The 72089-nt window shown below is 38.8% G+C and overlaps 3 protein-coding genes and 1 long non-coding RNA gene across 6 annotated transcripts; 3 read left to right on the forward strand and 1 right to left on the reverse strand.

The window, feature by feature from the left end:
* Positions 1–4232: 4232 nt before the first annotated feature.
* LOC128614697 (potassium voltage-gated channel subfamily KQT member 2) lies at positions 4233–40080 on the forward strand. Its single transcript, XM_053636252.1, has 14 exons — positions 4233–4757; positions 5357–5483; positions 5854–6029; positions 20781–20906; positions 21766–21876; positions 22046–22141; positions 23996–24090; positions 28139–28207; positions 28340–28369; positions 28654–28877; positions 32984–33092; positions 35570–35701; positions 38167–38290; positions 38802–40080. Exons 1-14 carry the CDS (start codon positions 4644–4646, stop codon positions 39525–39527), a joined length of 2259 nt encoding a protein of 752 aa, XP_053492227.1. The 5' UTR covers positions 4233–4643; the 3' UTR covers positions 39528–40080.
* A 7388-nt stretch (positions 40081–47468) lies between these two features.
* Positions 47469–53468, reverse strand: LOC128615090 (uncharacterized). The gene is made up of 4 exons (XR_008387149.1): positions 52996–53468; positions 52122–52341; positions 50187–50219; positions 47469–50034 (listed from the first exon to the last, which is right to left on the reverse strand). It is a non-coding gene; the product is annotated as an uncharacterized LOC128615090 (long non-coding RNA).
* A 1986-nt stretch (positions 53469–55454) lies between these two features.
* On the forward strand, positions 55455–61107 carry arfrp1 (ADP-ribosylation factor related protein 1). The gene is made up of 7 exons (XM_053636931.1): positions 55455–55870; positions 56019–56106; positions 56188–56270; positions 58395–58476; positions 58931–59001; positions 59512–59612; positions 60533–61107. The coding sequence occupies exons 1-7, from the start codon at positions 55778–55780 to the stop codon at positions 60618–60620; spliced, it is 606 nt and encodes a 201-aa protein (XP_053492906.1). The 5' UTR covers positions 55455–55777; the 3' UTR covers positions 60621–61107.
* Positions 61108–62171: 1064 nt separating this feature from the next.
* Positions 62172–68159, forward strand: stmn3 (stathmin-like 3). 3 transcript variants are annotated; one of them, XM_053637016.1, is made up of 5 exons: positions 62172–62736; positions 65563–65658; positions 65881–66059; positions 66367–66558; positions 67746–68159. In XM_053637016.1, exons 1-5 carry the CDS (start codon positions 62253–62255, stop codon positions 67803–67805), a joined length of 1011 nt encoding a protein of 336 aa, XP_053492991.1. In that variant the 5' UTR covers positions 62172–62252; the 3' UTR covers positions 67806–68159. The 3 variants fall into 3 exon arrangements, with proteins under 3 accessions (XP_053492991.1, XP_053492993.1, XP_053492992.1); XM_053637018.1 differs by having other exon boundaries at positions 65563–66059; XM_053637017.1 differs by lacking the exon at positions 62172–62736 and having other exon boundaries at positions 65439–65658.
* The last annotated feature ends 3930 nt before the right edge of the window (positions 68160–72089 follow it).

Here is a 72089-nt window from a genome sequence, read left to right on the forward strand (position 1 = left end):
TACACAACACACAAGCAAACAGGAAAAAAGGGGGGAAAAAGAAGTATACTCAAAGACCTACTTTGCATTGAACAGTTAGTGATGTTTGTAATTTAATTTAAATCAAGCTTTCAATTTTCCCCTCAGTTATAGTTTTGCATATTCCCTTGTGCATTGTCAATGTGAAGTTTAAATGTTGTTGTGAATAATCCAATATTCAAAATCACTCCAGCTCAGTCAGGAGCCATTCCAGCATTGGTAATTGTTATACTTTCATTGCATCACAGTTATGCAAATGAGATAAAAAAAAGTATTATTTTGTTAAAATTAATACACTTAATTCAACAAATCCTCTGCCACAAAGAATATACTATAGCACTTGTTAAGGAAAATAGATTTCAGGCTCACATGAAAATTTTAAAAATATCAACTGTTTCCTCAATATTAGTGCCAGTACAATTTTCTGTTTCTATGGCAATGGGTAGAAAATGTTCAGTGAGAGCCACCTGAGTTTTTAAATTGTGAAAAACAAAAAGGCCTAAGCAAGCTCCATCAAGCTCAGACTGTAATATTATATATTAGGCCTCCTTCCTCTTTTGTCATTCTTGTGACAAACAAATTGCTTCACCTAACGCTGAAACAGCAAAGACAGAAAAACTTGCCCCATGTATCTGGAGGCCCATATACACTACCAGTCATAAGTTTAGACACACTAGATTGAATATATATTTTTCATTATCTTAAATACTTCTCTAATACAAATGCAAATAGTGAAGTTACTATTCATGTATAAATGTATTTCTGAATCAAAAATCCATTTTTAACTTCATGCAAGTCATTTAACTTAAAACAAGTAGTTTTGACTGAAAATAAAAAGTATTTAATTGTTCTGCAAACAATTCGTTTTCACTGAGAATTTAGAGGAGCTGTAGCCATTTTTCATGATCAAATTCCATATGTGTTATTTTATAGAGTTAGTTATTATTATTCTAAAAGAGTTTTTTTTAAATAGTGCCAATGAAGAAACCTTTTTTATGAGCAGTTGTTTTGATTGGTATTGTATGTAGAAATATCCCCAGCTGAGGCAGTGTCCTCAGTACTGACAAAGAAGCTCATTCTTATACATTGTATGTGTTAATGAAACTTGGAAAGATTTTCACTTTTAACAACAGTTGCTAAAACAATGAGAGAGAAATATTTGTTTGATTTATTTCCACTCACTCTGCCTTCTGGACTATTGAGGACTATTGTCCTCAGTGTGAATTGATGTATCTCAAAATCATATAGCCACTGCTGGAAAGGGGTCAAATATGCAGAAGATGCTGTAAAAGCTAATAATGTGCAAGACAGTGGACAGTTTAACTGCTCAGGATGAACAAGGGCCTCATGAACAACTATCACAAAACATAAAAACATTCGTTGATCATAGAGTGACCCAGCTGCTGGATAAAAACTCCTGATTATTACAGTCTGAGCTCACACTGCCTTCTGGACTATTGACCGTCGTCTCTTGTTATTGATCGAAAGTTTGATGTGTCATCTAATCTGCTGGACAGAATGTCTGTTTGCTGGGCCAATGCACATAGGGCTTACATCTTTGTTCAGTAATGTGAGCCATGCAAAGCAGAAATACAAGACTAAAAGCTAAAAGCTGTTGTAGAGACATGTCAGCAACTCTGCATTATTTGATTAGAGCAAAGGCAGACAATTCCGACTCAGTGAAGTGAAATGTCATATCAATGGCCAGGTTGTGTTTGATGTTCCTTTGCGGTACCACACTACCATGGGTTCCAGAGCTGTTTGCACTGAACAAATCAAACAAAAGCAACTGATATAGTTCAACACAATGAATGCTTCAAGTGGTTTCCCCAAATTCAACAGAAAATGAAACTTACAATGACTTCTCCAGTTTCAAAATTATTCAACCCCCTGAATAGAACACAACAGCACAAATATGCAAAACAGGTGTTGTCCCAAGCACACCTGATGCAACTAATCAAGGGCTTCATTAGTAGCACCAGATGTGCTTGAGCTAGAACACATGAAATACCTGAACTGGCTAGGGGTTTGTTGAGTGTCACGTTTGACTGCATGTTAGAAATATGGCTAAGCCAAAAGAATGGTGCCAAAAAGGTATGAGAAGAGATCATCGCCCTTCACAAACAAGGAACAGGATACAAAAAGATAGACTGTTGGAAGCATAGTTCACAAATTCAAAGTTAAGGGAACAGTGGTTACACTACCTGGAAGGGGCAGATAAAGGAAGCTATCAATGGCTGCAACCAGATTTCTGAGAAGGCAGGTTGTGAAAAACCCTCGTGTGACTGCAAAAGACCTGCAGCAAGACTTAGCAGACCTGTAGCAACAGGCACTGGGGTTTCAGTGAGCACAGTAAGGCACAAGTTTACTAAACGCAGAAGGTTTCCATGCCAGAACTCCACAACGTACACCATTACTGACCCAAAAGCATGAGAATAGTCGGCTCAAAATCATATAAATAAGCCTGAGAAGTTTTGGGATTCTGTTCTGTGCAGCGATGAAACAAAACTTTTTAGCACTATGGATCAACGGTATTTCTGGACAAAGAAGAATGAAGAAAGAACACTCTGACCACAGTCAAGCATGGTGGTGGCTCTGTGATGTTCTGGGGCTGCTTTGCATCCTCTGCCACTGGAAACCTGCAGCGTGTGGAAGGCAAGATGGATTCATTGAAGTATCGGGAAATCCTAGGAGAAAAAGTCATGCTGTCTGTGATGAACCTGAAGCTTGGACATCATTGGACCTTCCAACAGGACAATGATCCCAAGCATACCTCAAATTCCACCAAGGTTCGGTTGCAGAAGAGGTCCTGGAAGATTCTACAGGGCCATCACAGTCACCTGTGGTGGGATTTGAAGAAGGCGGTTGCAGCACGCGAACCCAAGAAGATTTCTGAACTGGAGGCCATTGCTCATGAGGAATGGACTAAGATTCCTCAAGAACGCTGCCAGAAGCTGGTGTCTGGTTATGCATCTCATTTGCAGTAGGTCATGACAGCAAAAGCATGCTCTACTGTGTACTAAAGATACTTGCCATGAAGGGGTGGAATCATTTTGAAACTGAAGAAATCATTATAAGTTGAATCATTTTTCAGTTGAATTTGGGGAAACCACTTGAAACATTCATTGTGTTGAACTATTTCAATTGCTTATGTTTGATTTGTTCATTGCAAACAGCTGAAAGTAAATTTTGTAAATTTAAAGTAATTTTGTAAATTTTGACAATAAATCTGATTTGCAATGGGGGTTGAATAATTTTGATTGCAACTGTATGTGCATGCATGTGCCTGTGTTAGTGTGTGTACTGTATGTTTGCATTTCGTTGTCTTTCTTAACTGGCTGTGTATGTTTTCTTTACATATATTGCCCTCTTCTTTGAGTTTATTAAACATGATATTTGATATTTTTTTATAAAAGCATTTAGACATAGCTTAATTAGCTCTAATTAGCTCTACTGTCTGGGTAATAGGATGAAGTGTCTCCCATACCTATCAGAGAGCATTATTTGCCAGTTGTAGATGTCTCAAGATTGCATGTGATCAGTTGCCCGGTAACGTAGCATGAGAGCAGTATTTATTAGACCTGACTGTCCCCGGTTAATAATGTTGTGTGAAAGGGGAGATCTAGCTCATTAATGTGAAATGGCAAGGATTAATATATGGATAAAAAAAAAAAAAAAAAAACAGAAAAAAAACCTTCACTTATTTTTATTTTTCAAAAATCTTCATTCAATCATAGTCTTACTTAGGCCATGCTTACTGTATATATGAGATCTTATTCTAAATTACTGATAGGACCTCATGCAGTTGTCAGTGAAGCCATAGTGAAGGCTTTCAACCTGTTCTACTCCTTACACTGCCAAATATCTAAAAATAAGTAATCTAAAGTAAGAAAACAGGAATTTAATTTTCAGAACTGTACAGATTATATCATCCCTCTCACCCAGAGAGTACGGCCAACTTTCCTCCCTTGGCTCCTGGCCATCGATGGCTGTGACATTGTTGGGATTTGAACCAGCTCTGGAATCTCTGGATAATACAAACACATGCAAACACTTTTCTGCCCTGGTTAATATTTTACAGGCAGAATTTGATCTCTATATCTTAGGGATCACATTTCAGTAAGTGTTGTGTCTTGTGCTACCGTTTAGCCCTGTAATTAAGAAGGAGATTATAGCATTTAGGTCAATAAACTGCATTGTCTTTTTCACAAAGATGAGATCACAGGAAAATGGAGAAGAAGCAGAGTGTTCTAGTGTGTTTGTGGGAGTCTGATATCCTGCAGTGGATCTAATGTCTTTCGCATTGCTCTTTCATTGACTAGCTCAGCAATTTTGGCTGAATCTTGTTGAATCTCTCAGGAAGTCTTACTAACTGCAGCAAGCCTCCTGCTGTGGAAAAAACTCATTTAGCCCATTTATAGAGACATTTGAAGAAGACGCTGACAGTATTATGTTTAATTAGGTGGGTGTCTTGTGTACAATATAATCTGTGTTAGCAAATGTTGAGAGGATTGTACTAGCACTGGTTCACTTTCACCAAACCTACCGATACAGTGAAAGTGAAATGTTATGACTAAAATGCTATGAGAAAATAATAATGTGCTGTCTAAGAGGTTCAAATTAAAATGGCTATTCTTTTCTCTTTCAGTTTCTTGCTGGTGTTCTCCTGTTTGGTCCTATCTGTGTTCTCAACCATCAGGGAGTATGAAAAGAGCTCTGAGGATGCCTTGTACATACTGGTATGCACAGTCATTGCAAAGTCAACATTTTTACTAATAAATTGTAGATTGAATTAAATATACACTTACTGGAAACTTTAATAGTGAAGAAAATGAGCCTCAGATTCCTGTTCTTGGCTGACAGGAGAGGTAACTGAGGTGGTCTTCTGCTGTTGTAGCCCATATGCCTCAAGGCTTGACAAGCTGTTAATTCTGGAATGCTTTTCTGTTCACATTGGTTGTAAAGAGTGGTGATTTGAGTTACTGTAGCCTTCCTGGATTTTTTTCTGCAGCATTTTGTGTAAATTCTAGAGGTTTTCTGATCTAGAGATCAGAAGTTTCTCAAATGCTTAATTTGGCACAACTGGTACCGACAACCCTGCCACGGACAAAGTCACAGAGATCACATTTTTCCCCTTTCTGACGTTTGATGTGAGCATTACCTGAAGCTCTTGACCTGCATCTACATCTCTGACACGTGATTGATTGACTCAATAATTGCATGAATGAGCAGGAGTTCTGGTGTTCCTATTAATGTTGCCAGTGAGTGTATGTTATGTGATCTGTCATGAATTACAGCTATGTTACCTGATGGTGCTTGTCTTCCTGTGTGTGTAAAGGAAATTGTAATGATAGTGGTGTTTGGAGTTGAATACATTGTAAGAATTTGGTCAGCGGGATGTTGCTGTCGATACCGAGGATGGAGAGGCAGGCTAAAGTTTGCTCGAAAACCTTTTTGTGTCATAGGTAAGCAAATAAATATTACATTAAACGATGTATTAATGCTGTGTTTATTGCAATAAAGGTAATGAAACATGGTTTGAAGTTCAATAAATGTTTAAATTATGAATTTGCTTGATTAAGTGGTAATATTGTTTAAATATGTATTTTTATATTATAGTTCCATTTAAACGGACTTTCCACAAATAAATATAACCAACATAGAACTGCATTAATTGTATTTGAACATGATTTGTTTAAGTCATGTAGCCCTAAACCAGCACACAGGCACCAAGGCAGGCAATCCAAAATTACTGTCTCTTACTATTTTCAGAGCAGTTCACACCAAGAATTCCTGAGTGACCCATAATCACTTTTACTTTTCCGTATACCACAGACATCATGGTGCTAATAGCCTCCATCTCAGTGTTGGCAGCTGGCACACAGGGCAATGTGTTTGCCACCTCAGCCATCAGAAGTCTCCGCTTCCTCCAGATCCTCCGCATGATTCGCATGGACCGCCGTGGGGGAACCTGGAAACTGCTGGGGTCTGTTGTCTACGCTCACAGCAAGGTAATCAACAGCACTGTCATAACAGAAACTGAAAAACATGTGAGTAGTTCTTAGAGAATGGTTTCTCATACAAATTGGTTCCTGTGTCAAGTAAGGATGGTACAGTGGTACAGCAGGTATCATTGCTGCCTGACAATTTTAGGGTCCATTCCTGAGCTCAGGTTACTCTCTGTGTTGAGTTTCTGTGTGAGAACCTGGTGGGGAAAAAAAACGTATACGCATACACACACAGTGTTTAGCGATTAGTTCTACATCCACCTGACCAAGATAAAGTGGTTACTGATGAATAAATGAATGCTTCAAATAAGACTTTCAAGGTTTCCACTACATGCATAGGAAATTCTGCATGGTTGATCTAGCTCTTGTTGTCCGAGTTAGACGTACATTTACATTTCTTCATTTAGCAGACGCTTTTATCCAAAGCGACTTACAAATGAGGAAATACAAGCAAAGCGATATGTCAAGCGGAGAACAGTACAAATAGTGCAACTTTACAAGATTTTAAATTAAGTTCTAGAGAAGCAAAGTGCGCAGAGTAGAGGTGTAAGAGCCAGAGTAATTATTGTTAATTTTTTTTTATAATGTCTTGGTTGGCAGCTTAGGGGTTAGTTAAGTGCTCACGGAAGAGGTGGGTCTTTATCTGTTTTTTGAAGATAGTGACAGATTCTGCGGTCCGGATTGAAGTTGGTAGTTCACTCCACCACTGAGGAACAGTTAGTGTGAAGGTTCTGGAAAGGGACCTTGAGCCACACGGAGTAGGCACTACTAAGTTTCGGTCATTAACCGATCGCAGATTGCGTGAGGGAACTTAAACCTCAAGGAGAGTGTAGACTTCTAGCATTCATCATTAAATGTGGCCAAGACCGTCCTACTTTTACAGTTAAGTTCGTTTGACCGCAATCATAGACCTTTTCCTATAGCCCTTCTGAAAATATGCAAGAGTATCTTGTTTACTCACCGCTAACAGCTTCACACAAGACTCATTAATAAAGCATGGAAGGACAGAGAGCAAATCAGATTGCAGCCATCAACATTCTGAAGCTTGTGGCCAGTCAAGGTCAGTGGTCCGGAGCATCTCAGGCTGAGCCAAATTTAGCAGTGTTCCTAAGATAAGAGTGATTTCACACATAGATTTCAAATAAACACCAAGGATTTCACTGTGATAGGCAGTGCTGGGTAAGTTACTCCAAAAAGTAACTTAATTTATTGTAACTGTAAAAAGATTACTGTAGTAATTACTCTGTCTAAAAAATAATCACAAACTAAATACTTATTAATTACTTCGTACATTAAATTGACATCAAAATAAGTTTAAAAAAAAAAAATTCGCTGTTGGTGAATTCGCCTCAATGTTGTCATGACAAGTGCTTTAATAAATTTCTGTGGCTACTCAGAAAGGTTGAGAAGTTGAGCGAGGTCCCCCCCCCAGGACATAGCTTACATTTTACAGTGATGTTCCTGTCTGAACGTGTCATAAATTCGAAGTAATGGGAATATTTCCACTTAGCAAAGCAGCCAATCATTGCTTCTGCCATTCTTTCTCAAGCGCACACGATCTCTCAAAGCATGCAGGCGTGTCAAATTCGTCATCAAATTTAAAGACAGCACAATCAGTGGACTTTGGATTTCTTTTTACATAATTATTTGTTTATTTATTGTTTAATATTATTGAAATTCTATATGTAACGAAAGTAGTGCATTTTATTTAAAAAGTAACTGTAATTAAATTACTGTAAAATAAAGAGTAATCCCTTACACTTTAATATTATTGAAATTCTATATGTAACGAAAGTAGTGCATTTTATTTAAAAAGTAACTGTAATTAAATTACTGTAAAATAAAGAGTAATCCCTTACACTACTTTTTACATGTCAAATTTGAACTTATCTCTTATTGTAACTTTTGAAGTCTGTATATAATATTTTCCAAGGATGGACTTTTAGATAGCAACAGAAAGGCAAAGGGTGTGTGTCAAGCAGCTCCCTAGTTCAGTAGTCAGGGCACTGATCAGGGAGTCGGCCATTTTAAGGGGCGTTAGCTGGACTGTTAATCATCTGGGGCTGAGCCCAGTTTCTTCTCCTTGAAAAAAACTTTTAATCTATTATAACTGTTTGCAGGACTACCAGATTGATAAAATATAAACTTTTTGGCTATCTAATACAAGACTAGGCTAGTTTGATGTCGCTAGCCAAGGGGAGGCACAACTGCGCTATCATTGTATGGGTTTAGCTGCTACAGTGCCATACAGAGTACATTATCTTTCCTTATACTCTGCTCATATCATGTTCATGTAACTTATACATATTCAAGAACTCATATAGACATTTACATGCCTTGTTTTCCTGCTCAGCATGAGAGGATGTTAGTGTCTCAGTTTCAACCCATTGATTGGTTTAAAAAAATCAGTGTATATCAATTTTTCGTAACACTAACTGTGTGAGTTAGCGTTTGGCAGAATTGAGAGCTGTCAGCCAAAAAGACACGAGTGTTTCCACGTATTTTCCTGTAAACCCTGTCTGATTGGTCTCGCCTCTGTTCACTGAAGATATAAAATTACAGGCGGTCTTCTTTTACTGACATTCAGTTACATAGTGACAAACCGCTCCAAGTGGAGAATTATTCGGGGATAAAGAAAAAAAATTTCAGGGTTACAGCCCCTAATGACCAGGCCAGGTTATGCCCCTTTCTGTCTCAATTGCAAAATCCTTCCAGTGCACTGGAACGTTGGCACCCTAAATAACAAAAAAAAAAATCCCACAATGCACCTCAAAAACCAGGGGACATCGATCCTCACTACGTTTCCTTACTGGAAATTATATCATGTTTTCTGAAGCCTCTCAGCTCGAAAAAAAAATGTGGGACGAACTTCAGCTACAAATGTAAGTAGCTTGTTATTGTTGTTATAGCTCTCAAATGATTATTTGACGTTCTATATACAGTTTGTTTGAGTCGAACAACTTTTAAGTGTTTCATGCTTTTTTTTTTAACCCATTAGCTTTTAATCCATTAGCTTGCCTATGAGCCTGCTTGACATATTATGACAGAAATACGTGTGATTAAACTGACAAATGTATATGATTTATAAAACGTAAATATTTTTATATTTTTAATTTTTGGTGATATTTTACAGCACGAATACGTAGTCATGTCACCGGAAATTCAGTTATCAGTGCCCCAGTGTGTAGTGAACCAAGGTCCTTACCAGTGCCCGAACTCGTGTACATGATATACTGATTCACTACCTACTGAACTAGGGAGCTGTTCGAGACATACCCAAAGTATCAAGGAAACAAAGCACCTAACCTTCGAAAATGTTTCCTACCTTCCTACTGTTCTTACTTTAGGATGTAGTTTAAATTGAACTACTACTGGTAACAAACATTACTAAATTAAATGTTTTAAGGATATTTTCAGTACAAAAGGATTCCATAACAGGATTAAAACCTGGGTGACAATGTTTCACCAACAAGAACAAAGAAGATTAGAAGAGTAAGCTACAAGAGCAAGCTAAGCTGCCATGATGGCCTGTAACCCCTTTAACCATTTTTTACCCATCTTAATGACATTTTTAAATAAATATATTTATATGGATTTGCACATTAAAAAGGTGATTTCCCCTTACTATAGTTTAAATTTGATTAAAGAATTGTGCACATGCTGCTAACACAGAAACATTAATATATTTTATCATGTAATACCCAAGCTGATTTTCATGAAAAAAAAAAAAAACTACATTCCCTTTAAAACGCTGTGGGAAGCACCCTCGTGCGTGACCAGTATCTGAAGCTTGTGTAACATCATGCCTATTCATAGGCCTGCCGTGATCAGGTGACGTGGCAATTAAGTGCGTCGCGTGATATATAAATGACACCTGTGAACCGTGCCGTCAGCCTTATTATCTTCAGCAAGACTGCATGTTGGTCGTTTGTGTAATGCTCGCAAAAAGACTCTTCATTTCCTCTCTATCTTTTCCAAAAAAAATTACTTTTTTTTTCTCTCCCTTTAAAAAAAAAGGAAGAAAAGTATGAGTGAGAGAATTCAGGAATTGTGTTACGCCTTGCCCCCGTTTCATCATGGGGAGGACTGCACACTTTCTGTGTGAAGTGCCTAGTGATGGAGCATGCCACGGCAGCCCTTGAGAGGTCTGACTGTGCGCATTGTGCCTTACAATTAGGCAGCTCCGCTCGCGACTTGCTCTTTTCTCGGCCGAAGCGAGTTGGGTTTCAGAGTCTCACGGATCTGGGCCGGTAGCTGCCAAGGCCAGCCGGCTCAGGTCCTGGGAATCTCGTATGGATCTAGAAGAGGAGCCGGAGACAAGCTCTATCTCATGCTCTGTCTTCCAGGTCCGGCTCTCCGCTGTATTTTGGAGCTTGCGTTGTGACTCCTCCTTCCGCTATGGAAAACCAACAAAAAAAAACCACACACACAAAAAAAATCCTCTCTGATGCCGAGGGAAAGGTGTGCCAGAAAGGTGTGCTAAAAACTGAGAGCAGCATATAAAGAGCTGCTTGAAGTGATTACTAAGGCTGGATGAGATTTTTTCTCCCCAGTGAAAATAAATCCCTCACACTGCAGAAAACTCCCCTTTTTTCCAGAAGTGCATGTCAAAATATCATGCTTCTGGGGGGAAACCGTGCATAAGCCATATTTATAACCCGGCAATGTCAGATTATTCAGCCATCGTGGGGAAAGAACAGCACGCTTGCGAGCTACCTCTCTCCATCGATGGCAGGTAATTTAGGGGTGCCAGCTTTGCCATCCAAGCCATGTAAGGCCACCATGGCATTGGTTGGCAAGGCAAAGTATGCAGTAGTGGGTCTTGCTTGTGGGTCACTGCAGACAATGGCAGTGATGCAGGCCTACTAAGCAGACCTGCTGAGTGAGCTCAACATACAGTGGCATTCAGTTAGTTCATTCCCTGTTGTGTCGAGTTCACCCAGGCATCCACGAGTGGAGCCCGGGCCAGCGCTAGTGCGAGGGAGACACAGAAGGCAAGTACAGCAGCCCGCCTCCCCCCGCAGGCTGGCAGGGGAACCGGGCAGCCACAGTCGCTGCCTGCTACTAGGCCTGATCTGAGAATGGTCATAAAGGCCAAGCAGACAAAGGAGGAGCAATCCTGAGTGGCCGTGGAGGGACGTATCAGGGGACATGAGGTTGTTAGGACAGGTAGTCCCCAGTACTACTGTAGTGCCTCCCCTAGCCAAGGCTGCTCCAAGTTTTCAGTGTTCTCTGGTCAGCAAGCTGTCACGGGGCAACAAAAATCTGATGCTTTCCCTCCAATAGAATGTGGAAAATTTAACATCACTAAAAGACCATCTGGCAGCGTGTAAACTACTGCCAAATGTGTCTCCATGGGTTCTGTCTACCGTAGAAAAGGGTTACGGGGTCTAGTTCAGAGCTTGACCCCCCAGAGGTTCAGAGGTGTGCTCACCACAGTAGTCAGCACAGACCAGAGCCCGATGTTAGCGCAGGAAGTAAGATCCCTCTTGGACAAAGGGGCCATAGTACATGTACCCCGTTCCCGGAGGGAGGGAGGTTTTTACAGACGTTATTTTCTGGTCCGCAAAAAAGATGGGAGTATGCAGCCAGTTTTAGATCTGCGCCACCTGAACTGTACTCTTCGGACATACAGGCTCAAGATGCTAACGTACTAACTTATCGCTCCACAGATTCAGTTTGAGGACTGGTTTGTGACAGTATATCTAAAAGGTGCATATTTCCACATAGAAATATTGCCCAGTCACAGGAAGTTCCTGAGGTTTGCGTTTGGAGGCAATGCATACCAATATCGGGTTCTTCCCTTTGGGCTAGCTTTATCCCCTTGCACCTTCACAAAGTGCATGGATGTCATTATGGCTCCATTGTGACTCCAGGGCATCTGTGTACTAAACTACCTGGATGACTGGTTAATTCTAGCATGATCCAGGGAACTGGCGCTTCAACATCGAGATATTGTTCTCGCCCACATGAAGAGCTTGGGGCTCAGGTTGAACCTCAGAAAAGTATGCTTTCTCCAGTGCAGTGGACAACTTTTCTAGGGGTTATAAGGATTGTACTATGATGAGGGCGTTTCTATCCCCAACATGCGTAGGGTCAATCCTATCAACATTGAGCAAGATAAAGCTGGATCTTGGCATCCCCTCCCGTCTTTACGAGAGACTGTTGGAGCTTATGGCAGCAGCAGCCAATGTCATACCATTGGGCCTATTGCACAGAAGACCGTTTCAGTGGTGGCTGAAAAGTTAGGGGTTTTGTCCGAGAACGAAACCTCTGAGAGTAATCAGTGTCAAGCGGCGATGCCTACATGCTCTGAGAATTTGGAAGTGTCCCCGGGTTCTAGCCTTGGGTCACACTCTAGGGGTGTCTCCTTATCGCAAGACGGTAATGACAGACACCTCCCTCACGGGCTGGGGCGCAGTCTTAGACGGCCAGCTCACGTTCTCTGGAGCGGCCCTCATCTGGAGTGACATATAAATTGCCTAGAAATTCTGGCCATATTTCTAGGGCTGAAATTCTTTGTTCCTCAATTGAGAGGTCACCATGTGTTGACAGACAACACAGCGGTGGTCTCATATATTGACCACCAGGGAGGATTATGTTCGCGCCCCCTGTTCAGGCAGATGCAACTAATTCTTCTCTGGGCAGAGGGAAAGTTTTTGTCAGTGAGTGCAATGTACATTCTGGGCAACTGGAATGTGGGGGCAGACATCCTGTTGAGGCAGGCGCTGAGGCCCAGGGATTGGTGGCTCCATCCACAAGTGGTTGAGTCCATATGGCAGAGGTTTGGCCAAGCAGACGTGGACGTATTCGCCTCCAAGGAGACAACACACTGCCTGCTGTGGTTCGCCCTCACTCCTCCATCATTAGGGCTGGACGCCATGGTGCACATGTGGCCGAGGTCACATCTATATGATTTTCCGAGATCGCTCTGCTCCCACAAGTTCTAGCGAGAGTTTGCCAAGACTGTCTACGTCTGCTGCTAGTAGCACCTTATTGGCCAGCTCGAATATGGTTCAATATCAATATCCCTGCTAGACGGCACTCCTTCGAGATTCCCATCATCAGGGATCTTCTGTCTCAAGCCGGAGGGCTGATTTATTGTGACCCTCGGCCGGAACTATGGAAACTGTGGGTCTGGCCCCTGAGGGGCACCAACTCATAGATTCTGGTCTCACAACTGAGGTTGTAGAGACTATGTTCAATGCTAGAATGCCATCCATGAAGAAATTGTATGCGCTCAAGTGGCAACTTTTTGTCTTGTGGTGTGAGGAACGTCAGCTAGACCCAGCAAACTGCAGGGTCTATTACTACAGTCCTGGAGTTCTGACAGGGATGTTTCTCAGTGGGGTTGGCTCCTCCTACAATCAGGGTCTACGTGGACCGCCATTTTGGCCAGCCACACCCCTATTGATGGAGCCTCTGTGGGGCAAAATCATCTAACTTTGAGGTTTATGCGTGGTGTTAGGCGGCTGAGGCCCATCTGCAGACCACACATACCTTCCTGGGACCTTTCTGTGGTCCTGGATGGTCTGTCAGGTGCCGCATTTGATCCCTTAGAGTCAGCCTCTGAGAAGGTTCTGACTCTAAAGGTAGCGCTTCTGCTGGCCCTGACATCTCTCAAGCGAGTAGGAGATCTACAAGCTCCCTGTTGCCCCTTCCTGCCTTGACTTTACCCCTGGATTAGCCAAGCCCTAAGTGCCTACATTTGCTGCCCAGGCAGTAGTGTTGCAGGCTTTCTGCCCTCCTCCGTTCCTCATACCGGAACAAGAGAAATTGCACTGACTGTGTCCAGTAAGGGCTCTCTGTACTTATGTCCACCGCTCTGGCTAGTGTCATAAGTCAGAGCAGCTGCTGGTCAGCTTTGGCAGCGACAGTAGAGATGATGCAATGTCGAAGCAGCGCATCTCTAACTGGATAGTTAGAGGCTTTGTCCAAACGGGTATCCTTACAGGATCTGTGTGCTTTGGTGGGGTGGTGTACACCACACAAATTCATTAGATTTTACAGCCTGGATATACATTCCGGCCCGGGCTGGAGTGTCTTGCAGTGACCCTCGGGCTCGGCTCTTTTTGAATAGGCCATACCCTCAGTATAGCAGACTGGGTATTCTCGTTCCCACAGTGTTCAGCTAAAGCAATTTGGAGTTCCCTTTAAAAGGGAACGCCTGGGTTACGCATGTAACCCTGTTCCCTGAGAAGAGAACGAGACGTGGCATAACTTTGTCATACTGGGGCATGCCTGTAAATTGCATTTTCGCTTCAGATAATAGAGGCTGACGGCACGGTTCACAGGTGTTGTTTATATATCACGCGACACACTTAATTGCCATGTCACCTGATTATAGCAGGCCTATAAATAGGCATGATGTTACACAAACTTCAGATACCGCTTCCCACAGCATTCAGCTAACACAACGTCTCATTCCCTTCTCAGGGAACATGGTTATATGCATAACCCAGACGTTCTATTTGGCCAAAGTTTTTAAGGCTCAACTGATAGCTTGCTACTAGCTTTAAAACAACTACAGTGACAGGACCATTGCTTAATTCTGATTGTTGGCCTTCTCACTATATCAACTGGTACACAATCAAATTAAAATTTATGAGGACATGTCACCTCTCCCACAGAGACCTCTCTGATACATGGAGCACCTTTATGCATGGGGCTTGATTATAGGACACCAAAAGATATGAGTGCATTTAAGGGGTAGAAATCATACTGGACTTTTGCCTGCAGCTTACATTAGGGAAAAGAAAGTACTAGCACACATCCATAGATGGGGGCGATATCAGGGATTATTTTGGAATGGAGGGTCTGTTTACTATATGTAGTTTAATTTAAAAATTCAATCATATTAGTATGACATCAGCAGAGTTTTGAATTAGATCCTTGGAATCTTGTAAGATGCATCCTTGATAAGATGTAATGTGTATTTACTGCAGACATTTTAACAGCATCCTGATTTTGACAGTCCCAAAGGTGAAATCATACCCAGTGTCATGTTCCCTATAAAAGCCTTTTTTTCCACTAGCTGTCATACAACTTGATAAACAGGGTGCAGAATACCGAAACTAATTGAAGGCAAGCTAAGCATGGCTCCAACATTCTCAGTCATGCCGCCAATCCCTTCTAAAGGACATTTAATCAGGATATTTCATTAGAGTGTGGGCAACTCCATCGCCTCTGCACCATGGCATAAAGGAGCCATACTTAGCATAAAAAGAAGCCAGCAATCTTGGGACCCAATCAAGATCCACTTCATTATCAGGAAGGAAATGGCACATCATTTAATATAATGCCTCCAGCAGGATCAGTTCTCCCACATGTTGGAGTAGTTGTACAAAGTTACAAAATGTGGTTCCAAATGGTAGTGTAGTAATTCAGTATTTTAGAGAAGAAGATTTTAGAGAAGAAACCTGAGTCTTGAAGAAGAGACTAGAATATGGAAACATGTATGTATATCCACAGATCATATTATTAGCATGCTATTTGAGTAATTTCTAATATATGGAATTTATTTTGTATGTATTTCTATAGTTGCATTTAAGATCAGACCAGGTTTGCAGATTAGGCCAAGCCTTAAATAAATAAAAAAAAATTACAATACTCTTCAATGAAAACCCTCAATTTACTGTACCGTTATATAGTTTTTATCCAGTTATTATATTTAGGGCAATTTCTCACGCTCTCAAAAGCAATTCTTGGTTACATTCTTGCAATGAAAGTGGCCACGCTCCCTCACTGTATCTAAACCCATTTTTATTTGCACAAACATAGGTCTATTTTTAGATCAGCACATTTTGAGCAGTGGCTCTTCTGAGTTCACTCCTCAGCACTTTGCTGCCCATTCAAAAACGGGAGCCTGCATGCGGTATCCAGAAGCTGCTGTCTTGGTGATGCAACAGTCTTGATATTTTTAACCCTCCTATTATGTTGGAAAAAAAGTTACATCCATTATGTTATGGGTCAAAATGACTTCCACAGTTTAAATACGCACAAAAAACAGCAAATAACAGGTTAAAACAGTAAACTTTTATTATGGCTTGTCCGAGACAAGCCATAAGAAGAAATATTTGCATATAAGTTCATCACCCTAAATGAGGAAAAGTCAAAGAATTTCAAAGAGAAAAAGAGAAATGAACCAGTATTTCAGACATCTCAAATGTGGAAATTGGTCAAATTGACCCATAACATAATAGGAGGGTTAAATAAACAATACACATAATAAATAACCAGCCCCCTGGAGGTCTGCTGCAATATGATGCTGTAATATGAATGAGTCTTATGATTGCCCTATGCCAGTGAACCTTAATTTAATGATGTGAGAACAAGAACTGTTTTGATGAACAGATATTCGAAACTACATGCAAATGTGATGCAAATAAATAACTTTTTTGTTTAAAACAAAAAATAGATGGATCATCTTGTTATGAAAAACTATGGAACTGTCCTTTTACATTGTGGACAGTGGGATTGTGTATTGAAATTTTTGGATTTTAACATTTACAGTGCCCATAGAAAATGATCATACCCCTTTGAAATAGTCACTTTTTAGTCTTACAGCCTGAAATCAAAACCCATTAAAAATATATTTTTTTGCTCCAGCTTTATTTACACATTCTGCCTTACAACATTCAAGTAACGTAAAAAGGCAACAGTTCGAAATGTAAAAAAAAGAAAACTAGAATAACAGATTTGGAAAAGTGATCAGTAGCATGATTTAATACTTCATAGAGCCAACTTTACTTTAATTACAGCCATCAATTTGTTTGGATATGTCACTATTAGCTTTGTGCACCTAGATTGGGGAATATTTGCCCATTCTTCCTTGTAGAATTGTTCGAGTTCAGTCAAATTTTGTGGTGAGTGGTGATTGACTGCTGTCTTCATGTCTATCCACAGATTTTCAATTGGATTTAGGGAAGGGTTCTGACTTGGCCACTCAAGGTCATTCACCTTCCTATCCTTAAGCCACTGCATAGCTTTTTTGGCAGTGTGTTTAGGGTCGTTGTCGTACTGGAAGGTAAACCACCTGCCCATCTTCAACTGTCTAGCAGAGGGCCAATAATTTGGGTGTATTTGGCAGCATCCATTTTCCCTTCAATCCTGACAAATTGCCTAGTCCCCGCTGAAGAGAAACAGCCCCACAACATAATGTTGTCACCACCATGCTTCACAGTAGGTATGGTATGTCTTGGGTAGTGTGCTAAGCTTGGTTTCTGCCAAACATAACGCTTGCAGTTCATTCTAAAAAGTTCACTCGTGGTCTCATCTGACCATAAAACATTTTGCCACATGGCATTAGAATCTTCCAAGAGTTTTTTTGCAAAGAGAAAACAAGACTTCGTATGGCCCATTTTCAGGAGAGGCTTCTTTCTTGCCACCCTGTCATACAGGCCAGCTTTGTGTAAAGCTTGTGAGATTGTTGTCACATGCACAGACCAACCAATCTCAGCCATAAGGACTTGTAAGTCCTTCAAAGTTGCCATTGGCCTCTTGGTAGCTTCCCTGATCAATATCCTCCTGGCTCAGTCATCCGGTTTGGAGGGACAGCCCAATCTAGGCAAGGTGTTGGTGGTGCCATACGCTTTTCACTTCTTAATAATGCTCTTTAACGGTAACGGTACTTAGAGGGATAGTTAAAGCCTTTGTAATATTTTTGCATCTTTCTCCTAACTTGTGCCTTCCCACAACTTGGTCCCGGAGCACTTTTAAAAGCACCTTTACAACCATGGTGTATTCTTTGCGTTGCCATGCACTACTAGTAATGGAATCATCATGGAACAGCCGGTTTTCCTATTAAGTAATCAAAACCACTGCAATTTATGTCAGGTGTGGGGCAATTAGCATGATGTGTGATCAGGGAAGTGACCGGTTGTGCCTGAGCAAGTTTATAATGGTTACCCTAAGGGCTGATCACTTATCCAAACCAGGTATTTCACTAATTCAATTTTAATAATTGTTCAGAATATTTTAAAATGTAATTTTCACTTAAATGTCAAGGGTTATAATGTGTAAATACAGTTGGCAAAACAGATGTAATTTATTTTCATTTCCAGAGTGAAATGTGACAAAAGGTAAGGATTTTGACAGAGTATGATGATTTTCTATAGGCACTGTAAATCCTTACTGGCTAATGGCACAAATGAAGACTAATGAAATGTAACTGTTTTTGATTATGCATTAGGGCTGTCAAATGATTTAACCAATTAATCATCAACTTTCACATTATGTAGGTAATCATGTTCAGCTAGTTCTGCACTGTTTGTATTTTGCAGCTTTGTGTTGAAAGTGCAATCTTTGGCTTTAGTCCATTGACGGAGCGATAAAATAATGGGTGAATTCAGAGCAGAACAACATAGTGCCCCTTATGAGTCATTATGGTATATAAATATACAGAATGAATGCACTTTCCAGTATTCTCTAATATAATGGGCTGTAATCCTGGGGTAAATATGGTACTCATTGATGTCCAGTAGTCTCGGGGTAATGGACTATTTACAGCTCCATAAATCAATCACATGAGGTTGTGTGCAAGCAGCTAGCCTAATACCTAATGGTATTACTAGTATTAAAGCATACTGTTGTTAAAATGCATTATGTTAATATGTTATTAACACATTAACAGCCATACTATGAATATACTGTTTCTTATGACAATAATTAGACATTTTCTTAGTGTGTAACACTTATATCACTTGATTTAAGTGCTTACAGTATTATAGCTAAGTAGCTGAAATATATATGGTCTTGTTCTGGATGATTTCAAGGAACACTATCATTACTTTATCTTTATCATTATTTACAGTATCAGTATTTTTTTTATTTTCAGATTTAATCTCCATTTGCTGTTATAATAACTTCCACTCATCTGGAAAGGCTTGCTACTAGATTTTCGAGCATGGCTTTGGCACAAGAGCGTTAGTGAGGCCAGGCACTGATGTCAGGTAGGGAGGCCTGATGCACAGTCAGCATTTTAATTAATCGCAAATGTGTTCAGTGGGGTTCAGAAGTTCTCCCACTCCAACCTTCGCAAACCTCGGCAAACCATTTCTTCATGGACCTTGCTTTGTTCATAGAGGCACTGTCATTCTGGAATATGTTTGGGCCTCTTAGTTCCAGTGAAGGGAAATCATAATGCTACAGCATACAAAGCCATTCTATACTGCTGCATGCTGCCAATTTTGTGGCAATATTTTGGGGAAGAACCACATATGGGTGTAATGGTCCGGGGTCCTCAAACTTTTGGCCATATCTACATGGTGGGGCACCAGGTAGTGTTAACACCTCATAACTCAACAGTTCTCGGTTTGTCCTGAGCTTGGGTTATTGTCTGTGTGGGTTTCCTGCAGGCTCACTGGTTTCCTCCAACCATCCAAAAACATGCCTTTGGTGGACTGGTGATGGGAAATTGCCCCTAGGTGTGGATAAGTTTTTGAATGTTTGTGTGTGCGTGTGTGTGCATGGTGCCCTGTGATGAAGTGGAGTCCCATTCAGGGTGTATTCCTGCCTTGCGTTCAGTATTCCCAGCATGACTCTGACTCAGGATAAAGCAATTACTGAAGATGAATGAATGTAGCTGATTTTGAAGCAATGTCCATAAAATATTTCTTTAGCACAGTTGCTTTTCTCCTCCGTCTGTCCTAGCAGCTCAGCATGCCAGATTGATGTGGGAAATCCCAAATTCTAACATACTAACCTTCAGTCACCTTCTAGCTACCTTGTCACGCTTACTTGTGCCAGCTGGATGTCCGGCAACACGAGTATGCCAACTTAGCACAATTTCAAGGACTATATCATGAGCCTGTAACAGGGTATGGCATAGGCAGTTTCATCTGTGCTTACAGGATGGCGCTGTGCATTTGTCACTTACCCAACTCTGAACTGTCCACTCTCTAATGTGCTGAGACAAGCGCAAATCCAATGGCTCCTTCAAGGTCAAAGTCCCAATTACTGACAGATATAGAGCACTAACAGCACATTCCTTGCTATAATATGGGTTTTTATGACTTTGGCAAGCCCCATTATGTCTCCCTGCTCAAGTATTGTGCATCTGTAGCACTCACAGGGAATGTTAGTGTGCAGTATTGAAGAAGAAGAAGAAAAAACGTGTTGTATGTTGCGCTCCTCTTCCTCAGTGGGAGCTGTAATTGTCAGTTGAGCCCGAGTTAAGTTAGTTTCAATTAAACAGGGAGACTATGTACCAATGTGTATCAGTTTGGTAGGCATCCTTACAGTATCTCAAAGTTATGATATTGCATATTCTGTAGTGTGCAGTACTGTAATGCGATTACCAGTTTGATATCCATCAAAAATAATTACCATCCTGCAAAACAAATTATCATGAGAACATTTTTTGCCGGATTTTTGTACAAGACATGAATTAAATATGATTAAAAAATCAGCAAGTACCTGCAGTGTACTTCAGTGATAAAGGGATTAAAAAATGTCAGCATAGTACTAATTATATAATTACATATAATTCCTGTGAAAGTTCGAAGATTTTTATAATTATGGAACTAAAATGTTGTCCAAAACAGTATCATACATTAATAACTTTCACTTTTATTTGGATAAACACAGTTGCTTTGTGTCGTGGTAGGTTTATTTACTAAATAATAATTATATAAATAATTATATAAATAATTTTTTTTTTAAATAGCTCATTAAACGCATGCATGTTTCTTGGAATTTATGCTTGTTTGAGTACTTAATGTATGCATGTGTTTGTGTTGTATTTGCCCTTTGCAGGAGTTGATCACAGCTTGGTACATTGGCTTCCTGTGCCTGATCCTGGCCTCTTTCCTTGTGTATCTGGCCGAGAAGGAGGAAAACGAGATGTTTGCGACCTATGCTGATGCTCTGTGGTGGGGTCTGGTAAGCAACATCATATTGTATGAACAGCCATGGTGTCATTGACAGGTTTTCAATGGGAGGTTCCAAATTTACAATTAATCCAAAGAATCAAGACACCAATCTTGTTGTACTGATGCTATATGAAGTGGTATTGATTGGTTTCATGTTTGGTAGTGGTAGATAATAATTTTGCCTCATTTTATTTCCTGCTATTTATGAGTTCAAGGTCAAAATCGCTCATAACTGGGTCATATCTCTGGGTTTTTTTGTTTGTTTGTTTCTTTGTGTGCTTTTTTTTGCAATCTCTGACCTATGCTTGTAATTCCTGTGCAACTGTCTGAGCAGCGTATAATTCCAACAATTTGTGTGAGGTCTGAATAACAATTTGAACAATTTCAGTATTAACTCCTCACCACTCTGCCAAAATGCCGATCCTGCTGTATCATGCTGTTCTAATACTGTTATCTATCATACAAACTTTGTATCCGTATTGGTACTTTGCATCCGCAGTGACCATGCTGTTATACTCTGTCATAAACAATATGCCATATGTCTGATTCATCGACAAAGCCTACTATGGCGAGAATAGCAGTTAGGGAAACACTAGAATTAGTGTCAACCAAGGTGTGCGTCCACGCACACTCAAATGGCACAGCAGATTTAACAATAACAAAATGATCAAGAAACAAATAGCATCAAAGATGGAAATAAATTAACAAAATGGAAACATGATGTAGTTGGCACTTTATTATCCAGACTGTAAGGACGTACAACTGCTCTTCTGATCCTTAAATATAACTTTTATTTCTCCAAATGACATATAATAGTGACTCCTGTAATTGTTCAAATCAAATATAAATAAATTTTAATGTGTTTTTAGATCACACTGACCACAATAGGGTATGGAGATAAGTATCCAATAACGTGGAATGGACGTCTTCTTGCAGCAACATTCACCCTCATCGGAGTGTCTTTCTTTGCCTTGCCCGCTGTAAGTTTCTAGAAAGCCTAAGAGGACACAAGCCCCCCCACCCACACACACACACCCACACACACCCACACACACAAATACAGACACTGCAGTCCTTTCATTTTCAGTGGGCGAATATGCCCTGTGTTTAAACTCCTGTTCTAAGCATACCCTCCTATATACTTTCTAGGGAATCTTGGGCTCTGGCTTTGCCTTGAAGGTCCAGGAGCAGCATCGCCAAAAACATTTTGAAAAACGACGGAATCCAGCTGCAGGGCTCATTCAGGTAAATCACACTTTATATCCACATTATATTACATATACAATATTCTCAAATTAGATTTCCTGTACAGAAATGTATACATTCTTACAAATACTTACATACATCTGCTAGTGTGTTAAAGGGTACCTTGCTTATTTATTCTCTGTGTTTTGGTTCTCACCCTCTTTGAACTTTGAGATGATCTCTTGTATCGATCTGATCTTACACGTGCATATCTAACATATGTACATTTTGGCCTTTTTGTTGTCACCAGAAGAATTTTAAAGAATTCTAAACTCTTTTCAGTTAAATTCAGCTTTATTTATACAGTGCTTTTAACAATGATACAGATACACAGAGTTCCCTAGAACCTCAAAAACTCTAGGCTACAGGAAAGTTATAATTCAGAAGGATGAGAAGACAGAGAAAGTCCTAAGACAAACATCTATGGCATCAGCCATCAGAGAATTTTACCAGATATTTTACCAAGTGATATTGATATAGCATAACCTGTGTCCTAAATAAGTAAATATGTGTTAACAATTCTATGGAAGTTCAAATCAGTGCACAATTTCCTCAATTTTTCTCTCTGGAAATAAAGATGCCTCAATCATTCAGTCCTTTGTGGGCTGCATTCTCAGTTCAATATTGTAATTTAAAATGTCACTTGCCTCCTAATTCCTGTGGAGTCCCAAGCTGCTGTCAATCACTTCACAGATAATTACAGAAGCTGTTGGTGTTGAAGGCTGGCTGAAGTTACAATTTCTCATTACTGAGATTATCATTTGCTAGATCGATATTTCAGTGGCTGTCCAGTATGAGAGTTTAAAGTAACCAAGATGAACTGATTAGAAACACTACTTGTATTGTTCTCTGCTTGATATATCGCTTTGCTTGTATTTTTCTCATTTGTAAGTCGCTTTGGATAAAAGCATCTGCTAAGTGAATAAATGTAAATGTAAATGTAACACATTTGGTTAAACTTCATGTGAAATGGGTGATTGTTACACATTAGTGATAGTCATTATTGATTGGTTCAATCAATTCATTGAATTGATTATACAGCACTGATTTTATATAACATGCTTATTATGACCATGTTCTTCCATTAATCATTTATCATCGTTACCACTAGCATAAAACTATCGTTAAAATTACATGGACCATGCATGTAGGTGGATGTAACAAAACATTGTTTGTTTCATTTTTTGGTTTGTTTGTTTGGGGCAAAGCTTACATATAAAATAAAATTTGTTATGTCCACCCTAATACATGACCACCCTGTATGTTAATGTTAGTTTTTTCGAATAAACAATGAATGACAAAAAGCGGTGCAAAACGGTAAAAGTGGCTTATCTGAACTATTTTAATCAAATCATCCTTAAATTAATCAAATTAATCACATAAGAGTGCTTATGCTTGATTTTTAAAATGTCTTCTGCAATTTTTTAGCAAATGCATTTTTGAGTTTCTCCGCCCAACCATTTCAGTCATAAGCAAGCAGCATGATATTGATGTGTAAACTAATTGCAAAAATGTTTGTCTTTCTGTGGCAGCTTTGAAAAGCATAGAATTTACTTAAACATGTAGCATGTACTGTTTAGTAAAGACATCTGAGCTTTTCAACATCATATCATAGGATATCAATAGACAAGCCTTAGTTTTGTTGTACCCATTTGAGTTGTCCCAATCATTTTTATAATTAATGTTTGTTTTATTGTTACATAACTACCCCAAATTATTTTGCGTATTTAATTTAATTGACATGTTATATTAATTGATCTATTTAATATAAAATGATGTTTCTCTTAATTACATTAGGGAACAAAATGCTTGTGCGAGTTACAGTATGTGCTTCTGTCTGATATGACTTTTCAGGCAGCCTGGAGAGTGTATGCTACCAATCTCTCTCGCACAGACCTGCAGTCAACCTGGGACTACTATGAGAGAACTGTGTCAGTCCCTATGTACAGGTATGAGGCTTAGAATTTCCTTCTGTCTATTCCAGAATCTCAGCTCCAGTCCATCTGCTATAAAGACACACAATTATCTTCTCTCTCTCTCTCTCTCTCTCTCTCTCTCTCTCTCATGCACCCCCTCTTTGTCCTGGTTTAATTCTCAAAATATTTATTCTTTGTGCCAGATGAGAACAATGTGCTAGTTGCATTGATCCAGACTGTGACCTTATTTTGGAGGTGGTTGGGTTGAGAGGAGGAAAAATCTGCCACAGAATCACATAGCGTCTATGACTGGGGATTTTGTAATATAAAAAAAACTTGTGAGACTAAGGACATTTTAATGCATTACTGCAGGGGTCTTCAAACAAAGGGCCGGTGTGGTGGCAGGCTTTCATTCCAGCCAAATAGGAGGCAAGTGGAATAAGATGTGGATCTTGCTTGCTTGGAATGAAAGCCTGCAGCCACATTAGCCCTTTGTGGATGAGATTGAAGACCCCTGCTTTAATGGTTTGTTCAGAGTAGCAAGTATTCTTCTGGGAAATAGATACTTGAGTAGACAATTGTATGAATTACTGAAGTCATCTACCATTGCCAATATTGCTATGTTCTCAGCCTCCCAGTCCACTAGTCATCTATTCCTTTTATTGGAAAGTTTTCACTGGGGGTCAGATTCATTTAATACAAAATTTTCTACTGGGAATCAGATTTATTTATTGGAAAGTATGAAGGTCAGCAGTGAAGCTTATGTAAGAATGTCCAAAAGGCATTGGATTCATAACTTCCTTTCTAATAGAAAACAAGTTGTAAAGGTGGACAATGTATTATAGCTCATCATTGTTCTCAACACTGGTGCCCCTCAGGGTATGTATTTAGCCCACTCCTTTATATTCTCTATACAAATGATTGTCAGAGTCCAGTTACCACCATTCATTACTTTAAATGTGCAGATGATACTGCCATTCTTGCACTGTTTAATAAGGACAATGCTTCTTTTTTTAGACTATCAATGCTCCATAGCATATTTTAGGGCATGGTGTGATGAAAATTTTCTCCACGTTAATGTTTCAAAGACTAAGGAACTGGTTTTTAGCTCCTCCAAAACACTGACCCATCCTTCCAGTATTATCATTAACAGAGAGATGGTTGAAATGGTGGAGCATTTCAGATATTTTTCAGATACATTGGATAAACATCTCAACTTCAATCAGCACACTCTAGGTATTCACAAGTGCTGTCAAAAGAGACTTACAGTTATTCGTAAACTTAAACATCTGTCTGTTCAGCCTAGTCTTCTTCTTCTGAATCGAAGTATCATTGAGCCAGTTCTTATGTATGATGCCATTCTTTCATATGTTAACAGTTACCAACAAGAACAAACTCTTAACGATAACTACTTTAGCTAGAAAACTTATCGGTATTCTTACCCCTAATTTATCGGACTGTGTCATTTCATAAAATTTTTAATGATCCAGTCCACCCACTTTTTCAGTATTTCATCCCCTTTCCTTCTGGCCGCAGATATAGACTACCCATGTGCAGAAAGGCCAGCTATGGTAGGAGTTTTATTTCTATGGCTATACAAGCTTTAAACACATAAGTAATCAGCCATTGATATTCCATCTTATGCTCTGGCATTGTTATTTTTTTTGTGTGTTTTTTCCCCTCTATGTCTGTGATTGTTTTGAGGGTTAATATGTATGGTGTACAAATATGGAGGACAAATGAAATTATCTATCTATCTATCTGTTACGTTACCTTGTTGGAGGCAAGTGCAGACGAACAGGATTAGAATACTGGGATCAAGCGGAAGATGAAATGCGGAAGATAGCAGTGGGTCGGGCGATCGGGCGTACAATACAGACTGGGCTATGCAGGGAAACGTAATCTGAGAACAGACAAAAACTCCAAAAACCGTAGAAATCCAAAATGTGAATAAAGGCTTGGTGAACATCAGGTGAAAGGTTGCTGAGCATTTACTTCGCGAGGTGCTGAAGTTAATGAGGCCTTATATAACCAATGGTGAGACACAGGTGTTCTGACTCTAGTGATGCTACTTATATACACCTTGTGAAAATGTAGTTAGAGAAATATTGACACATTGTAATCTTATATAGTGCCTGCTAACTCAATGTATTGTCATACGAACCCTGCAACAGAATTATCAAAATGTCAACATTCCAAATTTGAAACTCTATATATAATTTTTTTTAACATAAATAGATACAAAATAGGTTGTGGATTTCTGGCAGTACAGTAGCTGTACTAACCTTTCACAATTCTAACTAAATACTATCCACATGGTCTGTTTATTGTGAAGAGTTTTTATCTGAAGCACTCCACCTGGGAGGGCATATGTTCACATCAACCATCAGAATGGGGGGAAATGTGTTCTCAGTGATTTTGACATGATTTGGTATGATTTTTGGTGCCAGATGGGCTGGTTTGAGTATTTCTGTAACTGCTGATCCCCTGGGATTTTCACACACAACAGTCTCATGCGCAACATCCAGTGAGCAGCAGTTCTGGAGATGGAAATGCCTTGTTGATGAGAGAGGTCAACGGAGAATGGCCAGACTGGTTCGAGCTGACATATAGGCTACAGTAACTCAGATAACCACTCTGTACAATTGTGGTGAGCAGAAAAAAACATCTCAGAATGCGTAACACATTAAACCTTGAGACGGATGGTCTAGAAAACCAGAACACCACATTAATTTCCACTTCTGTCAGCCAAGAACAGAAAGCTGAGGCTGCAGTGGGCACAGGCTCACCAACAATGGACAGTTTAATACAGGAAAAACGTAGCCTGGTCTGATGAATTCGATTTCTGCTGAGGCACACAGATGGTTGAGTCAGAATTTGCTGCCAACAGCATAAATCCATGGACCCAACCTGCCTTGTGTCAACAGTCCAGACTGGTAGAGGTGGTGTGGGGAATGTTTTCTCGGCACACTTTGGGCCCGTTAATACCAATCAATCATCACTTGAATGTCACAGTCTATTTGAGTATTGTTGCTGATCATGTGCATCGCTTCATAGCACAATTTTCCCATCTTCTAATGGCTACTTCTAGCATGATAATGCACCATGCCACAAAGCAAAAGTCATCTCAAACTGATTTCATGAACATTACAATGAGTTCAGTGTTCTTCAGTGGCCTTCCCAGTCACCGGATCTGAATTAAATAGAACACCTTTAGAACGGGAGATTCACAACATGAAAGTGCACCTGAAAAATCTGCAGGAATTGTGTGATGCAATCATGTCAACATTGACCAGAATCTCAAAAGAAAATTTCCAACATCTTGTGGAAAAAGGGAGGCACTACCAGTAATACATTTTATTAGTATAGTGTTCCTAATAAAGTGCTCAGTGAGTGTATATCTATCCTTCTCTCTATGGCTTTCACCTTTCTAGCTTTTATATGACCGTTCATGGCACTTTTTCACCTCACGATGCAGACTGTAGCACTGCATACCACTGACGGCAACTCACTCCTCCAGCTTTCTCTGGACCTTATATGCACCACATTTTCTCACCTCACTTTTACTATTCAGCATGAATCTTTAACACTTCAGGTTTGTTTTCTTCCTGCTTTCAAATTTAAATTTGAAGCACACCATGAATTTATTGTTTCTCCACCTCCTGGCACTGCACACTGGGTTCTGGCAGGCTGACAGCTGGAAACATGGCAGCAATGTACCTCAAAACCTAGATCTGATATTCAGAATTCTGAGATTCAAAGTGTTACTGATTTCATTTTGCTGTTTAAATCTGCGTGTGATACATAGTTGGTTTTACTATGTGTCTGTTATTGCCCTTTTAATATGATTTCTCTCAACATAATTTGCTTGTATTTTCTCATTTGTAAATCGCTTTGGATAAAAGTGTCTGCTAAATGAATAAATGTAAATATACATAACGTCATGGAATACGGTGCACACATTTATTGTTTACTTTGCCATGTTTGCATGATCATTATATCGTATTTAGGTGCACAAGTTGACAGTCAGCACACATTACCACTATGGCTAAAACGGTTGTGTGTTTGTTTGTTTTTTCAGACTCATCCCCCCCCTTAACCAGCTTGATCTGCTGAGAAATCTGAAGAGTAAATCTGGCCTTTCTTTTAGGTAACATAATAGTTCATAATTGTGAATCTATCTCATTATAACATCATTTAAAACTTTTTTTTGTGTGGTTATCTCTGTTTGTTTCTGGATAACCATCCTGTTATGTATTTAAATATATGCTTTCTCACACAGGAAGGAAGCCCAACCAGAGCCATCCCCAAGGTAAATACATTTTTAAACACAATGCATCTACAATTTAACAATGAATATGTTTCTCTCTGATTAGTATATATTTCTATTCAGAGCTTATTCCAGATAAATCTTTATTTTCTCTTTGTCTTTACTGATGTCATTCTAGATCCTCTTCATCACTAATGATAAAAATCTGTTTGCAGAGAACTGTAAAGTTTCCTATTTGGCTTTTGTTAGATAATGCAAAGCAATTTAATAAAACAGGTGGTTTACTTGGTAACTGAGATTTATCATAACACCTTTATCATTTGCAGTCAGAAGGTCAGTCTGAAAGAACGAGTGTTCTCCAGCCCGAGAAGCTCGGGAACAAAGGGGAAAAGTTCACCTCAGGGCCAGCAGCCTCTGAGACGCTCTCCCAGTGCAGATAACATTGAAGACAGTCCTTCTAAGGTGCCCAAGAGTCTGAGTTTTGGTGACCGTGGCCGTGCTAGACAAGCATTTCGCTTCAAAGGGGCAGCTTCACGCCAAAACTCAGAAGGTGAGGGAATCTAGTAGAGGTGTATTCATATATAAGTGCATTTTGTTTCTGAAACTTGGTTCAGTGGACAATGGAAGGTCTGTAAAATTGTGTGTATACTTGTGATTGATCTTTGAGTTTTTGAGTACTTGGGGATGTTGTATTCTATGTGATTTGTGTCAGCGTTAAGTCATGGATCTAGTTCTGTTATCTCTGTTTTCATTTTAATTTCCGTTAAACTGGTTATACTAAAACACTTTTAGGAACTGAGGATTTAAACTTCTTTTAATGTTGGGGTAAAAACATTAATTAACTGAAGTTACCTAAATTGACTGAATAGATCCTAAATTTATAAGTTTTAAACATCAGGATTCTTGTTCGTTTTATTGCATGTAATAAATACCTAGTAACTTGTGTTATAGTGTGACGTCTTTTTTTCCCCCGAAACTGCTGGCATTCTTTGTAATTTGCTTACTGGTTTTGGTATAGTGTGTAGCTTCTTTGTGCAGCCAGTGTGTTTCTGGATATATATATATATATATATATATATATATATATATATATATATATATATATATATATATATATATACTTTAAAAGTTGAGTGGAAGCACAGAAACTCTGGAACTGGAAATTAAGGAAATTGATTATAGTTGCTACCTGACCCATCTTTATCAAGTCCTTTATGTTGCATAGAAATTACAGCTATTATGGCTGCACCAGAGTTTGTGTGTTACTGCAACATTTTTGAAAAAGTGCGTTCAAGCTTGCTTTCTGGTCACACTTTTTACAAAGTGCAATTTTGAGAAGCCCTAAAAATAGCATTTTTATATTTAACTTACTAAGTATTAGAAATCCAAGTGTAAATAAACACTTAAACAAGTTTTAAATTATTACTAATTTCTAGTAAAACATAACTATAGGGGCTCTCACAAAAGCACATTGTGTAAAGTGCAGCCTATTTGTAATCCATGTGTGCTGATTTTTCCCCCGTTGTTTTTGAATGAATATGGATCCTGATGCTGTCCTTTTCATTTCTCTGTTCGATGCTGATGCTAAAGTGCTGATTGAGATGCAGGCAGAAGATTTGAGGCAGAAGAGCTCTCCAGGTCAGGCAAACCAGACGGGTCTGGGCCCTGTACAACTTCTACCCTTTAAAGCAACATTATTCAAAATCAAACTAATTTTAATTATGACTTCCTGTTGGTAGACATACTGATGTTATTTACTTTTGAATTCTGTTTTTTTTTTATTTCACAATATATATGCATAAACTTAGCATGTGATTTGGTTACAACATAGCACCTGCTTGCAACTGAATTATAGACATGCTTGTGATATGTTGTAGATGTGCAAAATTGGGCATTACAGAATGTAAACAGTGGACATGGCCCACTTTTACAGTATGTTTATTAAATTTTTAGTATTTTGAATACCACTTTGCTGTTTAGCTACCTGGAGCTTGTGAAATAGAAGGCAAAAATAGACCAACTTTAACAAATATTGTTTTGTTTTGGGTTTTTTCTGGAAAACTTGGTAAGAATACATTTAGAAATGTATGCTCTATTGAGATTGATTGTTCTAGGTCTAAAATTTTCAAGGTTCTAAAATTGTATCCTGACGCAGCATTCAGTACTTTAATATTGCAGACCTTTACACAGAGTAATGGACTATTTCTTGTTCTTGGGCTTCTTTGCACAAGGAAACACTTGCTTACTTTGCTTTTGATTAAAGGTTTAGGTTTCTTTGTTTTTTGTTTTTTTTTAATTACGTTATTTTAATTTAAATTTTCCTTGGAGGTGCTTGATTTGAGAAGGAAAAAAATATATAATAACATATAGTGACATATAGTGCATTTCCTTGTATGTGCTATTAAGTTTAATGGGAATGTAAATTAATTTTTTTAATTCTACCCTTTTGATTTTGATTGGTTATATTCAGGTCTGTCAAATCTCCCATTTTCAGGGTTTGTTTCATAAGATATTAGTGATAATATCTTAGATAAAGTCTCCTCCCATACTGATACAGTACAAACATAGCATATGTGTAGTAATTAATGGAAGTTCTAATGAAGTCATGTATGTCTTGGTAATATAGCACTTTGGAAATAAAATTGGGAATAAATTGAGCAATAGTTAACTCTCAGTTAACTGCTAACATGTGTGAACATTCATCATGCAACCACAATGTCATGTGTGGCTGCATTTCAATTTCTTTGTATTACATTTAAGAAGTATGCCATTGTCCGCTTTTATCATTTCTATTTATTACAAAATATGTATGTAAGATATGACAAATCAACAGCATACAATTCTTGTTTTTATCATAATTTTAGGCAGTTATATGCACAATTAGGTTAGAAATAGCAATGTTTCATATCTTTGAGTGTCTGGAGGAAATCATGCCTTCTTGAATGGCAATACTATTCTGGTATATTTTTTTATTAAGTTTAAAAAGACAACACCTATCTTTATGTTCTATTCTCTTTCTTTATTGGGTGCATGCACATTTTATTTAATTCCAATAAGGCACATTTCCCCAACACTGGTCCTGTAGTACCAACTGTTTTGCAATTTTTAGTGTTTTCTCTGCTCTAACATACACACATCTGCTCAGTGTGTTAATAAGCAAATTAGTTTTAAATGGATGTTTTAAAGCAGGAAAAACACTACAAGGAGAAGTAACGAGGACCAGGGTTGGGAACCTAGCCTATAAGGCAAGACCAGCCCTGCATTTACTCTTAAACCTTACCCTTACATTTCTCATGTAGTTTTTAAAAAATCCTCAGTTTTTTGTTATTGTTTTATTTGCGTTCATGTTCTTTAGCCAGTAAATTTTAAATGGCCTTGTCATATAATTTCTTGGCAGCCACATTTTAACCAACATATTGTCATCTTTCTTCTCCAATGTTTGCAGCAATTGAAGGGTTGATCAGTAAGACAATAATCACATGGTTGTGGCCACTATAGCAAGCTCTTTTATGAACCCTAGAAACAGGATAACCAACAAGGGTGCATGTTTCTGTTCTTGAGTCATTTCATTCATACCATGATTCCAAATTAACAGCCTCAGCCAATTGGCAATGCTGTGCTGTTACCTGCATGTGAAAAAAGCTGATTAATTTCTGAAGCCCTAGCAACTTACCATTTGATGGGGCCTTCCAGCTGGCATCACAGAACACTGTAACTGCTCCATATTTGTCCAAAATCTATCGTAGCCCTTCATAAATCACCTGAGAGGTTGGAGCTGTACAACTTTTGTTAGGCTCTGTGATTTAGCTGGTATAGTAAGCACGATTAGTACTATAGTTACTCTAATGCCAGATGAACTATGGAGACAAATGGGACCACAGTTGACAAACACTGTACCCTAGAATTACTGCTCCAGCATAATAATCAACCAGGAGATATTGAAAAAAATATAAATGGTGTTAAAACATATTTATCAAACCTTCGCTGAACTGGAAATGTCAAGGAAATATAAAGTCAGTAAAGGGGACCCATGTAGATTGAACTCAAGATAAAAGCTAACAGTTCAGTCAAATACATTATTAAAGAATTTCACTTTAAGAGCATAAACACTCTTTACTCTTGTTCAGTGCCTTATACTGTAATTCCTACATTGCCTACCATTAACTGAAGCAATGGCATTTGACTTACAGCTACTCTGCAAAATGAATTATCAAATAGCTCTTAACAAATATGATTATCGAATATCACTTAGTTTTACCAAATATTTTTGCAGAGTCGCTGTATTTCAAGCTCGCATGGAGGTAGAGTGTTCAGCTCTAATTTGCACTTTGATATATTTGCTGGTTCGTGTTCTTCTGGGCTACAGTAGTTTTGGTTAAATCCTAGTCTCTAAATCCTGGCTATCCCTACCCTCTCCTTGTGCATTGGGCCGCTGTGATATCACCTGGCCAATGAGATGAGCTCACACTGCCCATTAACCTGCCCTGACCTAACCAATATTCAACTGTACACTGTCTTACTGAGCTGTGCAAGTTAATGGCTGTGGCTGGTCTCTGCTTGGTGCCATCCTAGAGAAAGCGAGCTTAAGACGAGGGAGATTTAGGGCTTTGTTTACTAATACTGGAGTCCCCTGTTTTCATATTGTCTTTTTTGTAGAAGCCAGCCTACCTGGAGAGGACATTGTTGATGACAATAAGAGCTGCCACTGTGAGTTTGTTCCACAAGATTTAACACCAGGAATAAAAGTTACCATCAGGGCGGTGTGGTAAGTAACAGCGCACAAAATCCTTATTTGCAAAAAGCATAAACAGGAAGCTTTCTCATCTGTTCATATATTTAATAACCTGAATTTAAGACTATAGGCTATATAGCCAACCATATGTGATCATCCCTCCTAATTATTGAGGTCAGTGTTTCAGCCACAACAATTGCTAACAGGTGCACAAAATCAAGCGCATAGCAATGCAATATGCATAGACAAACATTAGAAGTAGAATTGGTTGTACTGAAGAGCTCAGTAACTTTAAATGTGACACTGTCATAGGATGCCACCTTTGCCACAAGCCAGTTCATGAAATTTCTGCCCTGGTAGGTCTACATCAGTCAACCATAAGTACTATTATCATGAAATGGAAGCGTCTAGGAGCAACAACAGCTCAGCCACGAAGTAGTAGACCACGCAAACTCGCAGAGCAGGGCTGCTGAGTGCTGAAGCATGAAGCACAGAGATATCGCCTATCCTCTGGTGTGTCACTCACTACAGATTTCTAAACTGCCTCTGGAAGCAACATCAGCACAAGTACTGTGAATTGGTAGCTTGTGCACCCCGTGCACAAATCGAGATCCATACAGACATGGTTTAATGAGTTTGGTGTGGAGATACTCTAGCGACCTTCACAGAGCCCTGATCTCAACCCCACTGAACACCTTTTGGAGGAACTGGAACATCGATTGCGAGCCCCGGCCTTCTCATCCAACATCAGTGGCTGACCTCACAAATGCTCATTTGACTGAATGAGGACAAATTCTCACAGACACACTCCAAAGTCTTGTAGAAGAATTGTGCTGTTATAGCTGCAAAAGAAGGGGTCAACTCCATAATAATGTTCATGGTTTCAGAATGGGATGTCCAATAAGCTTATATACATTGACCAGCCATAACATTAAAACCAATGACAGATGAATGAAAAACTTTGATTATCTTGTTACAGTGGCACATGTTAAGGGGTGGGATACATTACGCAGCAAGTGAATAGTCAGTTCTCAAAATTGATGTGTTAGAAGCAGGAAAAATGGGCAAGTGTAAGGATCTGGACGACTTTGGCAAGGGCCAAATTGTGATGGCCAGACTGGGTCAGAGCATCTCCAAAATGGCAGGTCTTGTGGGGTGTTCCCAGCATGCAGTGGTTAGTACCTACGAAAAGTGGTCCAAGAAACTACAACTGGTGAACTGGTGACAAGGTCATGGGCACCCAAGGCTCATTGATGTACGTGAGGAGCAAAGGCTAGTCCGTCTGGTCGATGACACAGAAGAGCTACTGTAGCACGATCTGCTGAAAAAGTTAATGCTGGCTATGATAGAAAGCTATCAGAACACACAGTGCATCGCAGCTTGCTGCCTATGGGGCTGTGCAGCAGCCGAAAGTGCCTACAATAGGCACGTGAGCATCAGAACTGGACCATGAAGCAATAGAAGAAGAAGGTGACCTGGTGTGATGAATCATCCTGGTGTGATGAATACATCATGTGAACACGGGTGTGCTTTAGGAACAGGATGCACTATGGGAAGAAGGCAAGCCGGCAGAGGCAGTGTGATGCTCTGGGCAATGTTCTGCTGGGAAACCTTGGGTCCTGGCATTCATGTGGATGTTACTTTGACACATACCACCTACCTAAGCACCTACCTTCATGGCAACGGTATTCCCTAATGGCAGTGGCCTCTTTCAGCAGGATAATGCATCCTGACGCGTTGCAAAAAGTGTTCGAGAGCAGTTTGAGGAACATGACAAAGAGTTCCCGGTGGTAACTTGGCCTCCAAATATCCCAGATTTCAATCCGTTCGAGCATCTGTAGGATGTGTTGGACAAACAAGTCTGATTCATGGAGGCCACACCTCGCAGCTTACAGGACTTAAAGGATCTGCTGCTAACGTCTTGCTGCCAAGTACTACAGCACACCTTGCCATGCCTCGATGGGTCAGAACTGTTTTGGCTGCACAAGGGCGAGCCTACACAATATTTGGCAGGTGGTTTTAATGTTACGGCTGATTAGTGTAGGTGTGATGGCAAGGTGTCCACATACATTTGGTCATATAGAGTATAGTATAATTAATAGCTTGCCATTTTTTGGTATTTTTTAAAACATTCTTAACAATATGTATGCTCTATGAAATTTACAAATTTAAATAAAGGAAGTCTGTCAAGTGTAGGGTGACATGTTTTAGGACAGTGGAAAGGAAAAAAAAATGGTCATGTGAGAAGACTCCGTGCTTCATTTTAGCTTGGAAGGCAGGGATATTAACCTTGTACAACAAAGTTGAAATTTGGAGTGCACTTACACAGCATTATTATATTACACAGCATATAAAAAGAGTAGGGAGACTGTAACATCACCAGGCTTAAAACAAATCATTTTAACTTTCATGTCCCATGTGTCTGGCTACAGACTTAATGCTGGTGTATTGACAATGTAATATGTTGGCTTGGCATTAATATACTGTGTGCAAATGCCTTGTCTCTGCAGCATTATGCGGTTTATGGTGTCAAAGAGAAAGTTTAAGGAGAGTCTCCGGCCTTATGATGTGATGGATGTTATTGAGCAGTATTCAGCTGGACACCTAGACATGTTGGCCAGGATTAAAAATCTGCAGTCCAGGCAAGAGCAGATATAAAATTTGTGTTTTTAGGTCGTGGTTTTTCCCTTTTTTGTATTCTTTCTGTCTTCTCCTGTTTGTCTTCTCTCTCCTGTCCTCTGCTTTCCCTCAACAATACTTGTACACATACACATGTGCACAGAGCACTATTCAAAGAATTGGCTATTGTATAACAAAACACATTTTTAACATTTCGCATGTCCCCCTGTTTTGGAATCTTTCCTGGTTCAGTCATTTGTCAATATGACATCACATTTTTCACCTGTGTATCCCATGAAGTCAAATAGGTCAAAACTGTTTCATTGTGTGTATCTAATATCATGGTGTGTACCAGCCTGTCTTTTTGTGGTGTGTTATGTGCATAAACACTTACCCACCATGGAAGGACATCATTGCTCATTTAGAGTGATAACACAGAATGTATGGTAGTATGGAAGGCAGACCTGAAACAAATCTGTTTGACATTCAGTTTCTCTGAATTTAGGGGAAATCATATCAATCCCGTCCACAAGGATTATTGATATATGTATATAGTATTCTGACTTGAGAAAGTGATTCAATATATACAATTTATGAATATATTCATGCTCTTGAAGCATACTTAGGCATACTTTCAGTACCTACTTTTGCCAAAATCTTGCTTTTGTTTCACTGCAAGATCACACCATCACTGCTCCAGCTGAAACTTAGAAAACAGCCATTCGGCTGTTTACTCTGTAAAGTATGTCGAGAATATATTTTCACTTTTTGTCCTTCTCTCTTTTCCTATTTAAATTTCCTTTTTCATGGTTTGGTTCTTTTCCCCCTTCCTATGCTAATGTGCCCATGGTCCTGACGTCTGTGCTGGTCTGTGTCGCATCATCCTGCATTGTGCTGTCCTCTCCTCTATTTGCTTTGCCAGGATAGATATGATATTGGGTCCTCCAGGTCCCACCACTCCCCGCCATAAGAAGTATTCAACCAAGGGAACCAAAGAGTCGCCCCAGTTCTCACCTAGGTTAGGACGCACCAAACTGCATCTCGTGCTCGCCTTAGAGCTATATTTTAATTTTTTTGCTGATTGTGCTGAGCGGAAAGAAAAACAACCTGTTTTTGGGTCACACTACATGACTTGTATAACACTGCTTCTTGGAATGCTCAGTTAACACAAACAAGGCACAAGAATTAGCTCTACTTTAGTGGATTGGCAGATGCAATGTGACGTTTTATTGATATTTACAATTCATCACAAAAAGCCTTTCATTTTGTATGTATGTGTGTTCTGCATGGTCATTTACATGGCAGAAGACCTGAGCAGTAATTCCTTCAGTCCTTACTGAGGGCAGCTGTGCAGGAATTTAGTTAGCAGCTGCTGATATACTCTTAATTCACTTTATCTTTTGTTTGTTGAGACTGAGCGTGGTACATGTCCAAGTGATGATTCACACACATATGTCATATAGATATGAAATTTCAAATATCATATATAATACAGGTAAGTAATTAATTGCTGAACAAAAACAGGTTGAGCTGGATTGCTTGCTTCGCTGTGTGAAATGAATAATCTGGACCGAGCAAAATGCAGCAAAGGTGCCTATGACCAAGTAGAGTTGTAATTTCAACAGTCTTTTTTTATGCATGTTGGCATGACATATTTTAGGGGCATGCCATATAATACACAACAGCCATCTAATGATGTATGAGTATAACTAGGTAAGCTTATTTTATATCAATTTCATTTATTATTGATCTTTTTTATTTATTATTTTTGTTTTTGTTTTTGTGGGTCTGTTGGTTAATTCAAGAAACCTGAATGAAATTCTAACTGCAGTGCAATAGTAAGCTTGAAGTGTTCTGGGCAAACATGAAAAAATATTTCCAAAATAATAATAATAAAAAAAGGACAAATATTTTAATAACAAGCATATTGTCATATTTTGAATAATGTGTCAGAAATATATTAAAAATTGCAACACGTTATCTGATCAGCTTGGAAAATGTTTGTCAATTTCATTGTAGTTTATACAGTTTCAGTGGTTGTTAACTTCAATGACACATTGTTCAAATGCTGTATTTCAGTGCACATACAGTATGTAGGTACAGTCCTTATGGTGGGCCGGGCTCTTTGTCCATTCTTCTGTCTCTCTATCTCTCTCTTAATCTGGAAACACCTGTTCATATCATGTTCCACCATACTGCATGCCCTCATTCACGTACATAATGTTCCGGCAGAGTGCTAGTGAATGAGTGCGGGATGTCCTTATATCTCCTCTCTCCTCCTGCCCTACTTTCCTCTAAGCATTTTACAAAGTTTATTCCTTAACACACTTTAAACAAGTCAATATAGCTGTCTCTGCATATTTTTTTTTTTTAGCTCTCTCTGCATTTTTGACAATTCCTATAATAAGGCTTGCACTTCATAAGTTGACACTGTAATATATGATATAGTCTAGATTGTGTTTCTTTTTTATTATTATTTGAATGGTAGGGTCGACCAGATTGTTGGCAGAGGTGCTCCAATCACAGACAAGGATCGTCCTAAAAGCTCAACAGAAGCAGAAATTGCAGAGGATCCAAGCATGATGGGAAGGCTTCTGAAAGTAGAGAAACAGGTCATTAAACATTATTAAGACTGGTTTGGCAAACCTGCTAGTTTTAGAGATTCTCACATTCATAAATGCACCATTTTGCATTAATGCTCTGCACATTTCAATGTTCAAGAGTAACTTTATAAGTAGTAATTACAACAATTCTAGTAAACTCCTATTTTCTCTTTAAAATCACCATACCATTTCCAAAATCTATAAATAAATAAGAAAAAGAATTTGCCAGTACAGTTGTCATACAGGATATTTGACAACTGTACTGGCCCATGGTTCCGAAAAACAATTAAACTACCTGACCTCATAGACGGCAGTGGTGATATGAACTGCCCTACTGTGTTCTCATAAATTGGGGGGGGGGTGATAAGATCTCTCCCCATAAGTGTGAATAATTGCAAGTAAGGTTAGTTATAAGTAGTAGTTTATTAGTAGGTCTATCCTAAGTTGGTGATTTTAGGTTGAAATGATAAGCTGGCTTGCACCTGAGGTGTTGTGTTTTCTTAACTCTGCTCTTGAACAGGTGATGTCAATGGAAAGGAAACTTGATTTCTTGGTAAATGTCTACATCCAGCGAATGGGAATTCCACAGTCTGAGACAGATGCCTACTTTGGTTCTAAGGAGCCTGACCCAGCCCCACCATACCATAGCCCAATCGAGCATATGGAGAAGTCTGGCTCTATTACCAAGATCATCCGTTCTAACAGCTCAACTGGCCAAAAGAATCTTGATGCTCCTCCATCTGCATGTGTCAACCAGAACAACTGCCCTCCATCCACTTCTTGGCAACCTTATGCCCTTCCTGGACCCCCTCAGTGCTGCAGAGGCACCTCCCCAGTAGGTGACACCTCCTTGGTGCGAATCCCACCCCCACCAACTCATGAGCGCTCCTCTAGTGGCCATAATGGCTCCAACCGAGGCTCTCGTGGCAGTGCAGTGGAGGAGGTGAAGCCTGGAGCTCTGTCTCAGCAGCAGGCAGGTGCTGACAGTGACACGTCCATCTCCATTCCCTCTGTGGATCACGAGGAGCTTGAGCGCTCCTTCAGTGGCTTCAGTATCTCACAGTCTAAAGAGAACCTAGAGTTCCTTAACAACGCATACTTCAGTGGCGTGACACGCTGCTCCAAAGTGAGGCCCTACATCGCAGAGGGTGAGTCCGATACAGACTCCGAGCTTTGTGCCCCTTCACCTCATTCTGCCACTGGAGAAGGAGCATACAGTGACAGAGGCTGGTCTGGCCCCAAGTAAATCTGAAAGTGAACTTTCAAAGTTGGATTTTCTGTTGGGGGTGGTAACCTCTGAACAAACCACAGGCAACATGTGGCAAGAAGCTGTATTTGTTAAAACCACAGCTACTTCCTACAGACACAGCTCTGAATTCCATGCCAGACTCCTGGTAGTAATGCCGACCGCCTAAATGTGGAGCTTTCTGGTACTTAAGAATTTCCTAGACAGGTGGTACTTGCGGCAGTTACCTTTAAAGCTGTCATTCATCTTTTGAGAGAGAAGCATCTACTGCTCAGTCATTGTGCATCTTTCCTTAAAAAAAATCTAAGCAAGAGAAAGGCACAGGAAAAGATTAGCCAGCAGGGTCACCTTAAGTTACATATTTCTTCACCCTCATTTGTCCAGCCATTCAGGTTATGTTTATCCAGTCACACTGTCTTAGTACTCTGAGACAGACAAGATGGTTTCTTGTTGTCCACATTAGCCCATGGATGCACTTCAAAATATAAACTGCTTTAAAATTGTCCAATATTCAATATCTTCCATCATGACAAAATTATTTTTTAGTAAAATTGTACTCCTATAGAAAAAAAGAAACCATTTACTTATATGTAAAAAGGTACAATATTTCAATGTATCAGGTTTCAACCTTTTTAAATAATCACTGGTTTTAATAATTTGCATGAATTTAGAATATTTATACAATTTATTTGATACGAACCTATGGCTTAAAAAAGAGAGGAAAATAAGCTTAATATTTTATGCAGAAGCTTTGTTCTTTTCGTAAAAAGAGAACCTCTGAAGCTATCTATAAATATAATGTATATTAACTATTACCATAAATATTGACACATTTAACAAATCAAAATGTATAGATGCATAGATCATGTGTAATTTTTGCGCCAAAAAAAATTTGTTGTCTGGAATCAAAGAATTGAATACTTGCTCTATTCATTTTTATATATTTTAAACAAATTGACATCTTTTTTGTTGATGGATAATCAGTTCATACATAGCCTTGTATGCTGTCTTTGCTTTTTCCTAGAACATGAGCAGATTGTAATGTAATGTTGCATCACAGCTTTTGTCCATTTGAAGCTGTAATGTTTTACTGATCATTAGTTGGCATGATCAATTTTTTACTAAACACTAAAGAGGAGTCATCAGTTCTCTTATTGTGATATTGCACAGTTCTGAACACAGACGTACTTACCACACGTGTGCACCGGCCCTGTCAACAGTTCATTATTTCATGGATTTTTGCCCTTTTTTTTCCTCTTGTTGTATGCAACCACCACAAAATCATTTCTGTGTTACACAAAACATACTTCTGGCCATGCAGCCCTGTTATGCAGGTCAACATTCTCAGAGGTAGGTGTGGGTGATAGGGCAAAAATGTAATTTCACTTAATATTAAGCTACTTTTGACAAAGTGACACCACTGGTTGTTGTTTACAAATTCTATAACAGATCTCACTTTTTTATGAAACATGAACTTGTTCAGTGCTTGAGAAGTCACCTTATATCACACTTCCCTAACAACAGGAGAATGTGTATATTATATTATAATGGAGTAACAAGTGGAATCCTCTTTTGGCAATAGGAATATAGCTACTTCTGAAAATCTTCTAGATATCTAGTACAACTGGAACTCAAGCTGAACACCTTTTTATAGAGTGCACATGTTGGCTTATTTCAAGCTTGTGTAAATGCACACCTTGTGTATGAATTGGTTCCGCAATGTCCAGTGTCTTATCTACACCGCATACTTACTGTTCAGCCTATGTTATAGCCTTCAAGTGCACATTCCACAAAGTGCATCTTCAAAGAGAACAGCTTGGTTTACATCATATTCGTCTTCCATGTAGCTTGTCTTACTTTATCCAAAACAGACATCTGTTAGAAACACTATCACTGAACCATCATCTCCATACCAATATTAAAGGGAGAAGAAGTGTAACCATGCTGAAAACTCACATTTCTGAAGAGGTGGGTGTGATGATAAAGCTACAAATTAGCTTAAACTTTGCTAAAGTCTAATATAATGTGGGTGAGGAATCAATATGCAGGCCTTAACTTACATATTGTATATGAAATGCTACACCAACATTTCTCTCTTGTCCACTTAGAAAGTGTGATAGAAGTGTTATCAAATCATTTACAACGCTCATTTTAGCACCCACACACACAGGTCTAAAAAGGTGTCATGGTGTCATTATACACCAGAAATATCTGTCATGATCAATGATTTGTGTTTTATTGCATATCTTGTCATCACAGCTGCCTTGCTTGGTTTGAAAAAAAAAAGAATTGTTTGATTTTTTCCAAAGAATATTATGTATTTTGCTAAATTTCCTTTGGTGTTTTGTCCATGTTTTCGGTAATGTATAAGTGTCCTCTTGCTGCAATTCTGTTTTGAACACACGTTGTGCTTGTGAATGTATTATTGAACGCTATCTCGCTTGCACACACACTGGCTCTGGCAGATATAGACAACCATGATTCATAATGTAAATTGATTTTGATTTGTATAAATGATATTTTTGGCTCGCACTGATTTGTAAGGCATTACATTTGCTGTAGGTTAAGGTGACCCATTCTTAATTTGTATTATAAGCTCATTTTTGGCAAGTGCTTAGAATTCAATTTTCTATCTTTTGAGATTCGAATCAAATCAAAGTTATAAGAACTAAAATTCACATGCGGAATGGTACAGGTGTGATTAACAGCTCCCATGTACAGAACTGCGCAAAAGTCTTAGGCACATGCAAAGAAATGCTGTAGAACAAAGATGCCTTCAACAATAATGGAAATAAATGTTTCACCATTTAAAAAAAAAATACTATAAAGAGCAGCCACGGTTCTTCTGGAGACACTGACTTTCGCACTTCCTTCTTATTTTTGCAGTAAAATCCAGCAGCCTTCATTATGTTTTTTTTGTCTGAAAAGCGTCTCTTACCACTTAATATGCTGCTTTCTTTACTGACATACAAACATTTTTCTGCAATATTTAATTTTGTGCTGGAAAACTAATGTTTGGGAATCTAAAATGTTTTTCTACTGACTTGATAATGTAGAAGTCATAAAATAAAAATCTATAACAAAGTTTGTACTAAAAAAAATAGGGTGCCTAAAACTTTTTCACAGTACTGTTCAATCACTGTAGCTCAGAACATGGCTGTCTATCTCTGCTTAAAACAAAAACAACAACAACAACAACAACAAAAACACAGGACACAGAAGACAGGTACAGAGAATGAGCAATACTTAACGCATGTCATGTAACCTGCAAGCCTTATGTTTTTTTTCTCCAACTCATGTCTCAAGTGGCAATTACATGATTTATGTTTACATTTCAAAAAAACATTTTCAATATCCAAGCTTTTAGTGGAAAACTGTCTTTGCAAAGTCTGTAACTTCAATGCAACACAGCGGCATTTGCAATGTGTTAACGGTCTCCTGTCATATACATGATTGTTCTACACAAAAGGCACTTTTTTTGTTTACTTAAATGAATAAAATGCCTGCCAGCATGTTTTAAACCACTGAATGCCATAAATATAGCTTTTGATTGTCATGTAGCATATCCCTTGTGTAGTCACTCAAATCCATGGGAGCTGTATAATAAACTTTGTATTATTAGAACAGTTGATTACTGTTTTGTGATTTTGTATGTTACTTATAATTATCTACCTCAGATTTATTCTAATGAAAATAATAAAATGTCCAGACGCAGAAGCGCATAGATATTTAATCTAAGGGAATAATACATCATTAAAATAAAGACTGTATTAAAGATTTTATATATTTATCTTCGTACATATGGGAAAAATTGAGAGGATAAACACTAATTTTCTATGGAATAATATATATCTCAGGTTAAATATTTCCATGCTTTACATCAACTACCAGTGCCTAATCTCCTTGGGTTGATATATATATATATATATATATATATATATATATATATATATATGTATGTGTGTGTGTATGTATGTGTGTGCGTGTATATATATGTATATATATATATAGATATGTATATATATGTGTGTGTGTGTGTGTATATATAGCTTTTCACTGTGATTTTCGTGAGATTTTCTACCATATATATATATATATATATATATATATATATATATATATGTGTGTGTGTGTGTGTGTGTGTGTGTGTGTGTGTGTGTATAGCTTTTCACTGTGATTTTCGTGAGATTTTCTATCATATATATATATATATATATATATATATATATATATATATATATATATATATATAGCTTTTCCACTGTGATCTTCGCAAGATTTCCTATCAATAGCATTATCATCCACCTTGCTAAATGTACACACTACCCACCACCTTCCTCTACAGTACAAACAATCCATCCCTATCTGTGTAAATATGGACATCCTTGATGTTCTCTCGCAGTTCCTGTTCATCCGCTGCCCTCTTGTGTTGGACAAGGTCAACGGCGGGTCTGTGAAATCTCAGTGAAGTAAAATAAGCACAGTTTCTACCTGGAGTAAAAGAATGAAGGAAGAGTGTGCCTTTTTGATTTCCCAGGAGGAAAGTTTGGAGCCTCACTATTCTCATTCATGCCCTGCAATTCAAAATGTTCTGTGGAAGTGTCTCTTTCTATCTTCCAACCCTTCTCCAGTAAGTGTTCTGTTCTCTCATAGACATTTGGATATTAACCAAATACTGTATTCAGATTATTCAGCATATTTATACACTGATCAAGCTCACCATAAATAGACAGTTGAAGACTGAATGAAATAGATCAGCTGATGTTTTTCCAATTTTCAATTGTCCAGTGAGCTTGTACGCATTGTAGCCGCAGATTCCTTTTCTTGGCTGACAGGAATGGACCCCGATGTGGTCTTCTGCTGTAATAGTCCATCCTCCTCCAGGCCAGTGTGTTGTGTACTGAGATGCTTTTATGCTCACCATAGTTGTAAAGAGTTAGAGGGTTAAAGGGTTCTTTGAGTTACTGTAGACTTCTTGTCAACTGTAACCAGTCTGGCCATTCTCCTCTGACCTCTGACATCAACAAGGTGTTTCAACAGAACTGTATAAACTCTAAAAACTAGTTGTTTCTAGTTGTGTATGAAAATCTCAGGAGATCAGCAGTTTCTGACAAAGGGCTCTCATAAAGGTTATATGGATCCATGCGCAAAGGTTTGTTTAAACAAGGAGCAAGGTCAAGAACATTCCTGGTCAGGCACCAAAAATCAGATAATAAAGACAGTCCGAAACAATCCAAAAATGTGGTGAGAGAAACAGGCAAGGTCAAAAATCCGGAAATCAGAAGTATAAACAAATCCAGAGGGTCAGACAACGGCAAGAACTAGACAAGGCAAGGTTGGGTCATACACAGACAATACATCTATTCAAGTAACAACAGATCAGAACATACTAGAATGTCAGGTGAACTCTAGGGCTTCGCATGGAAGTCAAGGTCCATGTGCTTTTTGTGCAGTTAAAAAGGAAATGAGTATGACAACCGAAGGAGACGTTTAAGTTGGAAAGTTGGACTTTCTCAATAACGTGAGAAAAACAAGGGTCATGTATACAGTTCTTTCCCACAGTACAAGATCAGAACTGGGAAATACTAACTGTCTGGATATTTAGTATAGACAATAATTAGTTTAATTAATGCAATTATTTAGAAGAAAGTCTTTCCCGAATGTAGTCTTATACAATGTTGTGACTTTTTGGATTTAGAGCCAATAGACACTGGTCAAGTCAAATGTGCTGTGTGATGTTTATGGATGCACACAACTTGACACAGCTAGCCCTGTGGTACTTATCAAACCACAATTACTGAAATCTGCAGTTGATTCAGCCACTAATAGCCGTCTTACTTTGTGTTGTTAAAGATCATGGCAGAAAATGGGCAGCTTGAAAGGAGCCATCAATACCATGGATCAGTCATGATATATAGAGTAGAACAGACAATAATGGGCACTTTGGTGACTTTTATTTCAGTCATGAATAGGATTTAGAAACAAAATACTTGTTGTGCTGCTTCAGTGTCCTGGGCTGTTCCTGGTGGAACCGATCCTAAAACAGAGCTGTAGAGAGTTGCAGGATTCCAGGGCCTTTAATGCTGTACTGAATTAATATATAAAGACATGGATTCATTCTTTCATTTGGTATGACATTTATTCCACTGTAATGCATCATACAAAAGGAACATTAGAAAAAGTGTCACAACATGCCCCGTTCTCCTCTAATTCAGTTTGATTTACAGTATTACTCACAAGTACTTTTAATCCTTAGTTCCTTGCAGCCATCCTGGAGTATAAAGTCAGATTTAAACTCATCAGTGTTGTAAGACAGCGCCCTCTGTTGGTGATGATACCTAGCCAATCAATTTGCCAGTTTTTTGGAGGCTGAGAGGAACCCACACAGATTCTGTAATATACTTTGTGATCAATTATAAACTTATAGCATTTCTGAAATGTTTTTTTTTCTTTATCTTGAATCAAAGATCTGAATCTGATTGGAACACCGACCTTTCCCAACAGCCATGGTCATTATTGCACACCTGCAGTTGAAATGCTGCTATAACACACATTTTACTAATGCTCTTGCAGCTATATATATATATATATATATATATATATATATATATATATATATATGTGTGTGTGTGTGTGTTATTTCTAGACAAATTGTATAGAGTTTATGGTTTACAGACTTGGTTGCACTGGTTCTGTTGTTTTTGGGTTTTCCTTCAAAGCTCTCACAATGTTTCTGCTGTTGTTTTCATTGACTGAACTGTTTCATGTCTAGTTGTTAGTACGCTTGTGATTTCTTTCTTTTTCAGGACATTCCAAATTGTTGCATTGACGTTTCCCTATTTTTAGGAACTAAGTTTTACGCTGAGGTAATGATGTTTGTGTAACTTCTGTTACAGTAGTGGCACAAATATCATTTTGTTCAGCTAAGAGTCGTGTGCAACTAGCAGTTTGGTGACCCGTAGGTTTAAGTGAAGTGAAGCTAAGCTAGGTTATCTGCGTTTGTTGTTTTTTCACTAGCTTGAAAAGGACTAAGTATAAACTGTAACTCGTGGGCGTTTAAGCTAATGTCGTCGTGAGAGACGGACAGCTGTAACCGCCAGCCGCAGTTTTCACCGTGGAACTTAAGGGACTAGGACTGTGGAGAACTGTGCTGAGTAGCATGGTAAACACGCCTGTGTAAGGAGGGACTCTACCGCCGAACCTGCATCTCTGAATCGACGATTACCTGTTGGACCCTCGCCTGCAGCGGATTCATTCATTCACTCAGCTCGTTGTTTCCAGTTCAGCTGATTTCCCTCTTTGATATGTGTGAGTAATGGAGTTTTCAGGATCAGTTCATTAACGGCGTCAAGGAGTTTTTGGATGTGTACCAACTCACGGGCCCGACGGAAAACCCAAGCGCTTGGTAAAGGTTTGAACATTTATAACAAGGTGGAACTAATCCAAACGATATTGTTATAGTGTGTGAGTGAGTGAGTGAGGTAATTCTTCAGTGGAGGCACCGCGCTGTTATTTCATGATTAAATCAATTCTATACATTTATGCCTGTGATAACATCGTCTACTGGTAAATAGAGGTTAAGCCAATTCACCACCAACTGCTAAATACTCAGGATCCTGTTAAGTGAAACCTTTTAAAATAGTAACCTCATCTAATATTACACTTCCAGCACCAGGAAGGGGTTACAGTAATATTATAACCCCCACCTCTCTTAACAAAAATAAAATAAACTTGAACACAATGTATTACAGTGGCCTAATGCAGTGGTTTTCAAAGTGGGGGGCCGCAAGGGGGCGCCCGGGGGGCTTCAACAATTTGGTGTGAAAAATAAATAAATACATGATTCTGAGTCTCAGACAACCACACACGCACACAATCAATTCCTAATGAGAGTTAATTATTTATTTAAAAAAAAAAAATTAAAAAAAAATTAAAAAAAAAAAAAAACGGGGGGGGGGGGATATTCAGAAGTCTGTATTTTTAATGTGTTTTAAAGACATCTTGCAAAAGGGGGCTTCAGTGAAATGTTAATGCCATTTGGGGTGCCTTGCCCTGGAAAAGTTTGGGAACCCCTGGCCTAATGTATTCCACCTCCTTGGGATCAATATTTGAGGTCTGGAAGTGGTGTTAGTGTCTTATAATATACTAAGGCTGGGTTATGGACCAGAGGCTGAGTAATATTCAGATGTAGAGTGAGGCTGGACCATCTAGGCTCCATAAAGAGAATGAGGAGATGGACTCCGTGTTCTCTGAGCCATATGTAAGGATTGTTAACACTAATCTTCAGTGTTTGTGCACCTCATGAACCCAAGCAGAGTTTCATGTGTAAAGGATGAACAGGTGAATGGTACTTGTACATTTAACCACAAACATAGCATACCTTGTGCTTATTTCTGTTAAAGGACACAGATGTTCAAGACATTTCTAAAAAAAAATATTTGGTCCAAGAAATTGAACTGAGGAAAGCAGACCAGACTGAAAATGAGAAAACTGGAGCTGGAAATTAAGCAAATGGAGAAAGAAAGAAGTAAGTAGTTGAATAAAGCATTAAATGTTTAATATTCTCCTTTGCTCAAGTTTTAATTAAGGATTTTTTTCTTTTCCACAGGCTGAATAAGATGACCCGGAAAAAATGTGTTTAACCGTACACTAAAATTAAATTGTCCAGAGTCACATGGCCCTCCCTACTCCACCTTCAATTAAGCTCTTATTGTATCTTCTCACTGGTCTACCTACAATCTTAGCATACCTTCCTGATGTAGTACATTCACATTGTGCAAAACTCCCTCCACAAGCCACTACAATATCACAAGTCCATTGTGGAATGATTCAGAGATGGTTTAGACATAAATCTGGACTTTAGCTGTCCAAACATCATTGACATACACTTTTGAAGTAGTAGAAAAGGACTTTATAAGGAATTCGAATAATACATAGTTGGGTTGCAACAGTAACTACAGTACATCATTTAGTGCTCCAAATATCAGTATCTGACTGGGATTCTGGCACCTTCAGTAACTTGGAGAGGGTAAAAATTTGTGTTTTCTGCTTGTACTGCGGTGTTATAGAAACACCAATAGTGTTCCACTGATTTATGGACGTATCAGATTTGTGTATGTTTGGGGCAGTGGTGGCAAAATCTTGTTCTAGCTTGGATAAATTCTGCAAGACCTCAGGATTCAGTGGAGCTATGTTTTATTTCTGGTATGTTTCTACTAACAGCTTTCCAGCTTCACCTTCTCGTCTCCTGTTAAACAATATTATTTGCGCTAGAACACTTTCTGAAAGATTTCTCCATGCCACAGGATCTGAGCTCTTAGTTAATTGTTCTTTTGACTGATCTTCCAAAATTTTGAGGTGTTTGTGCAACCTGACAACATCTTCAGTCGGTGGAAGAACATCAGCTTTGTTCCATTTGTTTTGTTCAAGGTTGGTTCTAGCTCGCTTTGAGACAAATGTGTTCCAGTCAGAGTCAAGCAACCTGATGAAATTCTTGGCCTTCTGTCCTGCCTCACAGTCTTCCCTCACAGTCTTCCTTCATCAGACTCTCACCTATCACAATTTCACAGACTTTCTTGAGGGTGTCCCCAATTTTACAAGCTATAGATGGGGTGTCTAATCTGTTTTTTGATGGATCAAACCCACTTGCTTCCTTTGCTGCCGATACTGCTAGCTGAAATCTTGTTGGCACACAAACATCCACTAGACGTTGTACAGCAGGGTTAAGCTTCTTTACTGCCAGCATAAACCTCCCCAACTCCCGCATTTTCTGACTGATGTAATTGTGCTGCGATTTGTCCTGTCCATGGAGCTCAAACATCATTTCTCCATATTTATAGATGAGAGTGTCTGACTTCACCTGATTAGAGAGGTCATCTCGATGCATGCTCAGAACGATGCATTTACACCCTTCAGAGACGGCAGGTTTACATGGTGTACTTCGAGATGCTACAGCTTGGACTCTCTTTGGTTTCCTTGAAATGTTGTCTGTTTCAAAAATGCAGAAAAGGACTAGGTTATGCTTCTTCAATTCCTTTCTTTTAAAAAACCCATGGCAATACTGACATGGCAGGTAGTCTTGATTTCGGTACTATAGTGGAAATTCCCTTTATTTCGTAGTTGTCCAAATAATCTGTCGTGCCTTTGTCCCCTTAGTTTTTGATAATGCTTTTTCTACTTCAGTTTCTTTTGCATATTTTCTCTCAAGATGTCTTCCCAGTTTGCTTTGCTCTGTACCACAGTATACAAAAAAGTTTTTCTTATCTCACTTTCTCTTCCCTCCTTCTTTTTTGTGCACTTTTTAACATTCACTTTCACGTTGTCTGACCTACCATCTTCATTTATGGACTTTTGGGCTTTTTCTGAGTCTTTGCTTCACAAGTACTGTCAGGGTCCAGATAGATGGCATCAGAGTCAGAACTCACTGGATGGAACATATTCACTACCACTTGTGACCTGATGACAGATCAGTGCTCCCAATTTCAACAATTTCTTCAATCCTTAATTCCTGTAAAATCAAAAGTTTGAATATAATAAACATAATTACAAATACAGAATTATGTTGTGCTATTTGGAATACCAGTAACTATCTGGATCTATACTACATGTATACTACAATAGTAGTGATTTTCAAGCATTATAAACAGCAAGAGTTCATACCATGTTAATCTCATCTCTGTTTCCTTCCATGACCTATTAAAAAATAATAATAATAATAATAATAATAATAATAATAATAATAATAATAAATAGTCTTATGCACAAAAAAGATCAATGCAACTGTAACAGGCATGATACCAGTTAACCACATACATATACACAGTATCTCACAAAAGTGAGTACACCCCTCACATTTTGGTAAATATTTGATTATATCTTTTCATGTGACAACACTGAAGAAATGACACTTTGCTACAATGTAAAGTAGTGAGTGTACAGCTTGTGTAACAGTGTAAATTTGCTGTCCACTCAAAATAACTCAACACACAGCCATTAATGTCTAAACTGCTGGCAACAAAAGTGAGTACACCCCTAAGTGAAAATGTCCAAATTGGGCCCAATTAGCCATTTTCCTTCCCCGATGTCATGTGACTTGTTAGTGTTACAAGGTCTCAGGTGTGAATGGGGAGCAGGTGTGTTAAATTTGGTGTCATCGCTCTCACACCCCCTCATACTGGTCACTGGAAGTTCAACATGGCACCTCGTGGCAAAGAACTCTCTGAGGATCTGAAGAAAAGAATTGTTGCTCTACGTAAAGATGGCCTAGGCTATAAGAAGATTGCCAAGACCCTTACACTGAGCTGCAGCACGGTGGCCAAGACCATACAGCGGTTTAACAGGACAGGTTCCACTCAGAACAGGCCTCGCCATGGTCAACCAAAGAAGTTGAGTGCACGTGCTCAACGTCATATCCAGAGGTTGTCTTTGGGAAATAGACGTACGAGTGCTGCCAGCATTGCTGCAGAGGTTGAAGAGGTGGGGGGTCAGCCTGTCAGTGCTCAGACCATACACTGCACACTGCATCAAACTGGTCTGCATGACTGTCATCCCAGAAGGAAGCCTCTTCTAAAGATGACGCACAAGAAAGAAAGCCCGCAAACAGTTTGCTGAAGACAAGCAGACTAAGGACATGGATTACTGGAACCATGTCCTGTGGTCTGATGAGACCAAGATAAACTTATTTGGTTCAGATGGTGTCAAGCATGTGTGGTGGCAACCAGGTGAGGAGTACAAAGACAAGTGTGTCAAGCATGGTGGTGGGAGTGTCATGGTCTGGGGCTGCATGAGTGCTGCCGGAACTGGGGAGCTACAGTTCATTGAGGAACAACGAATGCCGACATGTACTGTGACATACTGAAGCAGAGCATGATCCCCTCCCTTCGGAGACTGGGCCGCAGGGCAGTATTCCAGCATGATAACGACCCCAAACACACCTCCAAGACGACCACTGCCTTGCTAAAGAAGCTGAGGGTGATGGACTGGCCAAGCATGTCTCCAGACCTAAACCCTATTGAGCATCTGTGGGGCATCCTCAAACGGAAGGTGGAGGAGCACAAGGTCTCTAACATCCACCAGCTCTGTGATGTCATCATGGAGGAGTGGAAGAGGACTCCAGTGGCAACCTGTGAAGCTCTGGTGAACTCCATGCCCAAGAGGGTTAAGGCAGTGCTGGAAAATAATGGTGGCCACACAAATATTGACACGTTTGGCCCAATTTGGACATTTTCACTTAGGGGTGTACTCACTTTTGTTGCCAGCGGTTCAGACATTAGGGGACAACAAATTTACACTGTTACACAAGCTGTACACTCACTACTTTACATTGTAGCAAAGTGTAATTTCTTCAGTGTTGTCAGATGAAAAGATATCATCAAATATTTACAAAAACTGTGAGGGGTGTACTCACTTTTGTGAGATACCGTACATTCATAACTAGATTCGGAGGGAGGTGTATTGGTAACTAACTAAATGCATTGAGACCAGTGAACAAGGTAAGTACAGTTAAGTAGCCGGCTTTACTTATGAACTATTGATTAAAGTACAGAGTCACAATAAAATGGAATAAATGGATTTACAGTTTTCTGATTTTCTTACAAAAGGGTTCTTTCTGTTTCAAATCCTACCCACAAGTTGTGTCAGTCCTGCCGCATAGGCGGGTATCCTGAGGGACACGTTCAAATTTCTGTATGCAATTGGGTGGCTTGCCATTCCCTGATTAGGGAAATTTTGATCAAGTGATTCAAGGAAAAGGGGTTCCAGGAGCTCTGCTGGTGTCTCTTCTGTCTGGTGTCAATCCTCTGCAGCAGACTGTTCACTTATTAAAAGAAACGGGACATTGCTTACATTCTATTAATCTGAACACTATACTGGTCATTACATTGTTCTTATTAAAGAACTAAAAACAACATCAGCATAGGATTATTTAAAAAAAATAGATTATTAATCATTAAGCCTAATCATGTTGTAAAGACTATCTTTCTAAATGTTGTACAACTGTTTAATACCCATTTCAATCTCACAAATACATTTACCCATAATCTGAGTAATAACCATGAAGTACTGCAATGGGTATTAATTGCATTACCCTGAACAAACAACATAAAATCATACAATTCTTAGTATGTGTTGCAAACATCCTTCACAATAAAGTAGAAAAATAAAATGGCGCATATCTCTGTGTTCTTAGCACATGAGCGCCGCCATTCCAAGACTCAATTATCTAAAATATCACGAGGCAGCTAGCTATTCTGACTGAGTCGTGACTTCCTTTACAAAACATCTCTTCATCCCTCTTCAAATATGAATTAAAGTACATACAATACAAAAGTAATTTCTGTGCTATCAATATTTCTAGGACAGGTAAACATATCAATTATGCTAACAGCAATGCTATGCAGAAACTACACTAGCTAGCTGAACTTACTACAAGTTCTAAAAAAAAAAAAAACACTCAAAATAGATAACTCACCAAAATCCGTTCTTGCTACACAAAATAAAAAAAGATTATGCAGCAGTATACTAGGTTTACTACTAAGTTTCAGTTTGATATATAAAAAATATAAACAGACACTTCTCCAATGTTGTGACATCTACGTGACTCAATTAGGAAAAAAAGAAAACAGGTATCTGCCGAAAGAAATGTTACACGGAGGCGGGACCTCCGCTCCCCTTTGCCTTCCTATTGGCTCAAATCTCAATCAAGACCATAATAACGAAAAATACAAGTAAACTAAAATACAATAAGAAAGAATAATAATAAAGTCATTATAATATTTGCCCTATATGTCAAATTAAATAATTTCCAGAATAATTCTATAATTGTATAACCTTGGCTGGGTTACACAACACTGGCTCAGGGAATGTAAAAGGCATAAAAACAAAGATACTACTGTACTATGTTTACAAACTAATGGAAAACAAGCCAACTTAGTTCTTATTAGTCAAGCCATAAATATATGACATAACAATAATACTAATGATGCAGTTTTTAAGGTTAATGTTTAAAAGGGCTGAGACCAAGCATTAACCAGTGTCCATCTACCTCTGCTTCATAGCTTAAACCAGTGGTTTTCAAAGTGGGGGCCGCCAGGGGGCGCCCGGGGGCTTCAACAATTTGGTGTGAAAAATAAATAAATGTATGTTTTTTCTTTCTCACTCTCAGACAACCACATACACACACGATCGATTCCTAATGTAATGTAATGTAAAGATGTAAGATGTAATTATTAATAAAAAAAAGGGGGATATATTCAAAAGCCTGTATTTTTAATGTGTTTTAAAGACATCTTGCAAAAGGGAGGCCTCGGTCAAATTTTAATGCCATTTGGGGGGCCTTGCCCTGGAAAAGTTTGGGAACCCCTGGCTTAAACAGTAAACTAAACAATGACAAGTGACATTAATAAAGCCTTGTACAGAGTGACAGAATTTTGGCCCAATTGGCACACGTTACAGAAGCACAGACGATCTGCATTAACTAAATGCAGTGGACAGAATTTGGGCATGTATTGAGCTTTGTACAAAATCAGTTAAAACCTTTACTTGTTTTATGGATTAGCCCGATCCGAATATCTAAGTTCTATAAGCATAATTCCTAGCGGCTAACTGGCTAAGATAAGCACATTATAACTTACAGCATAGCAGACATGAACTATGTTGTTAATTCTAATAATTTAGTGATTGAGCACCATGTTGCAGTTACAGGCATTAGTTTTACAGTTTGCTCTCTAAATAAATTTGTTAGTGACAATAGCACAAACACTTCTCTCTATCGCACTTTCTCTCTGTCTCTCAAGCTGTCTCTGTCTTTCTTTGTCTATCTCTCTTTGTCACTCTTTGTCTCTGTTTGTCTCTCTGTTTCTTTCTCTCTCTCTTTTTGTCATATCAGATGATTAGTATGCATTATTTCTGCAGATCCAAATAATGATCCACCACAAAACAAGAAAAAAAAACAGAGACAGGCTCTTTATTCCTGATAAACCGAGCTGCAAAATTGCGGTATTGAAACTCACAGCGGCTCTAAGAGCGGACGAGTTTATTGTTTATTCCAGTCTTTAAACATACATTTTATATTATATATATATATATATATATATATATATATATATATATATATATATATATATATATATATATATAATTTCCTTTTCCAAGCTTTCTTGATTGGAAGGTCAGTTGAAATCTCAGCACTGCCAAGCTGCCACTGCTGGGCTCTTGAGCAAGCACCTAACACTCAACTGCTCAACTGTATAAAAGAGATAAATGTAAGTCGCTCCTAATAAGGGTGTCTGCCAAATGTCATAAATAAATTCCTCAAGGTGTCGAATATCTACATGTGACTGCGGAAAAAAATTTGGGTTATCATTTTGTCGCAACTGACTGAAATCATTTTAATGACACGTTTGATGATTTGGGACACATATTTTCATCAGTTTAGGCCGTTACTTTCATTACTAATGACATGCTCAAAACATTATTTGTTTGTAGCATACTTATTAATGGCATCAATAAATCACAATTCAGTAACAGTACTTGGAAAAATCTCCAGTTTCATCGTTAACGTTCCAAAACTGTATGAGCACAAGAAATGAACTTAAATTAACTACATATTACGATGTTGACTTAAACAACACTCTAAAATTCATTTCTTTACAGCAACATGGTTTGAAAATCTTGAAAATCTTCCAAACTCATAGCCACTCCCTCCCCTCTCCTCCCCCATAAAATTATACGTTTTAAATAATTCATGCATGAAATATTAAGTATTAAATCTGGAACTTCTAAAAGAATAAAAGCTATCCTGCAGTCATCAAACTCAGAGCCAGTAGTCTCAAGTACAGGGTGTAGCTACAGTAAACGATATTTTCTGACTAATCCTATACAGTGTACACGCTAGAGCACTAGGTGGCGGTATACATCTCTTCTGTTTGTTCACGCTCAGTTAATAATGCCACAGAAGAAGCAAGACACTACAATTCCCACAATGCATTACAGTCAGCGTTGTCATAACGGAAGTGTTAAGCTACTTTCGAGAGGACATAGTTTGATATACGTTCATCTATTTCTGCTTTATTTTTCTACAATATTATTTATATATCGACTCTTTTTTTGATGTATTATTCTTCAGCTGGTAATACATTACTCGTGTGTACTTTATTGTCGGTGAGCTAGCATGAGAGTTCATTTAGCATACATGAATTTCTTTAATGTGATGTGAGCTTCGGAAGGAAAAGTCAAGTTTGTTACCTTTCAGGATGTACACCTTGTTGTCAGGTCTTTACAAGTACATGTTTCAAAAAGAAGAGTATTGCGTTTTGATTCTTGGGCTCGATAATGCTGGCAAAACGGTGAGTTTGTTATCCTGCTTTGTTTCTCTACATGTTTATCTGACTAGTCGGTATGATGACGGATCCTAGCCGGACTGTGGTGAAGCTGCAGGTTAGAGCTCTCATTCTCACCCTGGAATATTTACTTGGCTTGTGGTTCATCCCGTAGACATTTCTGGAGCAAACCAAAACGAAATTTTGCAAGAACTACAAAGGAATGAGCCTTTCCAAAATCACCACCACGGTCGGTTTGAATAGTAAGTGGATTTCAGGTCTTTGTAGTGTTTACATATGAACATGTTGCTTTGTATATGACACTGCATGTCTCTCCTGTACAGTTGGCACTATAGATGTGGGGAAAGCACGCCTGATGTTTTGGGATCTTGGAGGGCAAGACGAATTGCAGTCACTGTGGGACAAAGTAAGAGCTCTATTTTTTTTCTTCTTCTCAAATATAGTGATTCCAAACTGGTACTAGATTGATGAGGCCACAGAGGTGCTTGAAAGTTTGTGAACCGTTTAGAATTCTTTAAATTTCATTAATAAGTCCTAAAAGTAGATAAAGATAACCCAACTAAACAAATGAGACAAATATTATACTTGGTTATTTCATTCCATGACCAACGTGCAAGCATCACCAAACTACGACTTGCCTACTTTGGACACATTGTACGAACAGATCATTCACTGGAGGACGTTATGATGGGACGCATCGATGGAACAAGAAGAAGAGGAAGACCAGTAACCCGATGGCTCGGCACCATCAAGGCAACAACAGAGAAGACCGTGGCCCAACTTATCCAACTGGCACATGATCGATCTTCCTACAGATCGTTCATCCATCAAGTCGCCATGGCTCAGAATCGAGCCTAGGGCCTTTAACTAACTAACTAACATTTCATTCATGTGAGTGGTGAAAGTATGTGAACTTTTGCTTTCAGTATTTGGTGTGACCCCCCTTGTGCAGCAATAACTACAGTTAAACGTTTTCGATAAGTGTTGATCAGTCCTGCACGTCGTCTTGGAGGAATTTTGTTTTAGCCCGTTCCTCAGTACAGAACAACTTCAACTCTGGGATGTTGGTGGGTTTCCTCACATGAACTGCTTGCTTCAGGTCTTTCCACAACATTTCTTTTGGATTAAGGTCAGGACTTTGACTTGGCCATTCCAAAACATTAATGGTATTGTTCTGATGAGCGTCAACAACTCTTTCGGAGGGCCTCGGAAATCTCCTTTGTTCATGCCATGATACACTTCCACAAATGTGTTGTGAAGATCAGACTCTGATAGATCCTTGTTCTTTTAATAAAACAGGGTGCTCGTTCACACCTGATTATCATCCCATTGGTTGAAATCACCTGACTCTAATTTCACCTTCAAATTAAACTGCTCATCCTAGAGGTTCACATACTTTTGCCACTCACAGATATGTAACATTGGATCATTTTCTTCAATAAATAACTGACCAAGTTATTGTCAGACCATATTTTTGTCTCATTTGTTTAACTGGGTTCTCTTTATCTACTTTTAGGACGGATGATGTTTTAGGTCATATTTATGCAGATATATAGAAAGTTCTAAAGGTTTCACAAACTTTCAAGCACCACTTTAGGTACCTGTCTGCTGAAAAAATCCAACATGGTCTGTCTGACAAGTTCACAATGGCCAAAACACAGGCTGAGCTGGTCAAACTGGAAGCCCATCTTTGCCAGCTGCTCACTGCTTTTAAAAAGGATCGGATTCTGAATTACTGCTACTATTTATTAACTATTCGTTTGTTCATTATCAGTAACTGGTCAGTGTCATGGTGGATCCAGGAATGAGGTTGGGAACTCACCCTGAATGAGATGCTAGTCTATTCAGAGACACATTCACGCACTCATTCAACAGGGCAATGTAAGAAGAAGCCTTTATTTGTTCCATGTGTTTTTGTCACATGTACATTACAGCACAAGTACAGTGAAATTCTTTTCTTTGCATAGCTTGTTAGGAAGTTGGGGTTCGAGTGCAAGGTACGGCAGAAAGGCCCAATAGTGGCTGCTTGGGCGGTGCTGGTTCTTGAACCCCCAACCTTATGATTACTAACCCAGAGCCTTAACTGTTGAGACACCACGGCCATGTAGAGTAGTTAACCCACCTACTGGTGTGTTTTGAGGGGTGGGAGGAAAATAGAGAACTTGGAGGAAACCAACACAGGCAGGACATGCACAGAAACTCTACACAGACAGTAATCTGAGCTCAGGATCAGACCAGGGGCAGTGGAGCTGTGAGGCAACAATGCTACCCGCTGTGCCACCAAGCTGCTCCTCTCTGTAGACAAGTTATTTAGAAAAGTAAACAACAGTAAGGCAGTTTAAAAAGCAAACATTTGTTGGGCAGTTAAATGTATCAGCTGGCAAAGATGTTCTACCAGTTTGATTTGTTTTGGTAGCTGGTCTGATCAGGGTGGATTTATTCAATTGTTTTGCTCTGACAGAATAAAAGTAAACACATTTTTATCCCATGACCCTCCATTAGCCCTGTTTTATGTCCTGTTTTCCTTCAGTACTATGCAGAATCTCATGGTGTTATCTATGTAATTGACTCCACCGATGAAGAGCGTCTGGCTGAGTCTAAGGATGCCTTTGGTGAGTGTGAAGTCTGTACTAAATGTCCATTAAGTCAAGACTGGTTCACTAGTAGTTAAGTGGGTGAAGTACAACACTGGAATTATTTTTTTTTTTTTTACTCCTTAAACCTGCCTCACATTCCTATCCTTGTATACAAAGCCATGCCCCTAAAATCTACGGTGACTGGCCGAGTTCAGGTAAATAGGTGCTAGCATACTCTGACCTTTTGGTTTTGTCCTCTTGGGCTCTTTCATACTGATTTGACATGTGAGAATGGTCAATAATATCCTGTTCCCAGGAGTTTTTTTTTTTTTTTTAAGCGCTTATGTCCCTCATGACCAACATGGAAAGTAAATTTGTAGACATGGCATTAATGTTTTTTGCTCACTCTTATAGATAGTTTTACATAGTTTTACTGAACTTTTGTTTTCTGTATCAATGAGAATTTCTTGCTGATGTTTTCCTTCCCCAGAGAAGATGATTAGTAGTGAGGCTCTTGAAGGGGTTCCACTTCTGGTGCTTGCAAATAAACAAGACGTAGAGGTACGCACTCGTGTAAAATGCTTCTTTTTTTTTTCTTTCTTCTCCTGATCACTGATTTTTGTATAAGCATGCTCCACTCCGGTGACTTGTTTTGTTTTTCATCACTAGGTGGGGCTCTATTTTCAAATGAAAGCCTGCCAACATTATTGAAAGTCTTTTCATGTTGTTTTGTTTACCTTGAATCAACACTTAAGCTAAAGTGATTCAGTCTAAAGTTTATTTATGATTAAACTTTAATAAGTCATACTTAAATACAAGCTCAAGCACTTGAAGATTTTATTGAACATCATAAATCTAGAAAATGATAACGATGAAATGGTAGCCTTACATACTGCATGCCTGCAGGCAGTATATGTAGTTCAAATGTAACTTCTTGAAATTACTGGTAAATCATACCCAGATGAGGCCTGATCTGGTTACAGAATGTTTGTACACATTGTCGCTGTGTGGCATAGCCTATGTAAGATAACCTGGCAGTAAATTAAGCTCGAATCTTTTTTTTCTCCCTAGAATTGTTTGTCTGTGCCTGACATTAAGACAGCATTCAGTGACTGTGCACCCAAAATTGGTAAACGGGACTGTCTGGTCCAGCCTTGCACTGCTCTGACAGGGTAAGCTTATTTTCCCCCCCCCCCCCCCCCTTTCTCTTTCTCGTGATCTCTCTTGCACTCTCAATCTTGTATTATTTAGTTGTGGCATAAAAATAGAACCACTCTCCCCTCCCTGTTTCTAAAAAGTAAGGATGCATTTAATTTTTTGCAGGATTATCAAGGAGATAGTTTACATCATAAAGTGTAAATTGTCACACACGTTACATGTTATAAAATACATGCAGTGCTGTGAAAAGTATCAGAAATCCTAATTTGTTCTGTTTTTGTGTATCTCTCATACTAAATTGTTTCAGAAATCAAAAAAAGTCTAAGATAAAACAATGGCAACCTGAGTAAACACAAAATACAGTTTTTAAATGTTAATGTTATTTATTGAAGCAAAAAAAAGTTATCCAGTTTTGGTGTGGTCTATTCAAATTCCTGACTTGTACAAAGTGAGTTGCTGTGGCGGGACCTTAAACAGGCAGTTCGTGCTTGAAAACCCTCCAGTGTGGCTGAACTAAAGCAGTTCTGCAATAAAGAGTGGGCCAAAATTCCACCACAACGCTGTGAAAGAGTGATCTCCAGTTATGGGAAGTATTTGGTTGCAGTTATTGTTGCTAAAGGTGGCACAAATAGATTTCAAGTTTAAGGGGCAGTTCATTTTTCACATGGGTGATAGGTGTTGGAAAACTTTTTTTTGCTTCGATTAAAAACAATAAATAAAAACTGTATTGCGTGTTTACTCAGGTTGCCTTTGTTTTATGTTGTATTTTGTTTGAAGATCTAAAAATATTTAGTATGTGCTATATACAAAAACAGAAGAAATTAGGATGGGGCAAATACTTTTTCACAGCATTGTGAAGTGTTGCAATAATTCAAATGTATCTCGTGTTATTACTGTAATTATTTATATACCTTTTTATCCTGTTTTTTTTCAGTCAGGGGGTGAACGAAGGGATTGAGTGGATGGTGAAGTGTGTGGTTCGGAACATTCATCGTCCACCTCGACAAAAAGACATTACATAAACTCTCTGTGTGTTTGTGTGTGTGTGTGTCCTGATCTTTTGATCTGTGGGAAATCAGTCCAGTTGAAGTTTATTGCAGCTTCCCATCTTCTTGTCTTACACTAAAGCACCAGCTAAGGACAGGCATGTGCTCTTGTGTAAAGTGGACTGTACATTCATGTTAATTTTTTTAAATATTTTTTTTTAAGTATACATTAAATGAAAGACCATTTGCTTGATATGAATTCTGCTGTGGTGCAGATGCTTATATTGGAGCAAGCCTCTCTGTTCAGCAGGATGAAAATATAAAAAAAAGAAGGTTTTTTTTTCTTTATTAACACTAAAATATTATTGAAATAATCTAGACATTCTACAATAAATATGCACAAATATGAGTCTCTGCCCAGCAGCTTACAGGGTCTTTTCCTTTATTTTGGAACCCTACCACATCAGATTTTTTTTTAACAACTTCTATAAATTCTGTAATAAACACCATTGTTGAAAACGAATTAAACCTCTGTGACCTCTATTTACTAAGTAAAGAAGAACTCTGGGGATTTGAACATGCAGGAAATGATTACTTTTCATTTACAAGTAGTATTGATTTGCTTTCCAGGATCAACTGTAAGCCTGAAACCAGTCATATAGTGCCAATCGGTGGGTGTGTTTAATTTGATTAAAGTTATGAGTACTATCTTACACAGTCCCATGTGAGTGCTTATCCTTCTGTCTGTGTCAAACTTACTGTAACTTGTGCTGATTCCTTGTGCTGATTGGTGAAATCCCATGAGTCTGCATCTCTTTTCCTCTCCTGTTTTCCTGTGTGCAATCCTTCCCCTGCTTACTTGCTTTAGAGCATTCATAAAAGCACCTCCCTTTTAATGCAGGCAATGTTCTGGATCTTTCTTAATTAAACACTGACAAATATACAGGCACTAGCTTCACCACAGCAATTAAGCCTTATGAGCAATCACTGCTTTACTGTATGTAACACAAGAAGAACTGAAGAATGACATGAGATATTGTTTTGTTCTTTGGCAGCATGTATTTAACAATGGCACACCTTTTAAACTTTGTAGACTATATGGAAGATTAAGAAAACAACTCGCAACGCCACAGTAACTTTAAAGGTCTGATATAGCTTTATACATATAGCATGTTGGTGTACATGTTTGTCTCAGTCCTGTTCAGAGAACAGGAAGAATCTCTGCCTTACAGAACTCTATTTAGATAGTTACTGTAAATAAAGTTGTAAAGCCTGCTTATCTGAGCTAGATTTTAGCAAAGGGCTTCCTTATTCAGAACAGCGTGACTCCAGCCCACTTGCAAGCCGTACTTAAAATGTGATCTCGCACATGAGTTGTGTATAACGACTGTATTATGTAACTGCTTTAGCTGATGAGCTCAAAACCTTCTACATTCTACAGTAGTAGTAACATTTATAGGTTTGTAGTGATTTCTTACAGGAAGTTTAGTAAAAGTGATCAAAATCAATGAAAGCCACATTATGTATGTAGGATATACTACTATACATCATATATTAAACCACAGCAATCATGATTTCAAGGTTTTGAAGAATTTGTGTGATTGATCATAATATTACACTAAGAACACCACGTATTTAACTTTGGGATGTACAAACATGCTGTAATAAATGCTTTGTCCCACCCCTTGTAACTCTAATAAGAAATGCATTTTGTTATTATACCACACTACTGACTTGATTTTTATGTTGTGCTGTGTGCTTGTGTGTGTGTGTGTGTGTGTGTGTGTGTGTCTGTCAGAGAGAGAAACTCTTTATGTTGTAGGTTGCATAATCTGCCCTTTGTTTCCTAGACAACAGCCCTGCATTCAGCCCTGCATTTCCCCACGCACCTTCAGCGAAATGCAGTTGCACTATAAAAATTGCTTCGCCAGATCTATTACCTCCTGCGCACCCTGTCCCCTCCCCTCACTTTTTCTACTGCTCCATCTCCCCTCCCTTTCTGTCCCTTGCTGCATCCCTAGCTCAAAAAGAAGAGCACCTCGACATCACCTAAGTCACCTTCTCTTTTCCAGCTTGCACTTCTTTCTCATTCTCCATCTTCTTGTCTACCATCTGAGCAAATCTAGCTCTGTGATGGATAACACCATGTCAGGTAGGGCCCAAAACAATCTATTTTCTAATGAATGGGGAATCTGCATCATCTAAGCCTTTATGGGGTATCTCTGGAAAGCTGTGCAGGATGATATATTATCACAGAACTTAAAACTGCCATTTAGTTAATGCTGTAATAGCAAAATTTGAGAGTGGAAAATATATAAACCTAATGCTATGCTAAAAGCTAAAAAAAATTGTAGTGTCCTTAATTGTGTTGCATGATTATACTGCAGTTTTCTATGGCAGCATGCCTGGGGCAATTTTCAGAGAATGTATGTGCGTGCTTTCCGTCTTGACAAAGAAACTAGGGTTATCTAAGATCATACGTCAGTGTAAATGTCGGTCCTTGAAAAACACAGTCTTGCAGGAGTACCACCCACTCGGCTTTCCTCCAGGGAGAATTTATTCACCACCTGCTCCTCATAAATGGTATTATTCCAGTTTGCAGGCTTATGTTAAATCTTATTTATTTTATTTTATCTTAAGTTTATATATTATGAGACTATATGGCTGTGACTTGGCATTGACAGACACTTGCTAGCCAATGATTTACGTGCCAGTAATGGAATATCCATTAAAAGTCTAATGTTTGGAAAACATAATACTTATGGATTTAGTATCTTAAAAGTGTCAGTTTTAGTAGTATTATTTGCCATTTATAGATTATTGGCACATTTTTGCATAACGTTATAACGTGCATAATTGTACCAGAGCCCAGCTCAGTAAAAACATTGGACTTTGAATATTTTTGCCACCCTGAAATGTCACCTCCTTACTAAACTCACTGATGATAAATAACATAAACAAACACACACCACCCTGCTCTTAGTTCACAGAGTGCCAAGAATATCCTTCACCTGAATTGGCAGAAATGTTTTTGTTCAACTTCAGTAACTGCTTTAGCCTGGTTTGGTGGACCATTCCCATCGTCACAGGAATGTTGAGCATGAGACAGGAATGAACCCTAAATTGGATGCCAGTACATCGCATGGCATCACACACTTCTCCATTATATGGAATGAGGTATAGAACAGGTCTGAATGGATCATGTTCATAGATATAGGCAGCTGCAAGAAGCTGTGGCTGAAAGACTCTTTGTTGCCTGTTATGTCAATCACCCTAGGATGCAATGGTGGACAGCAGTGGTGAAGAAAAAATTTGGGCATTGGAGGAGTTTGGATAGGTCTTGACTTTCAGGATAGGCTCCGAAAAATGTTCTGGCAAACCAACTAGCATGTCAGGAGGGGGAAGCCATACACAAGCTTTGCTGAGCAAGTGTGGGGGAGTGTTGACCTCTACTGGGTATATTCCAGAACATCCCAGTTATTTGCAGATTATGATATACATTTGGTTGCTTGCAAGTTGGAACACAGACCTGCACTGAAGCGTTTCACTGTTAACGTGAAACGGCTGGGATGAAAATCTGCACCTTCAAGGCCAAGGCTATGGTTCTCTCTGGAAAGAGTGTGATGCTCCCTTCAACTGAGGGGACAGACCTTGCCTCGTATTGATGAATGTACGTTCTTTTTTTGTTCAGACGTGATGAAAAAAGATAATGTGAGATTGACAAACAGATCGGGTCAGTGGTAGCAGTTGCAGTATTAGTCTATGATGATGAAACAGGAGCTCAGTTTTTGGACAAAGAACAGTTTTTGAACAAAAAAAAACTCTTTACCGGTCAGTCTATGTCATTATACTCACAAATGGACACAATCTGTGCTTAATGACCAAATGATTAATGTCCCAAGTACAGGTGGCAATAAGGTTCTTCCACGGGTTTTCATGGCTTACCTTCTGTTATAGAGAGAAGAGCTCAGCAATCTGGGAAAGTGTAGAGGTGCTACTGATTGCCTCAGAACTAATTAATGGCTTTCACAGCAATAGCAGTGAACACTTTTGCAATCACAACTTTTCTATTTTTTCTCTATTTCTACATAGCCTACTTTATGTAGATTCATGGCATATAATTATAATTAACTTCATTTCAGTTTCAGGTTGTAACAAGTTCGGGGGGGGGGGGGTGAATACTTATGCAAGGCACTGTATTTCTACAACTTAGGATGTCTGGTGATTCCCCAGGAATAACTGGATGCTGTGGATGGGGCTGATCTTCACAGCCTGTTGTCACCATGAACCGCACCAGAAAAAGTAGAACGAAAACAAAGCAAAGAATGAATGAAACAATTTTTGCCTACCAATAATTCTGGAGTTTACTGTACTTTACATATAAACCTAGTACAAATGTGATCTTTATGAGCATAAGTACTTTTTGTGATTGTTGCCGAGTTTTTTATGCTTTTTTGTGGAAAACAACTTTTGCGAAATTGCATATATATTTGTGTATATTGCGAAATTGCAATCGCACCTTTCAGCTCATGTTCAACGCACATAAATCGAAGAAGGCTTTGGATTAATGCGCGTCGTGATTACATCATATGATGTGTCTTGGCCCAAATTTGCAGAAAATACGGGGTAATTCTGAAAATTGCAAGTGCCTATGAATATTCTGGAGTTTGCTTGATTTTGTGTTCATTTCTGTGATCGCAAAATCTTTGAGGGACTGCTCACTGCTGTGAAATGGAGTGAATCTGAGCCTAACTAATAAATGCAACATTAAATCGTCATTGCCTGATAAATGCCTGATAAATAATCACACTATAGGCAGAGTTTAAATGCCAATATCAGATGTATATACATTAAATGTTCCATACATTTTAAATTTGTAGTTAGCCCTTAAAAATGTCTTCGTACATATCTACTGTAAATGCTGGTATCTGTAAATATCTGTTAAACGTTTGAATTCTCTACAACTCCTCTTTCACAGCCTATTCTGAAAAGCTGAAGGAGATGTCAATGCTGTCTCTCATCTGCTCCTGCCTATATTCTAAGCCTCATCATCAAACCGTCAGCCGCTTTGACGGTATGTGGTGCTACTCTTGATTTATAACTTTGCTGTGGATACCTAATGATATATCAGCTAAACTAAATCAATTAGGACATGTTCTCCTACAATATCAGTGTGCTACCAGAGAAAAGTAAAAAAAATAAATAAATAAAAACATGCTGCCATATAAAGAACTGTACAATGTAAAATCGAAAGCATAACACCGAGTAACATCGCTTTGTTGGTTTCTTTCTGTAGATATGGAGGTAAAGTCCCTGAATAAGCGAACATCTGGCCAGGCTTTTGAGATCATCCTGAATAGTCCCACTGATCTGTCACCAGACAGGCCTCAGAGCCTGTATCTGGCAGCCCACAGGAAGGAGCCCTCACTGGAAAACCTGCAGAAAAAACTGGATGCGGCTGAGGAAAGAAGAAGAGTAAGGAGAATCAGTTTGACATTGATAATATAAATAGCAGTGACTGTTTGGTAGAAGGTTTAGTAAACTTTGAATTCATGACTGATCATTATAATAATTTCTACTCAATCAATAGAATCATTCTTACTCATTTTCTGCAAATATTTTAGTTGAAACCCAATTCAGTTCAGTTTTATTTATGTAGTGCTTTAAACAATAGACAATGCCACAAAGCAGCTTTACAGCATACCATTTCCACTGCCTTTGCCTCTTTGAACTGACATCTTCCATTCTACTTATCTCTGTTTCTACCCGTCTCTGGCTACAGAGCCTGGAGAAGCAGATTTTGAAGCAGCTGTCAGAGAAGCGAGAGCATGAGAGGGAGGTTCTCAATAAGGCCCATGAGGTTAATAACAACCACAGCAGATTGACAGAGGAGAAGCTCAATCACAAACTGGAAGTGAGCAGTGAGAATCGCACGGCCCAACTCAGTGCTCTAAAGCAGCGCCTGAGAGAAAAAGTAAGCATCACTTCTGTGTTTGTTCTAGTTCTGCACATGGTATAAGCTTTTTTTTCTACATTTCTAGAGTTATACACTACAAGAATGATAAGTGTTTTACGTGCTCTAGCCTCAGTTGGCTCCCCTGTGAAGGAAGGACATTATAAATGGTAATTTAAAGGTGCTTTCAGGCTTAGTACATTTGAGTCTTGGTTTGAATCAACCCTTGAGTTTTTACACTGTATCAACTTGCTCAAGCACTATGGCGAAGGAGTTGCTAACTTCCCCATGACTTAGCAATGCTAATAGTCTGGACACTACCTCCTTTCAATTCCATGACCTCCATCCAAACCTCTCTTTAAAGCACATGACAATGCCCCTGTGCACAAAGTGAGGTCCATGAAGACATGATTTGCCTTGCCCGAGTGGCCTGCACGGAGCCCTGACCTCAACCCCACTGAACACCTTTGGCTTTAGGAACACCTTTGACCTCCTAACCCAACATCAGTCCCCAACCTCACTAATGCTCTTGTGACTGAATGGACAAATCCCCACAGCCATGCTCCAAAATATAGTGGAAAGCCTTCCTAGAAGATTGGAGATTATTATAACAGTAAAGCAGGGAATGAATCTGGAATGGGATGTTCAAAAAGCTCATGTGAGTGTGATATTTAGGTGTCCACAAAAGTATGATCATATATGGTATTTTAGTCTAAGCTTTTTAGTCTTATATCAGGTTATAAAGATAGTTTACCTGAAGTGTTCTTTAAAATCACTTACATTAGCTTTAATAAGATCATCATTCAGGTGAGCACACCTGAACAGCTGTGCTGTTTTGAAAAACTGGCATATGTGCTTTTCAGCTCAATAAGCCAAAAGGGAGCAAATCTAGAGTATGTACTATGCTTGGTCCATATGACCCATGCTGCTTAGCCTAGCTAAACTACAAATAGCCTGGCTAAAATGAACAGAAAGTAGTCCCATAGTGGTAATCACTTCCTTTAGTGTGATACTGTGCCAAAACTTCATCTTAATTTGGATCACATTGCGGTTGATTTCGTCTACACCCGAATTCAAATAATGTGTTTGCCTCTAACCAAAACAAACAGAAGTGGCATAGTTTCATAACTGAAAGAAATGATGTAGGCAGGAAAGCACCCACATGGTTTATGGCATAAATTAATTATATAATGAAATCTTTTTTCCAGGAGCTACATGCTACAGAGGTACGCAGGAATAAGGAGATGCAGTCTGGACTCTCTGGCTAAGGCAGACACTACATCTTTCTAAGGCCTACCAACCTTCGGTTTGGGGGGAAAAAACATCTAATGGTTATTCTAAATGCCTGAACTTCATAAAAAAATCAACTTGCTTCACATTTACAGTGCACTTTCTAAAATACTCATGCACATACTGGTGATGAATGAAAATGTATGGATAATCCCCTGTAGTTTTTTTTTTCAGTCTCTTAAAGCAATATGACACTTAATTGAATGCTAATGACAATAAAATGATTAAAGTGAAGCAAAATGACTTCGTAGAAAATGTTATTTGTGACTCTCATTTGAAAGACTCTATTTGTCATACTAGCAAAATAATTTAACGTAGTCTAAGATCTTTTGACCTTCTTACTTGTGAAAATGAAAGGAACATCTGTGAAACCTTACATGCATTAAATGATCAATGAATATGAAATGATCTATGAAGCTGGTTATTGTTAAAGAAGTACAATTATGAATATTACTTAAAATTCCATTAGAAATTCTGTCACTTTAGTTAATATTAGCTAGCTAGCTACTGCTGTGAATTATATACAGTAGGAGTAGAAGTTTCTTCCTTTTCCCTACTTGAAGACTACCAAATAATAAAATTGGTGTGCACTTATTTCATGTTCAGATTTGGTTGTAGGATTAAGAGGCTTTGGTGATTATGCAAAGGGAATGGATGAACCAAGCAGAACTTAACCTTTAAACACTACCTCTTCATGAATGTCACGGAAATTCCGATGCACAAATCATGATGAGTTTCTAGCCAACGCCCCATAAGAATATGTGTCAGAGTATGTGTGCATTTGTGATGCAGACATATATAGAAGTCATTGTAGTAGGTATATTATCTAAAGCTGCCCTCTGGTCATAACCACTTCACTGTATTGACACAGGATGAGTCAACCCTACAGCTTTTACTTTGAAGATTTAAATCAAGAACTTCTATAGATCTTAAACATCATGCAAACTGAAGACGGTGACAGTAGTGATGGTGAATTGATTATGTCAGAGATACTGGACAGCAGTAAAAAAACTATACTGAAAGAGCTTCTGGATGAGGACAATGGTTTGCAAATAAAATTACAGGAGTGTCCATTTCCCCTTTTTCAAATTGACAATATTAATGACAGTAGAGTGATGCATGTGAAGTAGTTCCAAGTAGACTTCAACAAACTTGTAATGTGGCAGAACAACAGTGTCTGTGAGTTGGTCCTGGAAAGGTTTGACTCAGGCTTTGAAAAAACAACGACTTGACCCATTTTATAGACAGACATCAAAGGCAGAAAGAATCTGGGGCGATCATTCCCCTGGAGAAATGGTGAGTGTAGAGATGGTGACCAGTGAAACGTTCCCCAAAGGGAAGACTGAAGTGTTTGAGCGTGCATATTCATCCCGAGTTTGGCTGTGCTATAAACAGCAATAATTTTCAAGTGGTCACACCTATTAACATTTGCATCCCTAAATTATACACAATATGTATAAAGTGTCCGTAGTATATGAACGGGTGTGTGAATGTGTATGTGATTGTGCCCTGTGATGGATTGGCACCCCATCAAGGGTGTACCCCGCCTTGTGCCCCACGCTCCCTGGGATAGGCTCCAGGTTCCCTGCGACCCTGTAGGATAAGTGATATAGAAAATGGATGGGATGGAATATAACTATTTGGAGTGTGTTGAAAAAGAAAGAAACCACTGGTGCAATAACAGCCTGACATCAAACAGGTTGGCCAAGAAAAACAACAACAGTTGATGACAGAGCTGTGAAGAAAAATCCAAAAACAACAGTCAATAACATTACCAACAGCCTCCACAGCCAGAGATGAAGGAATCACAATCCACCATTCGAATATGACTTCAGGAGCAGAAATATAGAGGCCATACCACAAAATGCAAACCACTCATCAGCAATAAGAATCAGAAAGCCAGTTTGAAATTCGCAAAGAAATAAAAAGAAGAGCCACAAAAGTTCTGGGACAAAGATTAACCTCTACCAAAGTGATAGAAAGGCCAAAGTGTGGAGAAAGAAAGTATCTGATGCAAAACATATAACTATCATCAATCAAGCACGGGGGAGGTAGTGTCAAGGCTTGAGCTTGAATGGCTGCTTCCAGAATAGGCTCACTAATCTTTATTGATGATGTAACTCATGATGTTAGCAGCTAAGAAAGAAGCTGCAGTACAAGCCTGGAAAAGGATCACATTTATTCATTTATTCATTTATTCATTCAGCAGACGCTTTTATCCAAAGTGAATTACAAATGAGGAAATACAAGCAAAGTGATATATCAAGCAGAGAACAATACAAGTAGTGCAACTATACAAGATATTTAAATTGAATTCTAGAAAAACAAAGTGTGCAGAGTAGGGGTGTAAGAGCCAGAGTAAGTTGTTTTTTTTAAAGGATAATGTGGGGTTGGCATTTTAGGGGTTAGGTAAATGTTCACGAAAGAGGTAGGTCTTTAACTGTTGTTTTTTTTTTTTAAGATAGTGACAGATTCTGTGGTCCGGATTGAGGTTGGAAGTTCATTCTACCACTGAGGAACAGTTAGTGTGAAGGTTCTGGAAAGGGACCTTAAACCACACTGAGTAGGCACTACTAAGCTTCAGTCGTTAACCAAATGCAGATTGCGTGAGGGAACGTAAACCTCAAGGAGAGTATTGAGGTAGGAGGGTGCTGTTCCAGAGAAGGTCTTGTATGTGAGCATCAAGGCCTTGAATTTGATATGGGCAGCTACAGGAAGCCAGTGGAGGGAGATGAAGAGGGGTGTGACATGGTTTCTTTTGAGCTTTTTGAAGACGAGGCGTGCTGCTGCATTCTGAATCATCTGAAGGGGTTTGATGGGGCTGGCTGGGAGGCCCGAGAGTAGTGTGTTGCAGTAGTCCAGGTTTGAGATAACAACAGCCTGGACTAGTAGCTGTGTTGCCTGTTCAGTGAGATAGGGTCTGATTTTCCCTTGATGTTATACAGAATGAACCTACAGAACCGTGCAGAAATGTTGAAATCACAAAAGAAGAATGTAACAGTTTCTACAAACAAATGATAACCAACCAAATATTAAGTGTCATTTACTTTAATTTACTTCAGGTTTAACTGTTCCAATACTTTTGCTCACCAGGAAATCGGGTAGTCTGCCACCAAAGGTGCCATGTTCTAAGTTGTTTAACACATCTAGATGTAAATATCAGGAAATGAAAGCTGAATTTCCCATCTATTGTCTCATCTTCATCTTTTGATCTCAAACCTCAAAATGTATCGTGTAAATAAATAAATAAATAAATAAATAAAAGATTTTGCCCTGCCGTTCCAATATTTGCAGAGGGACTGTATGTAACACTAAACTTATGACTTTATGAAACAGTACCATCTGCTGGGCCAAAGCTATGCTTACTATAAAACAAACATGACTATTTCTTACGCATAGATACAATTTTTAAAAAAATATTAAAAATGAGGGAAATTCAAAGACATCCAATTTGATCAGTTTGCACCTGATTTTCAGAAGATCTACATCTGCATTTAGCATATGGTATACACTGTATCTAGCCTAGCACCAATTACAGAGGTACACATAAGCCACGGGTAAGCTTTCCAGATGTTACTTACTTAGTTAGTGACCACTCTGATATATCTCATATATGGGAAATATTGTTAACATTGTTAACTATTATCTAAATATACCTTTGTGTGTTTGGTTAAATCTTTGATATCCCTTACCTAGCTCTCTTGACAAAGCTAACATGTACGTTCTCATTTTGTGGGGTGCATTTGGTTATTTGTTATATGCAGTAAGCTGCATGAATCTATCTATGTTAAGGTTATAATGATTAATGAGTTTGCAGCCCATAAGAGCACTTGGTCATATAGGAGAGAAACAATATGCTGGAAGAGAGCAGGACTGATGGAAAACATGACAGCCCAGTAGAAAGCAAACTACTAAGCACGTTTCTGCCAACATTCTGCCTGTGTGTGTGTGTGTGTGTGTGTGTGCGCGCGCGCGCGCCTCATTAGGGTAAGGGGAGATTGGAGCTGCAACGGGTTGCCTCCACTCAGCCACAGCCATCTTTCATGAAGCTGAATCCGCAAGCTCAATCAGTCCCACATGAGAGAGAGAGAGAGAGAGAGAGAGAGAGAGAGAGAGAGAGAGAGATGAAGTAGGATTGGAGGGCGGAAAGAGAAGGAGGAGGGGTTCAATGTCTTTAAATATTTGAGTGTTATTAAACTAAAATGTGTAAGATGTTGAAAAAATAAATATATTATATATTAAAGGAATCAGAGACTCTAGAT

Source organism: Ictalurus furcatus, chromosome 11 (genome assembly GCF_023375685.1).
Source record: "Ictalurus furcatus strain D&B chromosome 11, Billie_1.0, whole genome shotgun sequence".
NCBI classification, from domain to species: Eukaryota; Metazoa; Chordata; class Actinopteri; order Siluriformes; family Ictaluridae; genus Ictalurus; species Ictalurus furcatus.

Excerpts from the sequence above, each read along its gene's own strand:
- LOC128614697 (XM_053636252.1), top strand. The coding sequence starts at position 4,644 with ATGGCTATTCTTTTCTCTTTCAGTTTCTTGCTGGTGTTCTCCTGTTTG. Across the intron at positions 4,758-5,356 it reads AGGATGCCTTGTACATACTG|GAAATTGTAATGATAGTGGT; the intron begins GTATGCACAGTC and ends GTGTGTGTAAAG. Across the intron at positions 24,091-28,138 it reads GTGTCAGTCCCTATGTACAG|ACTCATCCCCCCCCTTAACC; the intron begins GTATGAGGCTTA and ends TTGTTTTTTCAG.
- arfrp1 (XM_053636931.1), top strand. The coding sequence starts at position 55,778 with ATGTACACCTTGTTGTCAGGTCTTTACAAGTACATGTTTCAAAAAGAA. Across the intron at positions 56,107-56,187 it reads CACCACGGTCGGTTTGAATA|TTGGCACTATAGATGTGGGG; the intron begins GTAAGTGGATTT and ends TCTCCTGTACAG. Across the intron at positions 58,477-58,930 it reads TGAGTCTAAGGATGCCTTTG|AGAAGATGATTAGTAGTGAG; the intron begins GTGAGTGTGAAG and ends TTCCTTCCCCAG.
- stmn3 (XM_053637016.1), top strand. The coding sequence starts at position 62,253 with ATGCTTTGTCCCACCCCTTGTAACTCTAATAAGAAATGCATTTTGTTA. Across the intron at positions 65,659-65,880 it reads AACCGTCAGCCGCTTTGACG|ATATGGAGGTAAAGTCCCTG; the intron begins GTATGTGGTGCT and ends TTCTTTCTGTAG. Across the intron at positions 66,559-67,745 it reads AGCAGCGCCTGAGAGAAAAA|GAGCTACATGCTACAGAGGT; the intron begins GTAAGCATCACT and ends TCTTTTTTCCAG.